Here is a 72,089-nt window from a genome sequence, read left to right on the forward strand (position 1 = left end):
GATCTTGGGTCCTTTCTAAACATCGCTTTGAATTCACATTGCTGATTCATACCACAAAATACGTGAAGTGAACTGGAAAATAATAATTGAGTATTCATTCAAATGCAAGGGCAGTGGGAATATTTTTTTTTACCCCAGAGTGCAATCGGTTATTTTAAAAGGTACTATATATGAAAACACACTTAGTGTAAACAAGCGTAACGGTAGGGTGGGGATCTGTTGGCTACAAACAAGTATAGGCTTTGACAGAAGACAAATTATGCTTTTTTGGAAAGTAAATAAAACCTGCTACACGTCGTTTTGTCTGCATGGGTTATTCCAACGTCACGTCGCAGGCCTAGGTTTCAGCCTAGGCCTGCAGGCATCATATTTTGTCAATCTTTTCTCTCGCCTCACAAACCTTGACAACGACGAGGCTACGTTTGCCAGATGACTGGTAATGTAGTTCTCAACCTATACACATCCGTCCTGCTAGTGGTATGGTGACACAACCATCTAGAATATAGGTACTCCGTTCACGTCCCTTGTTAAGTAGCCCTAAGAACTTTTGTGTTCTGTTGCCGTGGTTGAGTAGCCTATAGTCATACAAAATGTATAGATGGGGAGAGTAATTGATTGCTTTTCATATATTAAGCAATCATTTAAAAAACATGTTAATTGTATAAAACGCATAACAATTTGCAACTGGTTTCATGTTCACTTATGGGAGTGGAACGACAAATGTAGAGGTAACAATATCGCCATAGCTGCAGCACTTCAACTACAGTGTAGCAGCCTATATTCGTGGTAAGTGTGTGACTGTTACAAAGTAGCCTATAATGTGACAGCTGATCGGCTCTGTATGGACGGACAACTGTCCCTCATCATGTGATCGTTGATGCGTTCTGCTTGCATGAAAAGAAAATAGATCTGATGTAAAAGCATAATAAAAGCAAAAGCTTACCTGTAGCATCCGTGACGAAGTTACCGAAGTGGTCAAATCAAGTCTTTATATTTCAGTCTGGCAAGTTATCTAACTTTCGGTCCGTGTTGCTGTCTTTCGTTGATACTCAGGCAATAAATGCTGCGGCCACATCCACCGCCTACTGCAACTAAGATAAAACGTTCTTTACAAAACAGACACGTTCACTGTCTACAAATCACTTCCAAAGCTCATTGGTTAGACACTTTACAAAAAAAGTCGCTTGCCAACACTTCTGTCATAGTCTTGGAATCAGCTGTCATCCTATGAAAGTTGAATCTCAGGGTCGTTCCCCGTTTACTTAGAAAAATATATAATGGCGAGATGCTCATGTCTCCGCCCTAACAATGGGAGTCGTTGTCCCAAAGGCGGGAAGGCGGGCGACAAGCTTTGGTCCAAAATAAACCCATCGAAATTTATTGGGCTTATTTTGGACTGATCTTGGCAAGAGTGAAACCTCTCGCTTCGCCTCTTCCTCTCTGACGTCAACGTCACCTCCCCTTTCATGAGAGGGACACAATGGCTGCCCTTTCTCTGCCTGAATGAAAATAAGACATGGTTTTTACCACAGATAGACGAGACAGATATTTCAATTCTATTTAAGGGGCTTTATTGGCATGGGAAACATGTGTTAACATTGCCAAAGCAAGTGAGGTAGATAATATACAAAAGTGAAATAAAAAATACAAATGTTCAGTAAACATTACAGATACAGAAGTTTCAAAACAATAAAGACATTACAAATGTCATATTACTAATAGAGTGTTGTAACAATGTACAAATGGTTAAGGGTACACAAGGTGAAATAAATAAGCATAAATATGGGTTGTATTTACAATGGTGTGTGTTCTTCACTGGTTGCCTTTTTCTTGTGGCAACAGGTCACAAAACTTGCTGCTGTGATGGCACACTGGAATTTCACCCAGTAGATATGGGAGTTTATCAAAATTGGATTTGTTTTCGAATTCTTTGTGGATCTGTGTAATCTGAGGGAAATATGTCTCTCTAATATGGTCACACATTGGGCAGTAGGTTAGGAAGTGCAGCTCAGTTTCCACGTCATTTTGTCTTCTCTTGAGAGCCATGTCTGCCTACGGTGGCCTTTCTCAATAGCAAGGCTATGCTCACTGAGTCTGTACATAGTCAAAGCTTTCCTTAAGTTTGGGTCAGTCACCGTATTCAGGTATTCTGCCACTGTGTACTCTCTGTTTAGGGCCAAATAGCATTCTAGTTTGCTCTGTTTTTTTGTTAATTCTTTCCAATGTGTCAAGTAATTATCTTTTTGTTTTCTCATGATTTGGTCTAATTGTGCTGCTGTCTTGGGGCCCTGTGGGGTTTGTTTGTGTTTGTGAACAGAGCCCCAGGACCAGCTTGCTTAGGGGACTCTTCTCTAGGTTCATCTCTCTGTAGGTGATGGCTTTGTTATGGAAGGTTTGGGAATCGCTTCCTTTTAGGTGGTTGTAGAATTTAACGGCTCTTCTGGATTTTGATAATTAGTGGGTATCGGCCTAATTCTGCTCTGCAGAATACATCCACTGAAATACATATTTCACTGGATGTATAAATGTGAGAGGAAGCCCAGTGGCCGGCAGTGGGAGAAGATTGAGCTAGATGGATTTTGGCCGATATTCTGCAAATTTTCTCATAAATTAAACATTTGATCTCTATACAGTGTTCTGTTTCCAAAACTATAATCTATAATAGAGTGCACTAAGTTTAGTAGACTTGACTTACCTAATTGTTTATATAGATTACTTTGTTTAGGACGAGTACACTAGATAGTGGGCGTTTTCCTAATGAACGTCATGCATATTCAGTGAGGCACAAATGGTCTTCGTCCTCTTCTTGGCGATAGCTAACTAGCTGTCCCAAGTAGATATCTAGCTGGCTAGCTAATTCACAACTAAAAAAAACATACTTGGCTTACATAGCTAGAAATCGATTTCTGTGCAAGTTTTCCATCTACTAGTACTCCTTTTGTGAATCAACTTTTTTCATGATAAGAAACATTTGCCATCAATAAATACCTTGTTCACTGTAAAATGGAAGGGAGGAAAATCCCTTTTCCAGTTTCCAGCTCACTGACCATTTTACTTGCCCAAGCAGAGCTGGTTAGGCTGTTTTTATGTTATGCAGAGAGTTTATGACTGCAACTGTGCTGCTGGCAACAATTTAATTACGCTTTTTTTTGTGCCAAAATTGACTGACACCGGCCATATTCAAGGGGTTTTGAGCGTTAGTAAATTCGGCAGTTATTCTGCACCCTGGCACACTCAGACGAGAGTGCTCTGAAATCGGACTAGATACCCAGAGAGAATTTTACCACCTACGTCTATCGACAGTTGTCGCTGTGACATCATAAACATTCTATTAAAATAGTTACTTGCATTGTGGTCTTTTGTTTAGGCATGTTGCTAACTAGCTAGCGAAACAATTAACCATAATCCCAATTCATAACGTTACTACATGAATCTGCTTGTAGCTAACCAACCAGGTTCAATGTTAGCTAGCTAACATTAGGCTAAAACTAGCAAGCAAATCGCTCTGAGACACAAATAATAGTACTACACAGATCATACACGTAACGTTAGCTGGCTAGCCAGCCAGCTAATGTTAGCTAGCTAACAGTACACTTTAACTTGAAATGAAAATGACTTTCTGATAAAATTAGAAACGTGTAATATCTGAAAATGTAGATAGCTAGACTCTCTTACCTGTATATATGGATGGACGCTTCTCTCACTCCCTGTCACAGATGCCTTGGTTGCCCTTAGTTTGTGTTCTCTTTTTGACACCGTCTGCATTTTTTCAATCAAATGTCAGAATTTCAAAACTCGGTCCTCCAGAAAGTGGAGAGCAACACCTGTGCAGTTCTGCTACGTGATGTCTTTCAAAAAATCCGCTTTAGAAAGGATTACCTACATCTATGGCAAGAAGCCTCCAGTGATGATCCATGGCAAGAAGCCTCCAGTGATGATCCATGGCAAGAAGCCTCCAGTGATGATCCATGGCAAGAAGCCTCCAGTGATGATCCATGGCAAGAAGCATCAAGTGATGATCCATGGCACAAAGCCTCCAGCGATGGCCTCTAGTCCGGAGCCTCCAGCGACGGCCCCCAGTCCGGGGCCCCCAGCGACGGTCCCCAGTCCGGGGCCGGCAGTGAGGGTACCCAGTCCGGGGCCGGCAGCGAGGGTACCCAGTCCGGGGCCGGCAGCAAGGGTCCCCAGTCCAGGGCCTGCAACGAGAGTCCCCAGTCCGGGGCCCACAAAGAGTGTCCCCAGTACGGGGCCCGCAACGAGGGTCCCTAGTACGGGGCCCGCAACGAGGCTCCCCAGTCCGGGGTCGGCGACGGTCCCCACACCAGCGGCGCCACCAAAGTGGGGTGAGCCAGAGGTGGAGCGGGGTCTACGTCCCACACCAGAGCCGCCACGGCAGATAGATGCCCACCCGGACCCACGCCTATAGGTTCAGGTTTTGCGGCCGGAGTCTGCACGTTTGGGGGCGGGGGTACTGTCATGCCCTGACCTTAGAGAGCCTTTTTATGTCTCTATTTGGTTTGGTCAGGGTGTGATTTGGGTGGGCATTCTATGTTCTTTATTTCTATGTTTTGTTTTTCTATGTTTTGCAATTTAGCAGGCCTCCCCACTGTGTGACAAGTGTAAAGCCTCAGAGGGTTCCTTAACTCATCTTTTTTTGGCTCTGGCCCCTACTCAATAATTATTGGAGGAATATCTTTGATTGGTACTCAAAGGTATATGAGAGGGCCATTGACCCTGACGCAGAACTCGCTCTCTTTGGCTGCTCAGAGTCTATTCTAAGATTGTCCTATGAGGAACAACAGGCTCTGATGTTTGGAATGGTGCCTGCCCCCCAAAATGATCCTGACAAAATGGAAGTCTCCTCCCTTGCTTCAGTAGATGGCTAGCAGAAATGATTAACACCATTAACTTGGATTTAAAAAATAAAAAATTAGGACCAACAGATTTTTCAAGGATTGGGGTCCATTTCTGGACCATCTGGACAGAGACTGACTGTGAAAACTGACTAGGAACACTTACTGTTGTTGTAACTGTCATTGTTGCTCTATTCTTGTCCCATGTCTTGCCTAAGCAATACTTCCTTTCATATGTCTGGCAGCTGTGTTTTTTCTTTTTTTTTCTTGTGTGCTTTTGTGTTGTGCTAAATTGCAAAAGAAAATCCTTTAAAATAAAATATACAAAAAATATATAATAAGCTTTTGTTTTCCTATTCATTTGCATGGGCCATAGCATTGCGATTAATGTTTTCTTTTGCCATCTTCTGATTTTTATGAATAAACAGTTATCGGGAATAAATAATGTAATTTCGATGCCCCCCCACACATTATCGTTGCTTACCTTACAGATCACAAAGTCAGCAAATTTCCACTCCATTCATATGCACATCTGATTAATACACTGGCTTGTCTAGCTGGCATGTTTTCATTTTTCAGACCTTCCCTTATTTACACTGAAATAATTTGATTTCTGAAGTCTTCTATTATGATTTTAATAAAACCATAGCTCATTAGTACATCCTTGTGGTTGAATATATATCAATTGTATTTCCTATGATACAACAATAATTAATGTTGAACTAACAAATACCATCAAGGGATACGTTACAATTTACAATAATGAACACCTTATGAAACACAGATTTTTTGCATACTCACATGGCCATCAAAGACTGAAATATAATAACTAAAAACAACCCATGCTTCCTTTAACTGGATGCAACAGATTGGTGACTAGGTACCAGAGTTTTTGTCCAAAGGGGAACAGAGCAAGCAAGAAAGTGCTAGCTCCATCAAGACAGTCTCGTTGGAAAATGTCGTTCGGCAATGCCGAGGATTTTAATTTCGAGGGAAGTTTTGAAGCCTATTTGAAAAGGCTAGAACAGTATTTTGAAGCTAATAAGCTCAAGTATGAGGATGATAAGTCTAAAGCCATTTTTATGGCAATTGTTGGCAAGTTTCATGCAAGGAGTCAACTCAAAGGAGAGTTGAATACTTGGCTAGTTTAAGAAATCTATCAGCCGCATGTAAATTTGGTCCGTTTCTTAAAGAGTCATTACATGATAGATGTGTGCCTGGTAGAGACTGGATCAGTCAGTTGAAATGGTTCTGCCCTGCCTGGTAGAGACTGGATCAGTCAGTTGAAATGGTCCTGCCCTGCCTGGTAGAGACTGGATCAGTCAGTTGAAATGGTTCTGCCCTGCCTGGTAGAGACTGCATCAGTCAGTTGAAATGTTTCTGCCCTGCCTGGTGGAGACTGGATCAGTCAGTTGAAATGGTTCTGCCCTGCCTGGTAGAGACTGCATCAGTCAGTTGAAATGGTTCTGCCCTGCCTGGTAGAGACTGGATCAGTCAGTTGAAGCTAGACTGGTCACGAGTACACAGAGTAACAGCTGTAGAGAGAGTAGATGGTTTGTGTGAAACATATTTCTCTGTGTTTCAGCCAGAGCTAGGAATGATAAAAGGTATCACAGACAAGCTACATGTAACTAAGGGGGCTGTACATAAGTTCTGCAAGCCTCGCCCAGTGCCGTATGTTTATATTGATGCTGTGGTTATAGTCTAGGTCGACCGACTAATTGGAATGGCCAGTTAATTAGGGCCGATTTCAAGTTTTCATAACAATCTGTATTTTTGGGCGCCGATTTTGCCGATTTAATTATTATTATTATTTTTATACCTTTATTTAACTAGGCAGGTCAGTTAAGAACACATTCTTATTTTCAATAACGGCCTAGGAATGGTGGATTAACTGCCTTGTTCAGGGGCAGAAGGACAGTTTTTCTCCTTGTCTGCTCGGGGGATCCAATCTTGCAACCTTAAAGTTAACTAGTCCAAAGCTCTAACCACCTGCCTCTCATTGCACTCCACGAGGAGCCTGCCTGTTACACGAATGCAGTAGAAGCCAAGGTAAGTGGCTAGCTAGCATTACACTTATCTTATAAAAAACTATCAATCAATCATAATCACTAGTTATAACTACACATGGTTGATGATATTACTAGTTTATCTAGCATGTCCTGCGTTACAATATAATCGATGCAACGCTGGGGGATGATTTAACAAAGGCGCATTTGAGGAAAAAAAAGCACAGTCGTTGGTCGACTGTACCTAACCATAAACACCAATCCCTTTCTTAAAATCAATACACAGAAGTATATATTTTTAAACCTGCATATTTAGCTAAAAGAAATCCAGGTTAACAGGCAATATTAACCAGGTGAAATTGTGTCACTTTTCTTGCATTCATTGCATGCAGAGTCAGGGTATATGCAACAGTTTGGGCAGATTGGCTCATTGAGAACTAATTTGCCAGAATTCTACGTAATTATGACATAACATTGAAGGTTGTGCAATGTAACAGGAATATTTAGACTTAGGGATGCCATCCGTTAGATAAAATACTGAACGGTTCCGTATTTCACTGAAAGAATAAACATTTTGTTTTCGAAATGATAGTTTCCGGATTCGGCCATATTAATGACCAAAGGCTCGTATTTCTGTGGGTTATGTTATAATTATGTCTATGATTTGATAGAGCAGTCTGACTGAGCGATGGTAGGCAGCAGCAGGTTCGTAAGCATTCATTCAAACAGCACTTTCGTGTTTTATGCCAGCAGCTCTTCGCAAGCACAGCACTGTTAATGACTTCAAGCCTATCAGCCTCATGGCTGGTGTAACCAATGTGAAATGGCTAGCTAGTTAGCGGGGTGCGCGCTAAATATTGTTTCAAACGTCACTCACTCTGAGACTTGGAGTAGTTATTCCCCTTGCTCTGCAAGGGCCTCGACCTTTGTGGAGTGATGGGTAACGCTGCTTCAAGTGTGGCTGTTGTCGATGTGTTCCTGGTTCGAGCCCAGGTAGGGGCGAGGAGAGGGACGGAAGCTATACTGTTACACTGGCAATACTATAGTGCCTATAAGAACATTCAATGGTCAAAGGTATATGCAATATTAATGGTATAGAGAGAAATAGTCCTATAAATACTATATTAACTACAACCTAAAACCTCTTACATTGGAATATTGAAGTCTCATTGAACAAGCATGGGAAACAGTGTTTAAACCCTTTACAATGAAGACCTGTGAAGTTATTTGGATTTTTACGAATAACTTGGAAAGACAGGGTCCTGAAAAAGGACCCTTTTTGCTGAGTTTCTAAGTGTCTGGCAAGACCTATAAGATTAGCACATTTTGCACCACCTTACTTTACATGGCCCTTACACTGTGTACACATAGCTTATACATATAGATTAACACCTGTGGAACCACATATTTTACCCACACTGTACACATGCAAGGATTTCCTAAAATAGCATTATTCAGTTCATCTTTCTTCAGGTTTCATTTTCCAGTTTTGTAATACCACTAGAGCATCATACATATCAGACCCACCAATGTTTTACAAGATAAAAGAAAAAAAAGGAAAAAGGGACGTTTCTTCTTTTGCTGAGTTTATGTATATTGCATAGTTATATAACTCTTAACTAATACTGTTTAGTATGTGTTATATCTTTGTCTTATAGAACCACAACAATAAGATTCCAAGTCATTTGGATGATCAAAATCATATATACGTCTTCAAATGGAGACAGCTGTGTCTGCGTGTGGTGGTGGCTATCAAGAGTACAGTGATGGGCCTCAACATCATGTTCTAACCAAGCAACACTACAGAACCAAACCAATCAGTTAGAAGTATATAGGTGGTGAGGGTATTCACAGGATTTAGTGACCAACAGTTGTCATGACTCCCGCCGAAGTTGGCAACTGTTCTGGTGGTGCTCGTGGTCGTCGTCACCGGCCTACTAGCCGGCACAGATCCCTTTTTCTTTTCGGTTACTTTTGTCTCATTTGTTACACCTGTTCCTATTTTGTGTGTGTTCTCCAAACAAGCCATTTCCTTCTTGGGTTATCGCACTTCCACCTCCGGGGTGGTGATGGAGTGTGACCGGATTACAGCCGTGGGTAATTGGCCGACTCCGACCACGGTAAAAGAGGTGCAGCTGTTTTTAGGGTTTGCCAATTACTACCGGAGGTTTATCCGCCAAAGCTCCGCCCTTTTTTTTCAGAAGAAGCTCGATCCGGTGGAGCAAAACTATGACGTGGGGGACCGGGAATTGTTAGCTATAGTCAAGGCTCTGAAGGTGTGGAGACATTGGCTTGAGGGGGCTAAGTACCCTTTTCTCATCTGGACTGACCATTGTAATCTCGAGTATATCCGGGCAGTGAGGAGAATGAATCCACAGGCTAGATGGGCCATGTACTTTGCCATGTACTTTGCCCGGTTCCGCTTCACCATCTCGTACCGGCCAGGCTCCCAGAACACTAAAGCCGATGTGCTGTCCCGCCTATATGATACCGAGGAGCGGTCCATCGAGCCGACCCCATCATTCCACCTTCACATTTCATGGCACCGGTGGTATGGGAGGTGGACACGGAGATAGAGAGGGCATTATGGTCGGAGCCTGTCCCCCCTCAGTGTCCAGCGGGGGCTCAGTACGTGCCGCGGGGTGTCCATGACAGGCTGATTCATTGAGCTCATACTCTACCCTCCTCGGGTCATCCTGGCATCGGGAGGACAGTGCGGAGTCTTTGGGGGAGATACTGGTGGCCCACATTGGTGAAGGACATGAGGTTTTATGTCTCCTCCTGCTCGGTGTGCGCTCAGAGCAAGGCTCCACGACACCTGCCTCGAGGGAAGTTACATACAGCCCCTCCCCGTTCCACAACGGCCGTGGTCACACTTGTCGGTGGACTTCCTCACCGACCTTCCCCTGTCCCAGGGAAGTACCGCGATCCTGGTCGTTGTGGATCGGTTTTCTAAGTCCTGCCGTCTCATCCCGTTGCCCGGTCTCCCTACAGCCCTGCAGACTGCGGAGGCTCTGTTTACCCATGTCTTCCGGCACTATAGGGTGCCTGAGGACATCGTCTCTGATCGGTCCCCAGTTCACGTCCAGAATTTGGAGGGCATTTATAGAGAGGCTGGGGGTCTCGGTCAGCTTGATGGGCAGGTGGAGTGAGTAAACCAGGATGTGGGCAAGTTTCTGCAGTCAGCTACCAGCTGGTCCTGGCCCCATGGCATCAGAGCCAGACGGAAGCTCCTGCGGTGGAGGAATGGGTGCAGCGCTCAAAGGACACATGGAAAGCCGTCCAGGAATCGTTGAGACTGGCTGGGGAAAGGCAGAAGAAGAACGCTGACCAGCACCGTAGTGAGGCCCACGTGTTCGTACCGGGGGACTGGGTCTGGCTCTCGACCCGAAATCTGTCCCTCCGCCTGCCCTGCCGGAAGCTGGGGCTGCAATGTGTGGGGCCATTTAAAATCCTGAGGAGGATAAACGAGGTGTGTTACAACTTCCTGCTTATTATCATATTGGTGGTGCTGGTCCACTACAAGAAGGTGAGGTGCATGAGGTCCCTCCACCCCCTCTGGACATCGTGGGGTGCCCGGCGTACACAGTACGTACCATTCTGGACTCGAAACGCCGGGTGAGGGGCCTACAGGGGTACGGTCCGGAGGAGAGGTGCTGGGTACCAGTGGGGGACATTTTGGACCCTTCACTCCTGAGAGACTTCCACTGCTTCCACCCGGATCGCCCGGCGCCTCTTCCTCCGGGCCGCATTCGAGGCCAGTGGCAGCACGCTGCGGGTGGTACTGTCACAACTCCCGCTGAAGTTGGCTCCCCCGCCTGTTCGGGTGGTGCCCGGCGGTTGTCGTAAAAGGCCTACTAGCGGGCACCGATCCCTTTTTCTTTTCAGTTAATTTTGTCTCATTTGTTACACCTGTTCCTATTTTGTGTGTGCTTGATTTTCTTCCCTATTTAGCTTATGGAACCCGCCCCTTTGTTGTGCGAGATTATTTTGATAATCACGTTGTATCGTTTGGTGTTGTTAGTGCTCTGTACCTTGGTACCCGTTGTTTGGGGTTTTCATTTAGGTGCCGTATTAAAGTGCACTTTTCCCCTGGACCTCTCTGATCTCTGCGCCTAATTCCTCGCTACACACCTAGCCAGCCGTGACAACAGTTTTTTACATGGTCCATAATTTCTCTGGATTAAGCAACCAATAGTTTATACACACACACATACACACAGGCTGGCACAATTCAATATTGTCACGACTTCTACCGAAGTCGATGCCTCTCCTTGTTCGGGCGGTGTTCGGCGGTCGATGTCGCCGGTCTTCTAGCCATCGCTGATCCATTTTCCATTTGTGTTGTCTTGTTTTCCCACACACCTGGTTTCATTTCCCTCATTATGTGTTGTGTATTTAGCCCTCTGTTTCCCCCATGTCTTTGTGCGTGATTGTTTATTGTTAGGTCGGTACATTTCCGGCTGGTTTATTCCCGGGTGCTGTTTTTACCCGTGTTTAGTGGCAACCGTTATTTTTCTTCGCACATTGGGTTTGTTACTTTGCTACTTTATTAAAGTGCTTTGTTCAATTATCTCTGCTCTCCTGGGCCTGACTTCATGCAACAGCTACACCCACCGCCTGACAAATATTAACAGTTCTTATTTATTCTCGGTAATACAAATTACCCCTTATTTATTGTTGGTAATACCAATTACCCCACTGAAGACTAAAAAAAGTATACTTGGTCATAACTCACTTTATATGGGCAAATAAAACTCATAGAATAAAAAGGTACCTTTTATGTCTTCCAAAACTTAAAAATAACTGATATTGGCACAAGATTAAGGGTGTTGGAACATCACTAACAAAATTACAGTTAACAAAAATGTACACTTAGTCCAGTATAAACTAATGTATATAATGTTTTCTACAGGAGAAATCACAAATTCTACAGTACAACAGCAGAGTCATTTTTTAATTGTAAAACTAATAATGACTCAATAATCCATGCCTTCTGCAAATCCAAAAGTTATGGGCGGAGTTGGAAAGTTGGCTGTCATTAGTATCCCAATGTAAATGTACTTTTTATCCATCTGCATACTTCAAGACATGCCATACGAGTGAGCAGTGAGGTACCTGACCGGTTGGATAATACTTTTCTCATCAAACATCTTGAAAAAATGCACACTTAACTGGAAATCAACCAATCCTCCATCGCTAACACAAGAGAAAGGTCATACTTTATTAATTAAATGTTGAAAGTGCGTGGGCGACAAAGAAACAAAATAGTGCAGTTTGAAGCCATGTGGCAGAGGTGGGCAGGTGGGTCTGGCCAGGTGTGATGTCGTTGATGTTTGTGTGCGTCTGTATGGTGTCATTTGTATGTGCATGTTTTGTATTGTTTGAAATATATATATAAAATTGTACAAAAAAATACAAATATGAATAGTTAACACAATGGGTTTGGCCAGGTGTGCTGCTGTTGATATTTGTGTGTGATGGTATGATCTCATTTGTATTGTTAGAATTTATTACATTTTTTACAAAAAAAGTACAATATTAACACTTACAATTTTAGTTAACAATTCAGGAATCTGCAATCTGATTAGCACACACACGGGATTACATAATTGTCTCATCTTAACACTGTCTATGGTACAGGGGACTCAAGGGCTCACTCTTCCACCACCTCCTCTGCAACCTATAAAATAAAGAGTTCCTAATTAGTTAAATACTAATATTAGGGTTTTTAAGGATTAGTGTCCTTCCCAAAAATGTATCACTGCCCTTTGGTATTTAACTTATTTACATTTACATTTAAGTCATTTAGCAGACGCTCTTATCCAGAGCGACTTACAAATTGGTGCATTCACCTTATGACATCCAGTGGAACAGTCACTTATCACTGCCCTTTGGTATTTAAAGAATCAGTGCTTTGACCAGAAATCAAAAATCATATACATTTGCTGGGTTTTAAATCCAAACCAGAATAGAGAAATAGAGAAATAAAACATGACTCAATCCAATGCTTAAATGAGGGGTGCCATTGGTGCACACTTAGGGAGGTAGAGCAGGGTTTCTCAAACTATGGGTCAGGACCCAAAGTAGGCCCTGGGTATGTGAGAGGTGGGTCACAAGTTAATACATTGATAATCACATATACTATTTCTTCTTAGTTTGGGTTGTTGGACAGTTAATTCCTAATTTGGGTCTCGAGCTGAACCTCTGATTTAGAGAATCAGGACATAACACAAATCATGTCACATACACAAAGGTGATGAGAGAGAGAATTCTGTATTGGTCAGGAAGCAGACTGGGAGCACGGTAAAGGAAGTGCAGTGGTTTTTAGGGTTTGCCAACTACTACCGGTGGTTTATCTGGGGTTTTGGTCAGGTAGCAGCTCCCATTACCTCACTGCTGAAGGGGGGACCGGTGTGTATGCAGTGGTCGGCTGGGGCGGACAGGGCTTTTGGTCACCTGAAGGCTCTGTCTACCTCGGCTCCGGTGCTGGCTCATCCGGATTCCTCTTTGGCGTTCATAGTGGAGGTGGACGCGTCCGAGGCTGGGATAGGAGCCATGCTCTCTCAGTGCTCGGGTACGCCACCAAAGTTTCTTCTTCTTTTCGAAGAAGCTCAGCCCGGTGGAGCGAAACTATGATGTGGGGGACCGGGAGCTGTTGGCTGTCGTCAAAGCCTTGAAGGCGTGGAGACATTGGCTTGAGGGGTCTAAACACCCTTTTCTCATCTCGACTGACCACCGCAATCTGGAGTACATCCGAGTGGCGAGGAGACTGAACCTTCGCCATGCAAGGTTGGCCATGTTCTTTACCCGTTTTGTCTTCACCCTGTCCTACAGACCAGGTTCCCAGAACGCTAAGGCAGACGTACTGTCCCGGATGCATGACACAGAGGAGTGGCCCATGGATCCCACTCCCATACTTCCGGCCTCTTGCCTGGTGGCACCTGTGGTGTGGGAGCTGGACGCGGACATCGAGCGGGCGTTACGTACAGAGCGCACTCCCCCTCAATGTCCAGCTGGGCGTCTGTACGTTCAGTCTGCTGTCCGCGACCGTTTGATCTATTGGGCCCATACGTCACCCTCCTTTGGTCATCCAGGCATCGGTCCTGTCGTCTCCTCCCTTTGCCCGGTCTCCCTATGGCCCTACAGACTGCGGAGGCCCTGTTAACACACGTCTTCTGGCACTACGGGGTGCCTGAGGACATAGTATCTGATCGATGTCCCCAGTTCACGTTCGATGGACTGGGAGGCGTACGGTCCGGAGGAGAGATGCTGGGTGCCGGTGGAGCACGTATTACACTCCTCAATACTGCGGGAGTTTGGGTACAGCGAGCACCATCCCCCTCTCTCTGTCTCCTACAACCAGGCTGCTGTGGTCAGAGAGGTCGTAAATTCCTGGAGGGGATTATCTCTTCGTGGCCACGGTATAGAGAAAGAGTGAGTTTTCATAGAGAGAACAAAGGAATTTCTTCCACCTCACAGAAGTTGAGGTCCAAACAACATTTGTGTTCTGGAGAAGATATAAAAGATCGGTAAAGAATCCAGCTATGAACTGGTCCGTTTGGAACAATTTTGTGAAACTCATGGGAGACAATACAGCCACATTACTATAACACTGTTGTTACAATAGCCTCAGATATGAGGCTTACATCTAATTGTTGTATAAGATGAATGAGTTAGGATGACAATGTTTGTGTAATGTGATTTTGGACTGTTTTAATGAAGGAATCTCCAATTCCCTTTGGAGTTTAACTAAATCAGAGGACCGCCCATGAGCACAGTTATGGTCGGGCATCCTGGGACAGGCCCTTTTCTGCTCTTCCGAATAAAACCCTCACCCTGGTTTTCTATCACCAGACCATGTTTCTCTCAATTACGAGAGGACAAAGGTTGCAGACCAGCTTACCTCGATAACAAGAGGGCCAAGGTTTGAGAGGAGACAATAAATCTGAGTATAAGCTAAGGTTTGAGTAGACCATTGCTGAATCTTTTAACCATACCACGTGGTTAACCTCATAGTCCGCCCCATCCCGCATGCGGTCGCATTACTACAGCCTCAAGCTCATTACCATAACGCAACGTTAGCGATTTCTAAAACTCGCAAATGAAATGAAATAAATATGCCTGCTCTCAAGCTTATCCTTTTCTTAACAATCGTGTCGTCTCAGATTTTCAAAATATGCTTTAGAACCAGAGAAAATCAATAATTTGTGTAAGAGTGGTGATAGCTAGCTTAGCATTTAGCGTTCGCATTTAGCACGCAACATATTCACAAAAACCAGCAAAGGGATCAAATAAAAGAATTTACCTTTGAAGAACTTCAGATGTTTCAATGAGGAGACTCTCAGTTACATAGCAGATGTCCAGTTTTTCCTGAAAGATTCTTGTGTAGGACACATCGTTCCGTTTTGTTACTATGCATTTGGCTACCGAAACTAACCCGAAAATTCAGTCACATACACGTCAAACTTTTTTCCGAATTAACTCCATAATATCGACTGAAACGTGGAAAACGTTGTTTGAATCAATCCTCAAGGTGTTTTGTCATATATCTCTTCATTGAAATGGCAGTCCTAGAAGCCTTCTTTGTTCTCTGATTCGGATGGAAAAATACTGGTAGCTGACTTTTGCGCACCAATTTTCACGCAGACACCGTGCGGGACACTTGGCAATTGTAGTCTCTTATGGTCAATCTTCCAATGATATGCCTACAAATACGTCACAATGCTGCAGACACCTTGGGGAAACGCTAGAAAGTGTCCGTTCATTCCTGTCGCATTCACAGCCATATAAGGCGATCATGGAAAACGTACCTTCAGAAATCCTGTTCATTTCCTGGTCGCTCAAACATCTTGTTATAAGGCACTCACAGTGAAAATCTTTGCAGTTCTGGAAACGTAAGAGTGTCTTCTTTCCAAAACTATCAATTCCAAGCATAGTCGAGCATCTTTTTGTGACAAAATATTGCGCTTAAAATGGGCACGTCTTTTTATCCAAAAATGAAAAAATGACCCTAGTGGACTAACAGGTTAACCTCTTGCACTATCGATACCGACAGAATAAGAACAAGTCTTTGATATCAATTACTAGTCTGCAGCTAGGAATTCAGTATCATTGAACGCGAAGATTGACAACCGCCGAAACTTCTATTCTATAACGACATGAATGAATGTCACTCTGAACTAACCATTCTAACCACGACAGAGAGAGAGAGAGAGAGAGAGAGAGCAGACAAACTCTCCAACAGAAACAAACTTTTCAACAGAGATACCGACGACACACTGAGCGTAAATATATATTGATTGCAATTGTTCCCGAATGAGTGAGCGTTCATGTGCAAAGAATTAGCATTTCAATTGTTATAAATATCAACTGTGTGTTGTCTTATCTCAGTCGACCCCAACTTCCCTTTTGTACACCAAGCTGCGATGCCGGTTTATCCCACTAGGGAAACTCCGTTATCATTTCCTTGTAACTATCTACTGTTTGTTTATGCATATCTGTGAATTACTTAGTTAGTAAATAAATAAATATTTTAAGACAATTGATGTATGGATGACTCATAGTGAAGACTGGGTTCATGCAGATAACCAACAACTAACGTGAGGTAAAATATATAATTCATTAATTAAGAAGGGTAATTGATCAGATATTAAAATATATCTGAAAAGTTGTATTAGGAAATTTATAACTTTGTAATCTGAATATTTTCCTTGGTGCCCCGATTTCCTAGTTAATTACATTTGCCTGATTAGTTCATCACGAAATGCTAATTACAGAGAATCTGATAAAAACTACAAGTCTTCAGTTAATGATAGTAAAGACACGACAATAGGATATGCACACAGAAGGACCAAGGACAATATTAATCCTCCTCCAGACCCATGACTCTCCTAGGGCTCTGGCCCATGTCTCAATAAGGCCTCAGACCCCCAGAAATGTTTGTGCTCAACCATGTTTCTGTCAGAGCCCTTGATTCCACCAGTAGACTCAGGCCTCTCGTAGAACCTATAAGTCAAACTCTCCTAACGTTAATTGAATGTACACCCCATGTATGTAGTTTGATCTGTGAAGATGGTCACTCATTGGAGCAGTGTACAAAAGAAAGGAAATGCACAAGGGGAATATGACCTTTCTACAGGAAAAGGGATCTATTCTGGCTGCTCAGGAACATTGCTGCCTGCCTCTCAACCAAACCAATAGCCCTTACTAACCATCAAACATCGGGTCATGTTGGGGCCCGGAAGGAAGTGTAAGAGCTGGACACGCTCTGAGGAAGGCGCAAGATGAAACATACTCAAGTGGTGTATTGACATATTGCAATTATGAATTTAAGGAAAGAAACACCAAGCTTTAACTGTAAATTATATCAAGTGAGTGCCACAAGAGCATTAGTGAGGTCGGCACTGATGTTGGGCGATTAGGCCTGGTTCGCAGTCGGCGTTCCAATTCTTCCCAAAGGTGTTTGATGGGGTTGAGGTCAGGACTCTGTGCAGGCCAGTCAAGTTCTTCTACACCGATCTCGACAAACCATTTTCTGTATGGACCTCGCTTTGTGCGCATGCTGAAACAGGAAAGGGCCTTCCCCAAACTGTTGCCATAAAGTTGGAAGCAAAGAATCGTCTAGAATGTCATTGAATGCTGTAGTGTTAAGATTAACCTTTCACTGGAAATAAGGGGCCTAGCCCGAACCATGAAAAGCAGCCCCGTACCATTATTCCTCCTGCACCAAACTTTACAGTTGTCACTATGAATTGGGGCAGGTAGCCTTCTCCTGGCATCCGCCAAACCCAGATTTGTGTGTCGGACTGCCAGATGGTGAAGCGTGATTCATCACTCCAGGCAACACGTTTCAACTGCTCCAGAGTCCAATGGCGGAGAACATTGTTGTATTCGGCGCATGTGGAAAAGAAAGTTATTTGATTTGATTATAAGTTCAACATAAAAACTGAGGAATGAAAAAAAAGAGGAACCCTGTCATTTTGAAGTAAATTCCCATCAGCCTAATTTTGTATTGGCATGAAACCATGGGTGTGCTCAGCAGCAACACTGGAGTTATGGGTCATTGTTAACTCTGATCCTTGTCCATAGAACACATGTGAGCCAAGGTAAATGGCTTACACCAGTTCTGCATCACCATGGGTGTCACTTGAAAAAGAAGTGAAGAGAGAAAGTAGATGTCTCAACAAAAGTATGGATCTTGACCACCCATAGCACTCGGGTGGATTTACAAGTGGGTGTCTTCGGTTTTGTGCTCATTGTAGTCACATTCGTCATACTTGGTAAGAGGGTCCCACTCTGGATGGAGGGAGACTGTGTTTCATGACAAGAGTAAAGAATTTGACGTGATCAAACAGATCAATTCCAAAATACAGAGACACGCAAGTAACTGCCGTAGTCCTCTACAGATGCCTGAGGTGACTTTTAGTCCTGGCCACTTCAATGATCGCTGCAACCAAGTCACTGCCATTGAGGAAATTAAGAGTAACAGAGTTAATGTACTGATTGCCATAAACACCACAAGAACAATGCATACTGTTGAAAGCTGTCCAAACAGGTCAAATTACTAAAGGGAATGAACTCATTTAAGTAAATACATCAAATTCTGCATGACAGGCCAGTCATTACTCATTATGGTCCAAGAAATGTCTAATTTAATGTAGTAGGCAGCTAGCCAGGAAAATCTATTTCGGGCACATTAATAGATCCCTCGATGTTGACATCCTCTACATAACATTTAACATGGAGGGTACAGTTATGGTGGCAAAAAGTAAACACACTTTATTTGGATGATTTATGATAGGAAACAGATGGAAATAGAAGTTGAACAATACAGGTCCCTGGTTGACCAGTATTGTGACATGGAGACATTTCAATGGCACGCGCATCAAGAAAATGTAATAATTTGTTTGGTCAATTTAGTCAATTGAATAGCATCAATTCAACTAGTTTGACCCACTGAATCTGCCCATAATTCTCATATGCATGATTCATGTTTGACGATTCAAGTTAATTCCAGTTCAGTTCCATTGTCGTCACAGCTGGAAAATTGCCTCGAGTTGCCATGGCAAAGTCCAAAGTTTCTCACGTAATTTGTGTCACAGCCAGAAACTCAATCACATGAGAATCAGAAAAAATGTAGAAAATACTTTTGAGGATTAATTGTGTTTTTAGAGCAGGATGTAGAAGAAAACTACACTTCTAATATCAAATGGAGTTTGGGGGAGGGTAAAATGGGTTCTTACACCTTCTGGCGTGTTTGTCACTTTAAGCCATAATGGCTTGAAAATTAGCCTTTGGACTGTCCCTGGTGCGCTCTAATGAGAGGATAGTTCAGGTGGCTTTTCCTATCCGTTAAAGGGAATGCCATTTTCTTCTATACCCCTCTTCCCACCGCCAGTTGTTTGAAGTATGGGGGGGAAATAAAGGAAAACCAATGGCAGTGGTGGAAAAAGTACCCAATTGTCCTACATGAGTAAAATTAAACATACCTTAATAAAAAATGACTCAAGTACAAGTCACCCAGTAAAATACAACTTGAGAAAAGTTTGGTTTTCAATATACTTAAGAACCAACAGTAAATGTAATTGCTAAAATATACTTGAGTATCAAAAGTAAAAGTATAAAAAGAAATTCCTTATATTAGGCAAACCAGGTGGCACCATTTTCTTGTTGTTTTCTTTATTTACAGATAGACATCATTTTACAAACAAAGCGTGTGTGCAGGGGTTCTCAAACTTTTTCAGCCTGGGACCCAAATTAGAAATTGTGTGTTTTCCTAATATATGCCATTTAGCAGACGCTTTTATCCAAAGCGACTTACAGTCATGTGTGCATACATTCTACGTATGGGTGGTCCCGGGGATCGAACCCACTACCCTGGCGTTACAAGCGCCATGCTCTACCAACTGAGCTACAGAAGGACCTGGCTCCAAGTTGAGGAAAATATATGTAAATATCAGTGCATTTCATTGCCCTTATGCCTAAAACAAAAATGCAGTATAGACAAAAACAAATAACAATGAAATACCCATAAATATCTTTTCATGTTTATTTTCACCCATTAAAAAAAAACTTAGATTCCTGTCTAGGTTGGAACTGTTGCTGTTAAAATACAATAAATCATTTCATTCTGAACTGGAAAAAACGGATTGATCACATCACACAGATGTGCAACAGAACACACACAGGCTTTTTGATCGTGCATCCCTAAGTAACAGTACAGATGAATAATTCAGGCAGTTTATCTACACGTTATCTTACTGTATACATTGTTGTTGATAGAAAGTCTAGGTTGGAACTGTTTCTGTTAAAATACATTTGTTTAAATTCTGGCATAAACTGATCGATCATTTCACACAGATGTAGACCAGAACACACACATACACAGTCCTAATGAGAGGTGTGTGGCTGGTTGAAGTTTTCAACAAGCATGTTTATTCTGGGCTCTGCTTTAGAGAGTGCAACACTGAGGTGATGCTCAGCACTGACACTGTTTCTGTTCTTCAGAACCATGATTTGCATAGGTATGTGGTGCCAAACTGGATCAGAACATCTACTGCTTTCTCAGTCAGGCAGGAGACTGCAGCTTCCTGCTGCAGATGAGCAACCCAGAACTGTGTGAGTGTTTGCTTCATGCTGTTTATTCCAGTTCAGAATAAAAATCATGACTTGTAATTTTAACAGCAACAGTTCCAACCTAGACTAGTTTTCAACAATAATTTCTACAGTAAAATGTACAGTAGGCCTGCTAATTTTTCATCTTCATCTACTGTTTCTTAGGGTTGCACTGTCAGTAGCTAGTTAGCTTGCTTTGGCTAATGTTAGCTATTAGCTGTGTAACGTTACACGGCTATTGGATTGTGTGAAAGAGAAACTCACGTCTAACATTACTATTTGGAGATAGTACTCCCTTATTTCTGCTTATCATAACCTGTTGTGAAATAACAACAATGCCTTGCTAGTTGACTTACTTCTCCACTTTCGAAGCACTGTTTCCTTAAGCATTCTGCCCTGTTCTGAAAGAACTCTCTGGGTTTACCGCCATGTTGTGCTTGGATGTTTGGTCAGGACTTGTCGTTTTATTAATTTGTTCGTTTTGAGACTCATTGCTAAGCACTTACCCACACAACACACAATGTGGGCGCTCCTTGTTATTTCTCAAAGTTTGTGTGAAAGAGACAAAATCATCACTGTATTTGCGTTTCATGAGCTCAGTCAGAACATGTGGCTGGCGTGAGTCCATTTCATGACAGTGGTGAGTGATGGCGAGTGGGAAGAAGTCAGTGGCTTGAACAACAGCGCTGCAGGGTGTGGGTCGCAGAATGATCTTCAACAAAACTGCAGAAAAAAGATTGGGTAAACCTCGAAGCACAAGGACATCTGCCTCTCGCGCCGCTGCCAAACTGAGCAGAGAGCGCGCAAACAAGCGTCTGTGTTGCCAAGGGCTAAAATAGAAGTCAGTTCTATTTGACGCAGATCATGCTGCAAGTCCTGCCTCTCCCATCTCCTCATTGGTTTATAGAAGCAGGTACCCAGGTGCCATGTCCTCATTGGTTATACCCACGTGGGTGACTGAAAGACGAACGTGGTCAGTGGCGGTAATGCACCTAATTTATGAAAGTTGCCAATCGCAATATAAAGTCAAGAGAAGAAAAAAGCCGAGAACGAGGAGAGATGACTACAAACGATTCGGTTGACAGTTGTGTGGATTAGTTGTCGGAGTAGAGGACTTTGTGCATTTATGTAAAAAAAAAACTAAATATTTATATCCCAGGACAAATTATCTAGCAACAGCAAGCTAGCTAAATAGGACAAATTAGCTAGCAAGTGCAAGGTAACTAGCTAAATTGCCATAAATGTTTAATGCTTTTCGACCTGTCCCCAAATTAATGTAATTTGTTCAGTTTGTTTTGATATTTTAACCTGCGTGTCGTGATCGCGTTTGGTGTGGGGGAACAAATACATTTATGCACGATGGCGCACGCAGCCGGTTCCGTGTTAGGAAATCTTGTACGTTTTGTTCTATGAAATTATTCTTCATCAGCTAACGTCACTTTGTGAATTTTGAAGCATTTATATAATACAAAACAGATAGACTTCATAATTCATAAAGGTCATGTTAACTGACTGCTATTATTATCTCATTCCTCAGACCTTATTTTTGGTGTTTATTCCAAAACCCTATTCATTTCTCCCATAGGGACGGCTGAACGAACCAGAGGTAACTAATTTCCGGGTTTTAGGACTACAAGCTGGGGATGACTATTAAGCTAAATTATAGAAAAAAAAGATAATGGAACATCAGAAGAAGCTTTACAATAAATATGGTTACTTACATCTAAAGGGGAAAAACTGAAGATAAGCCGAAATTGGCCTAAAGACATGATCTGAAAACATTGGTAACTCCTTACATTAAAGAACACTAATGGGGGTTGTTAAAGGTTTACATTAGTAGTTAATTACTTTATAGATGCACTGAACAAAAATATAAATGCAACAATTTAAGATTTTACTGAGTTACAGTTCATATAAAGAAATCAGTCAATAGAAATAAATTCATTAGGCCCTAATCCATGGATTTCACATGACTGTTATTACAGATGTGCATCTGTTGGTCACATAGATACCTTAAAAAGGTAGGGGCGTGGATCAGAAAACCAATCAGTATCTGGTGTGACCACCATTTGCCTCATGCAGCGCGATCTCCTTTGCATAGAGTTGATCAGGCTGTTGACTGCGGCCTGTGGAATGTTGTCCCACTCTTCAATGGCTTTGCAAATGTTTGTGGATATTGGCGGGAACTGGAACATGCTGTAGTACACATCGATCCAGAGCATTCCAAACGTGCTCGATGGATGACATGTTTACTGAGTATGCAGGACATTTTCAGCTTCCAGGAATTGGGTACAGATCCTTGTGACATGGGGCCGTGCATTATCATGCTGAAACGTGAGGTGATGGCAGCAGATGAATGGCACAACAATGGGCCTCAGGATCTCGTCACAGTATCTCTGTGCATTCAAATTACCATTGATAAAATGCAATCGTGCTCGTTGTCCATTGCTTATGCCTGCCCATACCATAACCCCACTGCCTCAATGGGGCACTATGTTCACAACGTTGACATCAGCAAACTGCTCGCCCACAACGCAATACACTAGCCTGCAGTTGAGAGGCCAGTTAGACGTACAGCCAAATTCTCTAAAACGACATTGGAGACAGCTTGTGGTAGAGAAATTAACATTAAATTATCTGTCAAGAGCTCTGGTGAACATTCCTGCAGTCAGCATGCAGCTCCCTCAACTTGAGACATCTGTGGTATTGTGTTGTGTGACAAAACATGCACAAAATGAGAGAAATAAGCTTTTTTTTGTGTGTATGGAAAACAGACCAACACTTTACATGTTGCATTTATATTTACATTTACATTTAGGTCATTTAGCAGACGCTCTTATCCAGAGCGACTTACAAATTGGTGCATTCACCTTATGACATTTTAGATATTTTTAACCCACTAAGTTCTAATTCTTATTAAAACTTCTTATGGATCAAATCCCGTTAGCGGGATCGATTTGACAACATCCGGTGAAATGGCAGAGCGCCAAATTAAGTTATTAGAAATATTTACCTTTCATACATTCACAAGTGCAATACAACAAATTAAAGATGAACTTCTTGTTAATCCAGCCACCATGTCAGATTTCAAAAAGGCTTTACGGCAAAAGCAAACCATGCTATTATCTGAGGACAGCACCCTGCATACAAACACATGACAATCATATTTCAACCCGCCAGGCGCGACACAAAACTCAGAAATAACAATATAATTCATGCCTTACCTTTGAGGATCATCCTCTGTTGGCACTCCAATATGTCCCATAAACATCACAAATGGTCCTTTTTTTCGATTAATTCCATCGTTATATATCCAAAATGTCCATGTATTTGGCACGTTTGATTCAGAAAAACACCGGTTCCAACTCGCCCAACATGATTACCATTATCTAATAAGTTACCTGTAAACTATGTCCAAACATTTCAAACAACTTTCCTCATCCAACTTTAAGTATTTTAAAATGTAAATAATCAATAAAATTGAAGACGGGATAAACTGTGTTCAATAGTGTTTAAATAACTTAATTAACAGTAATATATTTTTTTTCACATTGAATTTTCTTTTATTTCCACACACCCCCTGGGGAATGCCCACATACTCCTAGGGGTACGCGTACCCCCAGTTGGGAAACACTGGTGTGGAGAATTGATTATGCCAGGTCACTTACCAGTCACAGAACATGGCTGTTAGCATCTGCTTTGAATAGATAAGAGCATTTAAACATTTTATTAAAGAATATATTAGAAAGATTTGTAATACTACAATGCCATGCATCAGGGTTCAAATCACGCTAACGTTGATGTTCCTCTTCTTTAGAGTGCACTTCTCCCCGTAGACCCCCTGTAAATCAAATCTTGCCAAAGTTAATTGTGAGTTAATCCAATCACCAAAATTTGAGTTGCCAGTCTTGTGGTTCAAACCATTACAAAATGACAACTGTTGTCAAAGACTTCACTACACCAATAAAGTCTAGTCGTTTCTTTTTTGGTAAAAAATGTTTATTGGCTTCTCTAATCAGTTTCTAAATGCAGTAACATGTACAGCCCTGTAAATCAGATCACAATGGTCTGGAACTAAAAGGACAGGGATGGGGAAGCATCAGCTACAACATTAGGTGTTGTGGTCGATCAGAAAAAAGGGCCATACAAAATCATCAGATCATGCATATGGGAAGAAACCAAATGAACAAACTTTTAGTGTTTTTGTACATTTTTGTAAACAATATCCTTCTAGAGATATGAAAACATTTAGGACAAGTAACAACAATAAAAGAATATAACATAAGAGAACGTTTCTATGAGGCACCTAGAATGCAACACTGCTTGGCGTGAATGCTTTACAGACAAAAAAAGATAATACATTTTGCATTTCAACGAGTCAATTGCTCTTCTATAATTGTAAACACAAGCAGTGTTACATGATTATACAATATGTTTAACCTATACTACAAGTATTTTCACTACATACATAAAACACGTGTTCCTGTTTTCTGTAGCTTCAGTGATGAGGTATATTTAGGTCAATCCTATCGTTTGTTTCTCTCAGCCTCTCGCTCTCTCTTTAAACGCATAGTGTATGTTTTGGAGTGAAGTGGCCGGCCTGCCAGTCTTACATTTCTTGAGATCTGAGCAGATGTAGGAAAAGATCAACCCTGGCTGCCAGGATAGAAGTGGCTTGAGACAAAGAAGACAAAGGCCATTGTTTATTCTCGCAATGTTTGAAGGACTGCATTTGGGGGGGGGGGGGGGGGGGGGGTTATAACGTGAAGTTGAGCCTCTATCACCAAGGTTATTTTTCAGTATCAGGCCTGATTTTGTAGGGTGAAGACGGATTGAGGTGCAGTGAATAACTGCACTTTCAAAACATGCAGTAAAAATAAACACTTGCTAGGTTAAAGACATGATCGGGCACTTTGGCGAGTAGCAAGTATCTTTTTTACCTCCAGCTTTGAGCTGGATGTGTCATTGTGTAGTTCATACCTGCATAATATACATGAGCAGAATTACTGTGTCCTCAATTGGACATGAAATCCCTAGTTTGAGACTTTTCTGGAAGCTGTGAGCAGCCATTTTGCTTACATCTACCCCCACGTTGGACAGCCCCCCCCGCCTCTAGAAATTAGAGTTTTCGCAAATGAGCTTCAGCCCTTCGCCATTTGAGTGACAGCTAGCAAGACGCATACACACAATAGAGCAAGCAATGATGTGGTGCACATATGTGACACAGTACGCTATTTTTCATGGACCACCTTTGGCTTGTGGGCGTTACTTTGAGAAATCCTGGCTAAAAAGTATACTCAAGTACCGGAGAATATCTTTAAGAATAAATAAAGGAAAAATAGTTTGATTTTTGCATCCAGTAGTCTTAGTACATCAGTGGGGGGAGTTCCAGCATAATGTCTGCATCTCTCATAATAATGGGTAACATACAATTCTAACAACCCCTCCACCTGACCAAACAGTCAAAAAACTAAAGCAACTATACATCTAACTGGCCATGGTCATAACCGTTCAACCCCAGTCTAACCCTCCCTACAGAACACCCTCACGCTCTATTCCACCCACCCCTGTTCAATTTTATCCAATAAAAATCAATTGGTTTTGCACATCCTTAATTGAGTCGGGTTGTTTTTCATTTTCAATTACGATGTTGTTTTCCATTGATTTCCATTGCCAAAAAAAAGGGTAACAGCCAGGAGTGGAGGACAAAGCGGTAAAAATGTGTGACAATATAATTGTTGAAATGTCGCTAATGGGGCCAGTGTGTTTCCTTGTCATGGGCCACTGAAGGGGGGGGGGGGCATTCCAAAGAGGTGCATGGCTAAACAGATATTTCTGTTGAGGCTGGGGTGTGTACACCATGAGTTCTTGAGTGTATAAATATCCATGTTCCCATGTCTTTTACATGTGGCCCTTTATGGAGGAAATGTGAGCGGTTGTTTTCACATTGACATAGAAGTACCATAACAAGTAGCGGAAAGGGTTGGATGAGGAAAACTCAACAGGAAGATCCAGTGAAGTCTTTTTGTTCCGCCCTCTTCCTGGGATAAATAGTAACAAAGCTTTGTAGTCTCAAAGTACATATGTGAAAAGTGTGCCAGTTGCATCTCATAATACAAAGTTATTCTTATTACACAATTTTGCCTTAATTCCTGAGTAACACAATCCTTGTAACAGACAGTATAGAACTTTTTTTTGCCATTTGAATTCTGGGCTTTTCCCTGACACAAGCTTAATTATTATTATTGTAATTCTCATCATTCATTAATACTTTACAGCTGTATGAATGTTAAAACAAGGGGTTACAGGTGAAAGAAATAATTAAGTTCATAGCTTACTACCCCCTATTCTTTTGTTTTAAAATGACATACAAATGTAGGTTTAATTCATATCATAGCAACTACACTAACAAAATAAAGACTAAACACAGATACAAACAAATATCTAAAAATTGCATTTGAGGCCTTAAAAGACCTTCCCTGGTAGAGTTCTGGTTATCAACATTTAATGGCAGTGTTTCATTTAAAAAAAATCTCACTACAAGAAGAAAATGAAGGGTATAGGAACACAAAGAAAAACAAAACCCACAACTAGGTTCACCTATTTTCAACCCTTACCTGAAACTTTGACTTGTTGCGGTTTTCGATCCTGTACTAACTGGCTCGCTGACATCAGCTAACAAACTGGCAAACCCTGAGAATTCTGACACAGTAGCCCGTATTCTGTGGTCGACCTCGGGCCGGAGGTCAATGCTGTAACCCAGCGGGGTATGGCGGCCCGACTTGAACTGGGAGCCGAAGGCCTGGGCAAAGTTCTCGATCTGGTAGGTAGCCCGCAGGTCCACTTCCTTGGGTGTATCCAGGTCGGCGTAGTTGCCGGAGCCGTTGCTCCTGTTTCCCTTGGCCCCCTGCTCCTTGGTGGCCCCGCCGGCGGCAGTCAGCTCCTGGGGTGTGAGCTGAAACCCATGGGAGTGGTGCTGCTTCTCCAGCTGCTCAGTAAGCTCCTGAGACGGGGTGAGCTGCTGGTGGCTAGCCGCCTCCAGGCCATTGAGGTGGAAGGCCGGCTGGGACGGGGAGCCTACCAGTATGCCGTAGTGGGACTTAGAGGATGACAACGAAGAAGAGGAGACTGTGGAGCTGGGCAACGGCAAGGAGATGGATGGTGGGTAGCCACATTCCAGCGGGGATGAAGTATAGACATGCTTGTCAGGGAAGAAGGGCCCTGTGGGGCTGGAGCTGCTAGGGAGCAGAGGGAAGGGCCTGCTGGGACCCAGAGTGGGGAAGGGCCCACTGTGGCTGGTACGCTCTAGGGCCTGCAGTAGGAATTTGGAGTACTCGCTCATTACCACCTGCTTGTCGCCGCCGTTGGGTGAGTCGTCATCCAACTCTGGGGTGACAGGTGCGGCCGGCTGCAGGTCCACGTGGTGCGAGCCACTGCTGTCGGTGAGGTCAAAGGTTATGTCACTATGGTGGTGGTGTGTGTTGTCTGACTTGTGGCTGTAGTGGTCCAGCAAGCTCTGGAGCACCTCGTCCGGGATGCATGACTTGTCATGGTGCTTGAGGTCCAGGGGCAAGGCGTCCAGCATGGCGGGCTCGTTTTGGTGGCCCAGCGAGCCCTGAATCACACTGCTGGACTGGGGCTGGCCCATGTGAAGGGAGGGTGCCCCATAGTCGTTGTTGGCCATATGTTGGAGGTAGCGACGCTTCTTCACAAACTGCATGGCGCCGTCGTAGTTGTTGCTGGTGGCTGACTGGGCCTGCTTGGTGGCTGACTGGGCCTGCTTGGCGCCCCCATCGGAGGAGCCCTGGAGGAGGCCCAAGGCCTCGAGCCCTGAGCCCACCGCCAGCTCCATGGAGCCCTGCTTCTGAGACAGCAGCTTCTCCTCCCCGTCCTCCACGGAATTGAGGGACTTATTGTTCTTCTTGAAGACCAGCTTGGGTGTGCGGCCCTGCATGATGGGCCCGAGGTCGGAGCAGTCCGTGCCGTAGTCCTGCAGGCTTCCCGACGACGCGGTGGCGGCCACACTCTTCTTCCGCATGCGCTTGATGCCTTCGCCTGCGTTTTTGGACTTGCCCCTCCTGCGTCCAGAGGTGGCGGTAGAATTTCCCTGAGTGAGTGAGTAGCTGCCGTGGCCAATGTCTGCATCAACCAGCTGCAGCATGCTTGGGTCTAGTCCCTTCTTTAAGGCTTCTCCACAGGTCCGCTTGTGCTTTAGTAACCGGTCTGTCCTCGAGAAAAACTACAGGGTGAACAGGGGGAGATGCACAGCATTTTAAAATATGTTCTCGTCACCCGATTGAGCAGATGGATCAACGACAACAAGATCTATTTGTCCAGTGTTACATGCACACAAAGTGCTCTCGAACAAGCGTTACTGTTCCAAACGGCTGTGATAACAGAGCACGTTGCAAGCATCCAACACTGGATTATCCATTATATTTTGAGCAAACAAATAGGCTAGATTGAGACAAACTTCAGTGTGACATCAAGAATTGGCATATTGTCAATCCGACCTGGTTTCAAATACATGGTTATTTTCGTATTTGTACTTTCAAATTCCTATAAATGGCTGAAACCATTTTCAAAGACTTATTTCCAAAGACATTATCTGAAATAAGCTTAGGACAAAACAGACCTGGGTTTTAATGCATGGAGTATTGACATGAGTATTTTTAAATACATGCCAATATTCAACTACTTGAAATCTATGCCATTTTTCTAAATACTTTATTTTCAGAGACATTTTAGAAGTATTGAAATACCTTAAATAGTATTTGAACACAGGTATTTTGTCAATCAAATATCTGTTTCGGATTTGAGGGTAAATCCTAGCTACCCGTGTGACTAACTGACCTGTTGGCAGGTGTCACACCTGTATGGCTTCTCTCCGCTGTGGGTCCTCTTGTGCCGCTCCATGTGGTACTTCTGGATGAAGCACATGTTACACTGGTCACAGCTGAAGGGCTTCTCTCCTGACAACCGACACAGTTGGAACCAAATTTACTCACTCAAAGCTCGTCCCGAGCGATTAACCGATCTAGATAAATGTTCATTTTTTTTTAGAAACAATTGCCTGACGTTTCAATCATACTAAAATGGATTATATATAACATTTTTTTTAAACTCATCAATCTACACACAATACCCATAATGACAAAGCAAAAAAAGGTTATTTTTTTGTGTAAATGTATTTGAAAAAAATGGAAATACCAGATTTACGTAAGTATTCAGACCCTTTACTCAGTATTTTGTTGAGTCACCTTTGGCTGAGATTACAGCCTCAAGGCTACTTGGGTATGACACTACAAGCTTGGCACACCTGTATTTGGAGAGTTTATCCCATTCTTCTCTGCAGACCTTCTCAAGCTCTGTCATGATGGATGGGGAGCGTCGCTGCACAGCTACTTTCAGGTCTCTCCAGAGATGTTCGATCGGAGACTTGTCCTGAAGACACTCCTGCATTGTCTTGGCTGTGTGCTAAGGGTTGTTGTCCTGTTGGAAGGTGAACCGTCTCCCAAGTCTGAGGTCCTGAGCAGGTTTACGTCAAGGATCTCTGTACTTTGCGCCGTTCATCTTTGCCTCAATCCTGACTTGTCTCCCAGTCCCTGTCCCTGAAAAACATCCCCACAGCATGATGCTTCCACCACCATGCTTTACCGTAGGGATGGTGCCATGTTTTCTCCAGACGTGAAGCTTGGCATTGAGAACAGAGAGTTCAATCTTGGTTTATTCAGAACAGAAAACCTTGTTTCTCATGGTCTGAAAGTCTAAGTGCCTTTTGGCAAACTACAAGCGGGCTGTCATGTGCCTTTTACTGCCATCTGGCCACTCTGCCATAAAGGCCTGATTGGTGGAGTGCTGCAGAGATGGGAGAAAATTCCAGAAGGACAACCATCTCCACAGGAACTCTGGAGAGTGGCTAGAGTTACCTTCTATTTCTTGGTCACCTCCCTGACCAAGGCCATTCTCCCGATTGCGCAGTTCAGCCGGACAGAAAGCTGAAGGAAGAGTCCAAACTTCTTCAATTTAAGAATGAAGGCCACGGTTGTTGGGTACCTTCAATCCTGCAGAATTGTTTTGGTACCCTTCCCAGATCTGTGCATCAACACAATCCTGTCTCTGAGCCCTAAGGACAATTCCCTCGACCTCATGGCTTGGTTTTCGCGCCGACATGCACTGTCAACTGTGAGACCTTATATAGACAGGTGTGTGCGCCTTTCCAAATCACGCCCAATCAATTGAATATACCACAGTTAGACAACAATCAAGTTGCAGAAAAATCAAGGATAATCAATGGAAACAGGATGCACGTGAGCTCAATTTCAAGTCTCATAGTAAAGGGTATGAATACTTATGTAAATAAGGTATCTTTATTTAATGCATTAGCAAAAATAAAAATAAAAATGTTTTTGCTTTGTCATTATGGGGTATTGTGTTGATATTTAATCAATTCAAATATTGAATAGATTTTAGTACAAGGCTGTAACGTAACAAAATGTGGAAAAAGTTCAGGGGTCTGAATACTTCCCGTAAGCACTGCAAATCACAAATTGAATGCACAAGCTGCATTTTGAATGCCTTCAGGGACCAGCGCCTGCTGTTTCTGGGAAGGGGCCATTGCGGGCCCCTTCCCATCCCCCCACACAATGTATGCATTCATGATGGCAATGTTGAGCATCCTCCAAAACACATACCTCCACCATTTTCTACCTGTCCGTCCAACATTGTAATAGCTCCTCAGTTGGTCAAGCCTAACCATTTTCTACCTGTCCGTCCAACATTGTAATAGATCCTCAGTTGGTCAAGCCTAACCATTTTCTACCTGTCCGTCCAACATTGTAATAGCTCCTCAGGTGGTCAAGCCTAACCATTATCTACCTGTCCGTCCAACATTGTAATAGCTCCTCAGTTGGTCAAGCCTAACCATTTTCTACCTGTCCGTCCAACATTGTAATAGCTCCTCAGGTGGTCAAGCCTAACCATTATCTACCTGTCCGTCCAACATTGTAATAGCTCCTCAGGTGGTCAAGCCTAACCATTTTCTACCTGTCCGTCCAACATTGTAATAGATCCTCAGTTGGTCAAGCCTAACCATTTTTTACCTGTCCGTCCAACATTGTAATAGCTCCTCAGGTGGTCAAGCCTAACCATTATCTACCTGTCCGTCCAACATTGTAATAGCTCCTCAGTTGGTCAAGCCTAACCATTTTCTACCTGTCCGTCCAACATTGTAATAGCTCCTCAGGTGGTCAAGCCTAACCATTTTCTACCTGTCCGTCCAACATTGTAATAGCTCCTCAGTTGGTCAAGCCTAACCATTTTCTACCTGTCCGTCCAACATTGTAATAGATCCTCAGTTGGTCAAGCCTAACCATTTTCTACCTGTCCGTCCAACATTGTAATAGCTCCTCAGGTGGTCAAGCCTAATCATTATCTACCTGTCCGTCCAACATTGTAATAGATCCTCAGTTGGTCAAGCCTAACCATTTTCTACCTGTCCGTCCAACATTGTAATAGCTCCTCAGGTGGTCAAGCCTAACCATTATCTACCTGTCCGTCCAACATTGTAATAGCTCCTCAGTTGGTCAAGCCTAACCATTTTCTACCTGTCCGTCCAACATTGTAATAGCTCCTCAGGTGGTCAAGCCTAACCATTATCTACCTGTCCGTCCAACATTGTAATAGCTCCTCAGTTGGTCAAGCCTAACCATTTTCTTGCTGTAATCTATTACGAGCTCTGGAACAGATATTCATACCACTTTCAAAAACAACTGCAAAACACCGCCACTGTGACCTTAGACCTTAGAGTCCGTACTATTAGGTGACCTAAACTGGGATATGCTTAGCACCCCAGGCGTCCGACAATCTAAACTAGATGCCCTTAATCTCACAAATTATACAACCCTAAATCCATAAACATGGGCACCCCCATAGATACCATCCGGACCATCTTGCTGTCTTCAACCAGGATCTCAGCGATCACTGCCTGCGACCACCCCATCACTGTCAAACGCTCCCTGAAACACTTCAGCAAGCAGGCCTTTCTAAATCGACCAGGCCCGGGTATCCTGGAAGGATATTGACCTCACTCCATCAGTAGAGGATGCCTGGTTGTTCTTTAAAAGTGCTTTCCTCACCATCTTAAATAAGCATGCCCCGTTCAATTTTTTTTAGAACTAAAAACAGATATAGCCCTTGGTTCATGCCAGACTTGACTGCCCTTGACCAGCACAAAAACATCCCATGGTGTACTGTAATAGCATCAAATAGCCCCCGCGATATGTACGTCAGGAACTAATATACACAGTCAGTCAGCATTCCTAACGCTAGCTTTTTCAAACAGAAATTTGCATACCGTAGCACTAATTCCAAAAAGTCCATGGAGAATAAGAGCACCTCCTCCCAGCTGCCCACTGCATTGAAGCTAGGGAATAATGTCACCACTGATAAAACTACAATAATCGAGAATTTCAAGAAACATTTTTCTACAACTGGCCATGCTTTCCATCTGGCTACCCCTACCAACAGCTCTGCACCCCCTGCAGCAACTTGCCCAATCCCCCCCGCTTCTCCTTCATCCAAATCCAGATAGCTGAGGTTCTAAAAGAAATGCAAAATCTGAACCCTTACAAATTCGCTGGGCTAGACAATCTGGACTCGCTCTTTCTATTCTGTATACACCGGGCCCTTCCTTGGACACAAACGAGCTTCAACGCTATACAACACTTCTTCCGTGGCTTCCAACTGCTCTTAAAGGTTAGTAAAACTACAAATGCATGCTCTTCAACCGATTGCTGTCCGCACCCACTAATCTGGACGGTTCTGACTTAGAATGTGGACAACTACAAATACCTAGCTGTCTGGTTAGACTAAAAACTCTCCTTCCAGACTCACATTAAGCATCTCCAATCCAAATTTAAGTCTAGAATCTGCTTCCTATTTCGCAACACAGCATCCTTCACTCATACTGCCAAAAATACCCTCGTAAAACTGACCATCCTACAGATCCTCGACTCCGGCGATGTCATTTACAAAATGGCCTCCAACACTCTACTCAACAAACTGGATGCAGTCTATCACAGCGCCATCCGTTTTATCACCAAAGCCCAATATGCTCTCGTTGGCTGGCCCTCGCTACATATTCGTCGCCAAACCCACTGGCTCCAGGTCACCTTTAAGTATTTTCTAGGTAAAGCCCCTCCTTATCTCAGCTCACTGGTTACCATAGCAACCCCCTCCCGTAGCACACGCTCCAGCAGGTATATTTCACTGGTTATCCCCAAAGCCAACACCTCCTTTGGCCGCCTTTCCTTACAGTTCTCTGCTGCCAATGACTGCAACGAATTGCAAAAATCACTTCAGGTGGAGACCCATATCTTCCTCACTAACTTCAAGCATCAGCTGTCAGAGCAGCTTACTGATCACTGTACCTGTACACAGCGAAATCTGTAAATAGCACAGCCAACTACCTCTTCCCCATATTGTTATTTATTTGTTATTAGTTTGCACCCCAGTATCTACTTGCACATCATCATCAGCACAGCTATCACTCGTGTTAAGGCTAAATTGTAATTATTTCGCCACTATAGCCTATTTATTGCCTATCTCCCTACACACTAAGTAGTTTAAAACAGGCCAATCAATACTCTACATAGTTGAAGGAAATGTGGGAATTCACTACAATGACCATAATCCATTGCGAGCATACTTGTCTGTCCTGCGTGTCTTTTATGCTGGCTTCGTAAAAGAGATAAGAATGCACGAGAGCGATACAGAGCAGTTGCTTCACGAGTTCTCTACATGAAAATACATTATCCAAGTCATGTCCTAGAGTGCCACAAGCACTACATGTTTTTGATTTATCAGACCTGGAAAACCAAGTGTGTTGAATTAGGCAATCACTGATACTGCTCAATTAGCTAAGTAGCTCAGTGTGGTGCCTAGTTGGGACATAATCCTGCAGTATCTGCGGCTCTCCAGTAACAGGGTCACCGATCCCTGATCTAAGATTGATAGTTTGTACTTGTATTCATCAGTCAAAAAAGTATGATATCAGACAGCAGCTCTATAGAGATGAGATGTTCTGAAATTAAATAAAGTCATCAACTAAAACAAAATGTAATATGAAACTGAAATATTTTGAAGTAAATGAATAATGAATAAATTCATGGTTAATAGGGTACCAGTCTAAAGTTAACACCTACTCATTCAAGGGTGTCTTTATTTTTTACAATTTTGTACATTGTAGAATAATAGTCATCTTAACTATGAAATAACACATATGAAATCATGTAGTAACCAAAGAAAATGTTAAATACATTTGATATATTTGAGATTCTTTAAAGTAGACACCCTTTGCACTCTGGCATTATCTCAACCAGCTTCACCTGGAATAATTTTCACTTTTGAAGGAGTTCCCACATATGCTGAGCCCTTGTTGGTTGCTTTTCATTCACTCTGTGGTCCAACTCATCCCAAACCATCTCAATTGGGTTGAGGTCGGGTGATTGTGGAGGCCAGGTCATCTGACGCATTGCACTCCATCACTCTCCTTCTTGGTCAAATAGCCCTTACACAGCCTGGAGGTGTGTTGGGTCATTGTCATGTTAAAAAACAAATGCTAGTCCCACTAAGCCCAAACCAGATGGGATGGCGTATCGCTGCAGAATGCTGTGGAAACCATGCTGGTTAAGTGTGCCTTGAATTCTAAATAAATCACTGACCATGTCACCAGAAAAAAATCACCCCCACATCACCTCCCCCATGCTTCACGGAGGGAACCACATATGTGGAGACCATCCATTCACCTACTCTGAGTCTCATAAAGACAGGGTGAAGACAGGGTGGTTGGAACCAAAGATCTCACATTTGAAGTCATCAGACCAAAGGACAGATTTCCACCGGTCTAATATCCATTGCTCGTGTTTCTTGTCCAAAGCAAGTCTCTTATTATTGGTGTCCTTTAGTAGTGGTTTCTTTGCAGCAATTTGACCATGAAGGTCTGATTCACGCAGTCTCCTCTGAACAGTTGATTTTGAGATGTGTCTGTTACTTGAACTCTGAAGCATTTATTTGGGCTGCAATTTCTGAGGCTGGTAATTCTAATGAACTTATCCTCTGTAGCAGAGGTAACTCTGGGTCTTCCTTTCCTGTGGCGGTCCTCATGAGAGAACAGTTTCATCATAGCGCTTGATGTTTTCCATGCGTGTTATTTCATAGTTTTGATGTCTGCACTATTAGAGAGTAACTTCCTCACCATTTTAGATAAGCATGCTCCGTTAAAAAAAATGCAGAACCAAGAACAGATACAGCCCTTGGTTCACTCCAGACCTGACTGCCCTCGACCAGCACAAAAACATCCTGTGGCGGACTGCAATAGCATCGAATAGCCCCCCGTGATGTGCAACTGTTCAGGGAAGTCAGGAAAGCTAAGGCCAGCTTCTTCAGGCAGAAGTTTGCATCCTGTAGCTCCAACTCCAAAAAGTTCTGGGACACTGTGAAGTCCATGGAGAACAAGAGCACCTCCTCCCAGCTGCCCACTGCACTGAGGCTAGGTAACACGGTCTCCACTGATAAATCCATGATTATCGAAAACTTCAATAAGCACTTCTCAACGGCTGGCCATGCCTTCCGCCTGGCTACTCCAACCTCGGCCAACAGCTCTGCCCCCCCCCCCCCCTCCACAGCTCCTCGCCCAAGCCTCTCCAGGTTCTCCTTTACCCAAATCCAGATAGATGTTCTGAAAGAGCTGCAAAACCTGGACCCGTACAAATCAGCTGGGCTTGACAATCTGGACCCTCTATTTCTGAAACTATCTGCCGCCATTGTCGCAACCCCTATTACCAGCCTGTTCAACCTCTCTTTCATATCGTCTGAGATCCCCAAGGATTGGAAAGCTACCGCAGTCATCCCCCTCTTCAAAGGGGGGAGACACCCTGGACCCAAACTGTTATAGACCTATATCCATCCTGCCTATCTAAGGTCTTCGAAAGCCAAGTCAACAAACAGGTCACTGACCATCTCGAATCCCACTGTACCTTCTCCGCTGTGCATTCTGGTTTCCGAGCCGGTCACGGGGGCACCTCAGCTACACTCAAGGTACTAAACGATATCATAACCGCCATCGATAAAAGACAGTACTGTGCAGCCGTCTCCATCGACTTTGCCAAGGCTTTCGACTCTGTCAATCACCATATTCTTATCGGCAGACTCAATAGCCTCGGTTTTTCGGATGACTGCCTTGCTTGGTTCACCAATTACTTTGCAGACAGAGTTCAGTGTGTCAAATCGGAGGGCATGCTGTCCAGTCCTCTGGCAGTCTCTGTGGGGGTGCCACAGGGTTCAATTCTCGGGCCGACTCTTTTCTCTGTATATATCAATGATGTTGCTCTTGCTGCGGGCGATTCCCTGATCCACCTCTATGCAGCCGACACCATTCTATATACTTTTGGCCCGTCATTGGACACTGTGCTATCTAACCTCCAAACGAGCTTCAATGCCATACAGCACTCCTTCCGTGGCCTCCAACTGCTCTTAAACGCGAGTAAAACCAAATGCATGCTTTTCAACCGATCGCTGCCTGCACCCGCATGCCCGACTAGCATCACCACCCTGGATGGTTCCGACCTTGAATATGTGGACACCTATAAGTACCTAGGTGTCTGGCTAGACTGTAAACTCTCCTTCCAGACTCACATCAAACATCTCCAATCGAAAATCAAATCAAGAGTCGGCTTTCTATTCCGCAACAAAGCCTCCTTCACTCATGCCGCCAAGCTTACCCTAGTAAAACTGACTATCCTACCGATCCTCGACTTCGGCGATGTCATCTACAAAATGGCTTCCAACACTCTACTCAGCAAACTGGATGCAGTCTATCACAGTGCCATCCGTTTTGTCACTAAAGCACCTTATACCACCCACCACTGCGACTTGTATGCTCTAGTCGGCTGGCCCTCACTACATATTTGTCGCCAGACCCACTGGCTCCAGGTCATCTACAAGTCCATGCTAGGTAAAGCTCCGCCTTATCTCAGTTCACTGGTCACGATGGCAACACCCATCCGCAGCACGCGCTCCAGCAGGTGTATCTCACTGATCCCTAAAGCCAACACCTCATTTGGCCGCCTTTCGTTCCAGTACTCTGCTGCCTGTGACTGGAACGAACTGCAAAAATCGCTGAAGTTTGAGACTTTTATCTCCCTCACCAACTTCAAACATCAGCTATCCGAGCATCTAACCGATCGCTGCAGCTGTACATAGTCTATTGGTAAATAGCCCATCCATTTTCACCTACCTTTTTATACTGTTTTTTATTTATTTACTTTTCTGCTCTTTTGCACACCAATATCTCTACCTGTACATGACCATCTGATCATTTATCACTCCAGTGTTAATCTGCAAAATTGTATTATTCGCCTACCTCCTCATGCCTTTTGCACACATTGTATATAGACTGCCCATTTTTTTCCTACTGTGTTATTGACTTGTTAATTGTTTACTCCATGTGTAACTCTGTTGTCTGTTCACACTGCTATGCTTTATTTTGGCCAGGTCGCAGTTGCAAATGAGAACTTGTTCTCAACTAGCCTACCTGGTTAAATAAAGGTGAAATATTTTTTTTTTTAAATAATGTAGAAAATAGTAAAAATAAAGAACAACTCTTGAACGAGTAGGTGTCCAAACTTTTGACTGGCACTGTAAGTAATAAGCAACAATGGGGCAGTCACTACCATCATGGGACTTATATGAATTGCTTCATTCTGTATTTTTACAGCATTCAATCCACAATGCAAAGTACATTTCATATTTTTTTTAAATCAAAACCAAAATAGAAAACCCATGATTATTTTTTATTTAAACGACCTCAAAAAGCATGAAATGCTCAGCTGAAACGTTTTAAAATTGCACACTGGGTTCAATTTCATTTCAATTTGGGAAGTAAACTGAAATTCCAATTTTGCCTCTGAATTTGAGATTAGTTCTTGAATTTAAATGGAGTTGACCACAGCTTTGACTGTCATAGGTTAAGGGCAAAACTCACCACTGTGGATCTTCTCATGCCTCTGCAGCAGATACTTCTGGATAAAGCTCATGTTACACTGACTGCACCGGAAAGGCCTCTCACCTGTGCGATCAGAAATACAATCACCCACTCTCCACATTAATTGACTATCAGTGGGGGAAAGCAGAGGTTGGCTTTACTCAAGAAGGGTGGGGGAGTGTCAGTTGATTACATTGGATCATTTGGAGTAACACCGCAGAAGAAGACAATGTTAAGTTAAAGAGTGAAATCCTAAAGGGATGGTTCCCCCAAATTACACATTTAGATTTGTTTCCTTACCTTGAAAACAATCATAGGACAAAAACAGCAATCCACGCTTTGGTGTCCTGTTTACTAAAACTACAGTGTGAATTGCAGTCTCTCCTTGTCCATAGATCACTCAAGGTAAGGACATTTCTATATAAATTTGTAATTTGGCTGAACATTCACTTTAAAATACAACAAATAACAGGGATTTTGCTTTGCGTCAATGGGTCAGACTTCCTGCAAGAAATGCGAGTCATTTACATTACCAAAGCATTTAGAAAATATTCATTGCATCACACAAAGTATCACATCCATGCTACTCAAATCAGTGATATTGGGTGCATTCATTTTAGTTCACCTGGTGCCTTGGGTGAGGATTTCAGTTTAGGACCAATAGATTGATCTACAAAGTACACACTTCACCCACCATGTGCCACAGTCAAGCAAAAACAAATGCACCAAATGAACAGAGAATTCTCATGCAAAAATCAATGAAAGCCTCTCACCTGTGTGAATGAGTACGTGTCTGCGGAGGTGGTAGGAGCTGCGAAAGGCAGCGCTGCAGTGCTCGCAGATGTGTGGTTTGGAGTTGGGAGACAGGCCACCCCCTTCGCCGTCCAACATCTGTGCAGGTGAGCGACGGAATGAAAGGTCAGAATAACGCAATTGTGCTGCTATGTCAAAGTATAAAAAAACGTGTTGTGTGAGGGAGTTGACATGACGACCGCAAAAGTGAACCGTTGTGCGACATTCTGGTAGCTTTGACTCAAATGAAAATGAATGAACGTTAGAGATGTGTTGGGTTCTACCTTGTGTTCTCCACGTTTTCTTCTGGCTTTACCTTCCCCGTCGCTCTTCCGTCTTCTTCCCAACGACTCTTTTGTCCCTTTCACTGGTCTTCCAGACACCTGAGGATAAGGTGGCCATGTAGACAGATAACATACACAGTGTGAATATTCTCAAAGGGAGCTATCGGTCTTTAGAGGGAATCAGGGATTTTTCTGACATGGGTGGGCTGTAAAAAATAAAATAATGTTTTTGCCCAGAAAAGCGCTTTCTTATAGACAGAAATACTCCCTTTTTTATCAGCTGTCTGGGCGGTTGGTCTCAAACGATCCCATAAGCGAAGCAGCCCGGAAGTAGAGGTCCTGAGCTAGCGTGGTTACACATGGTCAGCGGATGTGAGGCCGATTGGACGTACTGCCAAATTCTCAAAAACGACATTTGAGGCAGATTATGGTTGAGAAATGAACATTCAATTCTCTTGTTGTCCTTCTGGAAGGTTCTCCCATCTCCACAGAGGAACTCTGGAGCTCTGTCGGTGTCTTGGTCACCTCCCTGACCAAGGCCCTTCTTCCCTGATTGCTCAGTTTGGCCAGCGTTCCAGCTCTAGGAGGAGTCTTGGTCTTTCCAAACTTTTTCCATTTAAGAATGGAAGCTGTGTTCTTGAGGACCTTCAATGCTGCAGAAATGTTTTGGTACTCTTCACCAGATCTGTGCCTCGACACAATCCTGTCTTGGAGCTCTACGGACAATACCTTCGACCTCATGGCTTGGTTTTTGCTCTGATATGCACTGTCAATTGTGGGACCTTATGTAGACAGTTGTGTGCCTTTCCAAATCATGTCCTATCAACTGAATTTACCACAGGTGGACTCCAATAAAGTTGTAGAAACATCTCAAGGATGATAATTGGAAACAGGACGTACCTGAGCTCAATTTCGAGTCACATACCAAAGGGTCTGAATACTTGTGTAAATGTAACATGGCAGTTTATTCTTTAAATGCGCTAACATGTCTAAAAAAACATTTTTGCTTTGTCATTATGGGGTATTGTGTGTAGAATGAGGTGAAAAAAGGCTGTAATGTAACAAATATACATAAATAAATAGAGCACCAAGATGGGCGCCTCTAAAATGTTGTTAGAAATTCAGCCGTGCTGACCGTGCCCATTGCCACACCCACCACCGAAACTCCTTTTTGATACATAAAAAACCCTCGGAGTACCAAAGTGGAAAATATTAAAAAGCATACGTAACCAATCAACAAACTATATTTATTGACTGGCATTGTTGTTTTTGACTGAAAAACTACAACGCCCACAACAAACTTGGCTTTCTCACCAGCTCTCCAATTCGGCCGTTGCTGAGGTCATGCAGGAGCATGTTCTGATGGTTGTGGTGGTGGCCTCCACCAAACTGCATCTCCAGCATTTCATTGCCCTTCCGCATGCCCCCTCCTCCGCCACAGCTGCCACCCAGTCCTCCTCCACCATAGAGGGGCACACGGTAGTCCAGCTCGCTCATCTGCTCCTGTTTGATGCCCATGCCATGGAGGAAGCTGCCGGCTTGGGGAGGAGAGTCACGTTCCTTTTTTAGGATAATCTCCTGGGGTTGGTTGCCCACCATGACTGACTGCGAAGCCAGGCGGGTGAAGCTGGTGACAGGCGGCAGGTGGCTAAACATGAGCATACCCGGGGTGAAGTTGGGGTCCATACCCCCGTTGCTTTGCAGAAACTCGTTGCCTAGCTTGTCTTGGATAATACTCATGGCAAGTGCAGGAGGGGAAGCACTAGATGGGGCCAGGTAGGGGTGTCCTTAAAGAGAAGGGAAGAAAGGATACAGATGAAGTCAGAAGTTCACATATACTTAGGTTGGAGTCATTAAAACGTGTTTTTCAACCACTCCACAAATTACTTGTTAACAAACTATAGTGTTGGCAAGTCGGTTAGGACATCTACACTGTGCATGACACAAGTCATTTTTCCAACAATTGTTTACAGACAGATTATTTCACTTGTAATTCACTGCATCACAATTCCAGTGGGTCAGAAGTTTACATACACTAAGTTGACTGTGCCTTTAAACAGCTTGGAAAATTCCAGAAAATGAACATGGTCACGTTCATCTGTACAAACAATAGTACGTAAGAATAAACACCATGGGACCACACAGCCGTCATACCGTTCAGGAAGGAGACGCATTGTCTCCTAGAGATGAACGTACTTTGGTGGGAAAGTGCAAATCCATCCCAGAATTACAGCAAAGGACCTTGTGAAGATGCTGGAGGAAACAGGTACAAATATATCTAAGTCCACATCAAAACGAGTCCTATATCAACATAACCTGAAAGGCCACTCAGCAAGGAAGAAGCCACTGCTCCAAAACTGCCCTAAAAAAGCCAGACTGCGGTTTGCAACTGCACATGGGGAGAAATGTTTGGAGTAAAAGGGGAGAGGCATGCAAGCCGAAGAACACCATCGCAACCGTGAAGCACGGGGGTGGCAGCTTCATGTTGTGGGGGTGCTTTGCTGCATGAGGGACTGGTGCACTTCACAAAATATATGGCATCATGAGGAAAGGAAAATTATGTGGATATATTGAAGCAACATCAAGACATCAGTTAGGAAGTTCAAGCTTGGTCGCAAATGGGTCTTCCAAATGGACAATGACCCCAAGCATACTTCCAAAGTTGTGGCAAAATGGCTTAAGGACAACAAAGCCAAGGTATTGGAGTGGCTATCACAAAGCCCTGACCTTAATCCTTTAGAAAATTTGTAGGCAGAACTGAAAAAGCGTGTGCGAGCAAGGAGGCCTACAAACCCGACTTTTTACAGTTACACCAGCTGTCAGGAGGAATGGCCCAAAATTCACCCAACTTATTGTGGGAAGCTTGTGGAAGGCTACCTGAAACATTTGACCCAAGTTAAACAATTAAAAGGCAATGCTACGAAATACTAATTGTGTGTGTGTGTGTGTGTGTGTGTGTAAACTTCTAACCCACTGGGAAGGCGATTTAAGAAATAAAAGCTGAAATTAATAATACTCCATTATTCTGACATTTCACATTCTTAAAACAAAGTGGTGATCCTAACAGACCTAAGACAGGGAATCTTTACTCAGATTAAATGTCAGGAATTGTGAAAAACTTAGTTTAAGTGTATTTGGCTAAGGTGTATGTAAACTTCCAACTTCAACTGTACCAGGCTATGTATAGATCCACGTTATGGAAACATCTTGAGTGAGATAATACAGTACCGGTCAAGTTTGGACACATCTACTAATTCAAGGGTTGTTCTTTATTTTACTATTTTCTACATTGCAGAATAATAGTGAAGATATCAAAACTATGAAATAACACAGACTCTTGTACTAACCAAAAACAAAGTGTTGAATCAATATATTTTATATTTGAAATTCTTCAAGTAACCACCCTTTGCCTTGTTGACAGCTGTGCACACTCTTGGCATTCTATTTGTTTAACATTTATTTGGTTGGTACATGTTCCCATACGTGTTACTTCATAGTTCTGATGTCTTCACTATTATTCTACAAAAATTTGCATGTTAAATTTGCTGAAAATAAACGCAGTTGACAGTGAGAGAACGTTTGTTTTTTTGCTACGTTTATTAGATGAGTTGTTTTCTCCTGCGGCTATTTGCAGGAGAGAAAGAATCTAACAAAACAGGACAGTTATACTGAGGAGGATATCGGCTGCAAGTATTGGTTTAACCCTGACCATAGGGCTAGACTGGCCCCAGGGGAATGTGGTCAGTGTGCTTAGAGTAATCAATTAATTACTTGGGATTCGCCTATCATCTGGAACACGATGTTTGAGTAATTCTTATTTCTATGGAGTGAGGCTATGAAAGTGGCTGGGTTAAGGTTATCAAGCAATACCTGTGTGTTGTGGTTCCTTTTAAGACCTTTTAACACCCTGCTTCTCAAATGAAATCGTATTCGCCACAAGGGCCGAATACAACGTGTGTAGAATTTACCGTGAAATGCTTGATTCTTGTTTTAGCAATTTGAAGAAAATATAATTGGCTACTGTTCCATGTAGCATAGCCCACATTTCCAAATGCCTGGCGGCTATGGCTAAATAATGATTAGGTTATTAACCACTGACTAAATGGCAAATATTTAAAGAGGGACACATTTAGACTAAATTGCCAACTGCTATCGTGCAAAGTGCAGGGGGAGCGACCTACGTTAATCATGTCACAAGGTTATCACAGCAGCGGCGTGAAATCAAGGCCATTACTAGCCATGCTACATATCGCGTCAGGTCAACAAAGATTGAAGAAACTACTTTATTTTATATTATTTAACTAGGCAAGTCTGTTAAGAACAAATTCTTATTTACAATGACAGCCTAGGAACAGTGAGTTAACTGCCTTGTTCAGAGGCAGAACACATTTTTACATTGTCAGCTCGAGGATTCAATCTAGCAACCTTTCAGTTACTGGCCCAATGTTCTAACCACTAGGCTACCTGCCGCCCTACTTCAGTAAGCTACGACAAGGCTTAACTTCTTGACTCCACCAATAATGGAACAAGCTGCTGTGGCCAATAACCGATCCCCCTACTAGGCCTAAACGCTTTTAAGACAAATTAAAGTTTTGAACGGTAGCCCATTTCCCAACTGTTCTAATAGTCTACGAAGGTACGGTTGTCCTAAAGCTGCCGTTTCGTAAAAGAACAAGAATGAAAGCCGGAGTCTATAGGCTACTCTCAATAACAGCTTTATGCGAGATGTAACAAACAAAAGCCTATTAAGAGAGGAGGATTTACCATCCAGATCTTAAGACTGTAGATTTTGCTTCTATCCAGCCCATGATTTATAACCAAACTCACTACGGTAAGCCGGCCCGTTCCTCATCAGTTGAGTGTCACTTTGTGCCATCATATGCGCGAGACACAGACACACCTGTTCCATCATGAATCTCCACCAGAAATTAATATAAGACCTGCACTTTGGCTTTCAACAACCTTGTTTCATGTATGGTCCAGTTGTAGCATGTGATTTCACACTTTAGCACAACGGTAATTTGTGTGGAGTTTTCTACAACAATTGGGGTACTTGGCCAATACCATTGTATATCACAGTTTAGAGTACATAATCATTATAGGCGATGTCAACTGCTGTTCTAACCCTGTACTGTACTGTCCAAACTTGTGAACCCAACAGTGGACTGACTAGGATTTCCCCATTGCAGCAAATTCTATTGCAGATTGTTTTCAGATAATTTCCAGCTTTAAATCACTAAATAATTAATCAACTAAACTGATATCAGTAAAAACACTATCTAATGGATAGGTCTACTTGTTACTTCTGAACTTTCATTATCCTCCTTTGCAGTGCTTAATTTGTAAATTGGGAGGTGCTGGAACAAAAAGTGAGCCCAAGAGGGGATGACCTGGGGGGCTCTGAGGTAGTGGAATGTGTTACTTTTTTAATTATAAACACATAAAATAAATCTTGCATGAATTATCATCACTTTTGAATAGAGCAGTAGAGAAGCTTGTAGAAGTTGCGCGCATGGGGGAGCGGAATTTATTTAGCCTTTAATAAATGGATTGCATGCGATTCTACATAGTTTTAGATGACTGGAGACTGTCAGAAACCTAACAATAACTCACAAATGATCAAAAGGACAGGCTACTATGACAAACTGAACATTTGAGATCAATAAAAATGACCTCGTCTTGAATCCATCAATAGCATAGACCTAAGTGTGAGGAAACACACATTGTACAATATGAGGAGGAAATTATAGTCTTAAAAAAAGCTTTGCAGCTTTACTGACTGATGAGCAGACCGGTGACGGCCGATGCGCTCGTGCCAAAAACTATCCTAAAGTAAAACAATGCTGTTCGCTCAATAGGATTGTTTATTTTTTTACCCTTATTTGACCAGGTAGGTTGACAGAAATGACCTGGAGAATAGCTACAGGGGAGAGGGGGATGAATGAGCCAAATTGGAAGCTGGGGATGATTAGGTGGCCATGATGGTATGATGGCAACATCTGGAATTTAGCCAGGACACCGGGGTTAATACCCCAACTCTTACAATAAGAGCAATGGGATCTTTAGTGACCAGGACAGCCATTTAACGTCCCATCCAAAAGACGGTACCTTACACGGGGCAATGTCCCCAAACTCTGCCCTGGGGCATTAGGATACATGTTTTTTTTTACCAGAAGAAAGAGAGTGCCTCCTACTGGCCCTCCAACACCACTTCCAGCAGCATCTGGTCTCCCAACCAGGATCAACCCTGCTTAGCTTCAGAGGCAAACCAGCAGTGGAATGCAGGGTGGTATGCTGTTGGCCACTGACAGATTAGTCCTCTTTTCAACAGGATCCATTTGCTGTCCATTCAGGTTATCCCGCAATTGCATGTCAAATATTGCGAAAGGGCCCTTTTGGATGCATACTGTTCTCTGACAGATTTGCCTCATGTTCCCGACTGTAGGCATGCCTTGCGATTTGGCTACACACAATCCACAGGTAGGCTATTTAAAATAAAATAAAAGCTATTGATCCTCTTTTGCTGAATTCTAGGCCTACACCTGGTGTAGTATTCAGATTTATTTCTGAACAGACAGCAGTAATTCTATAACTTTGGAAAATGTATTTCAATTGATCAGGGGTGCTGCAGCACCTCCAGCACCCTTCCATGGATTTGATCCTATATGGAAATAAATTATGAAGTGTAACACTGGAGATGAGTTGCAGGTCCACGTCTAACAGAGCAGAAAGAGAACATAGAAAGTTAATCTCATTCTAGTTCTGTGAGAGATACAGGCATGCTTCTCTCTCTCACCAAAGCAATGGCCATTGGCCAATTTTGCTTAAATTCATTTTAAAAAAGTTAGCTTATGAACCTTTTTTGTGAGATACACAAGGCAATTCTAGATCTTATGGCATATTTTGGTTAAACTATTCCTAATTCAATGGAATTGAAACCCTCTGTATGCACAGTGCATTCTTCCATCACATGTACAACTGATTCTCAAGATCTTGCACACCAATGAGATGCTATTGAGCCCACACTATTACACCGTCTGAGCCAAGGACCACATGCTTTCTGGTAAGTTTTGATTACAATAATGGGTGGGGTAAAAATATTTTATATGACATACATGATTTGTTGTTGACTAGTAAATAGTAGCCTACAGCAGTGTTTAAGTCATTCTAACTTAACAATTTCTGCTACTTAGATTTTGGTACCATGTGGGTTTTAGCTTGCTTGAGCCTGTTAACTGAGGAGTTTTGTTTCATTTTAAAACACGTATCTTACAAAGAAGTTGTTTAATATAACTCCGTAAATATTTATCTGTACATGGAATTTTAGGTTTTTTTTTACTCATTTTTTTTCTTATTTTTACAGGAAACTGCCACGTGCACACTTGTGTAGAGACATATTATTGCAGCTAATGTAGAAGGAAGAGCTGTGTACATATGCAAATACTGTGCCAAGTCATATGTGAAGAATGCAACAAAGATGCAGAATCACCTGGCCAAGTACATAAAGTTCCCTCAGCTCTCACAACCTCTGACAAAAGTCCCTCTACTTCTTCTCAAGGTGAAAATGTGGAATCAGACACCTTATCAATAGCAACAGCTCATGGACCTCCTGGAATCAGAAGTTTCTTTGGCTCAATGGAGGAACGTTGTCAGAGAAACTACATCAGCATTCCACAAGAGCACAGACAAGGGACAACAGACAAACCGGTCTACATTGCAGATGATTTGAAGGCAGTCAATGCTGCGAACATGAAGGCTGCTTGGTCTAAAGTGGAGGAGTCCTACCCTCACATCACACCCATTGGCTGTGCTTCTCATGCATTGAATCTGCTTCTTGAGGAAATCATGGCACTGAAAACAATGCATACACTCTACAAGAGAGCCAAGGAAATGGTTAGGTATGTGAAGGGCCATGCTATAGCAGCAATCTACCTCACCAAGCAACGTGAGAAGAATAAGAGCACCACATTGAAGCTGCCCAGCAACACCCCCTGGGGTGGTGTTGTCATGTTTGACAGTCTCCTGGAGGTGCAGGAGTCTCTCCAAGAAATGGCCATATCACAGTCTGCTTACATGGACAGCCCCATCAAGAGGATCCTCCTGGATGATGTATTTTGGGAGCGAAAAGTATGCAGCCTGAAACCTATAGCAGTAGCGATAGCACAGATTGAGGGAGACAATGCCAGCCTGTCTGATGTTCAGACTGCTTGCAGACGTAAGAGAAGATACCCGTACTGCCCTGCCCACTTCACTGTTTCTCCCAGCAGAGGAAACTGCAGTTCTGAAATATATCAAAAAGCGTGAAGACTTCTGCCTGAAGATCATACACGCCGCAGCGTACATGTTGGACCCCAAGTACGCTGGCAAGAGCATCCTGTCTGGTGCAGAGATCAACCAGGTCTATGGTGTCATCACTACCGTGTCTCACAACCTTGGCCTGAATGAGGGCAAGGTTCTTGGCAGTCTGGCGAAGTACACTTCCAAGCAAGGGCTTTGGGATGAAGATGCAATATGGCAGTCGTGCCAAACATCTCATCAGCCACCTGGTGGAAGGGACTTTGTGGATCTGAGTGTCTTTCCTGTTGCCTCCATCATCCTCCAAATCTCACCAACATCAGCCGCCTCAGAGCGCAACTGGTCCTTGTTTGGGAACACACACACCAAAGCACGCAACAGGCTGACCAACACAAGGGTTGAAAAATTGGTGGCCATCCGGGCGAATTTGAGCCTGACAATGAGCCATCCTCAACAAGGTCGGCAAGTGACTGAAGATGAGGCCTCAGAGTCCGATGTTCAAGAGATGGACATTGAGGAGGTCTAGGGAGAAGACATGGAAGCCCGAGAAGAAGACACCCAAAGCTTTAGTTTCTAGACCATCATTTAACAGACACATGTTGAAAACATTTTAGGGACATGAGATGGCTCATTGGGGATCATTCAATAAACCCTTTCTTTTGTTGTTCAGTGAAATCATCCCATGTTTAGAGTCAACTCGTTTAATTAAAGTTCAATCCGTAACCAATTATAAATAAATAAAATATATTGGAAGGATTTAATCATTTGCAATTATGTCTGCTTTTGATAAGGTAAAAGGATTATGATTCTGTCTCCATATAATATGGTAAATATATTTAATGCACATTTACATTTAAATGCTAATAATATTAGTTTGCATATATTCCTGTTAATTCCCATGGAAAGAGTCCGCCTCTAAATATTCCCCAAAATGTGCAACCCTAATTTTGACACTTAATCATTTTAACAATGACATTTACTTTTAGTACTTAAGTATGAACCAAATACATTTAGACTTTTGCTGAAGTTGCATTTTACTGGGTGACCTTATTTTCTATTAAGGCATCTTTACGTTTACTCAAGTATGAAAATTGGGTACTTTTTCCACCACTGCTTTTAAGCTACACCCAAGCCATGGGCTAAACCCAGGCCAACACAAATTAATTGCTATCACTAGCTGGCTACCACCCGGTTACTCAACCCTGCACATTTGAGGCTGCTGCCCTATAAAATACATAGACATTGAATCACAGGTCACTTAAATAATGTTTGCATACTGCTTTACTCGTCTCATATGTATATCCTGTATTCTATTCTTCTGTATTTTAGTCAATGACACTCACATTGATCGTCCTAATATTTATATTTTTTTTATTCCATACTTGTACTTTCAGATGTGTGTGCATTGTTAGATACCAATGCACTGTTGGAGCTAGGAACACAAGCACTTTGCTACACCTGCAATAACACCCACTAAATATGTGTATGTGACAAAACATGTTATTTGATCATATCAGGCACATTTTCAAGTTACATTGTTTTTGGGGGGCAGGATAATTACATAAGAGTCTCCTTGAATTAACACAAGCAAGCCTTCATGACCTGGCCTCTGTACATTTGTATAGAATCAGCTTGATTTTATTTAACCAGGCAAATCAGTTAAGAACAAATTCTTAATTACAATGACGGCCTACTCCGGCCAAACATGGACGACACTTGGCCAATTGTGCGCCGCCCTATGGGACTCCCAATCACGGCCAGATGTGATACAGCCTGGATTCGAACCAGGGACTGTAGTGTCGCCTTTTGCACTGAGATGCCGTGCCTAAGACCGTTACGCCACTTGATCCCCTCTGTCGAAGACGCTTCTTTTTTGATATTGTCAGTGGTATGGGTAACAAATACACCCCCATAAAGAGAATTTGCCACCAATGCTCCTTATAGGAGACATCACTGCACTCCATACTGCTCATCTCTGTATACCCGTCACAAGACCCACTGGTTGATGCTTATTTATAAAACCCCTTAGGCTTAACCCCATCTGAGATATGTACTGCAGCCCTCATCCTCCACATACAACACTTGTTCTGCCAGTCACATTCTGTTAAAGGTCCCCAAAGCACACACGTCACTTCTCTTTTCAGTTTGCTGCAGATAGCGACTGGAACAAGCTGTAACAAACTGAACAGTTTTATCTCAATCTCTTCATTCATAGACTCAATCATGGACACTGACAGCTGCTTTGCGTGATGTATTGTTGTCTCTACCTTCTTGCCCTTTGTGCTGTTTTCTGAGCCAAATAACATTTGTATCATGTTTTGTTCTGCTGCCATGTGTTGCTGTCGTGCTGTTGTTGTCTTAGGTCTCTCTTGTCATGATGTGTGTTTGTCATGAGTGTTTGGTCCGATATATATTTTTTTTAATCCCAGCCCCCATCCCTGCAGGAGGCCTTTTGGTAGGACACCTTTGTAAATAAGAATTTGTTCAAACTGACTTGCCTAGTTAAATACAATTTAAATTATTATTATTTTTTTTTAAAGAGTGCAATTTAAAAATTATAATAAAAGCAAAATACATTTGTCACATGCGTTAGGCCTACCGAATGCTGGCAATTTAGTTTCGGAACGAAACAGTCCGAAACTGAAAGGTGTCGGATCCTGTTTCTGCTCAAATTAAGCACTACTCCCTCAAGAGGGAGAGAAATTAGAAAACATCTTCAAGGTGTGTTTTTTTGCAATGGAATTTCAAGGCAATGTTTCTTAAACTTACAGAGGGCAGGACAATTTCTCCAAAACTAAATCTGTGTTGATATTAGTTGGCAGCGGTCTTAAATTCCACATTATTATGGCTTGATGTATTTTTAATACCGTAAAGACTTTTTCTGCTAAATGTTTTCTAAAACTCCTTTTCCATCTCTTTGACCCAAAATGAAACCCTTTGCTTAGTCCTAATTTTTTTAGGATGGAAATGTGCCTTAACTTCTCAAAAACAGACTCTTAAGTTCATAGGAGCGTGTCAAATGAAAGCTCATGGTGCTCATTGTTCCTTTTACATGGAAATGCCCAAATGCTTATTAGGATTGCTAAAAACAGCACAATCTAAACAAATAGCCAAAACACATGTAAATATTGGACTTTAAATTGAGCCTTCCTATATTATACTTATGCTAAAAGGTTTATATTGTACTGAGCCATTTACTTTGTTCGTATTCTTATATTTTCTTATTGTTGTTGCAGGGTTGAGAATTAACCTGCAAATAAGCATTTCATTGGACGTGTATACAAAATAACATTACCTCTGTCTCAAAACCACCTTGTGTTCGCCTATTACCAATTAGACATCACCATAACATTAGGCCCAAGTGGAATAGTGTGTGCCATTTCACCAGCGTAAGACAAAGTTGCATTTTGTATCATATACAGCTTGGATTGTAGCCACACAAAAAACTGTGCTGCAATGTAAAATTTGCAATGGTATATTCTCATTCAAATGACTCTAAGTGACAATTACTTCAACTTTATTACAGGGGGTGTGAACAACATGAATTTGCTGCCCTTGGAAAAGTGAGTATACAAATAAAGAACCATTGGAAGGCTGGACACATTACATTTTTAACAATGCTTTTTTTTCTGATTAAAAAAAAAGTATTGTATTTGCCGTGGAGCCCAGTTTCATAATATTACCATATGTCCCAGCTGGTTGCCGTAGTTTTGAAGTAATCACGAAAAAAACAGACCTTGTTTTAGGGCATTTTTCACACTGCCAGCTCATATTAGTTCTATTGAGCAGCGTGGTACCAACTCGCCTTCCAAACATTCTATTCCCAGCCCATTGTTCCACGTCACAATGCCTGCTATTGTTGGCAATGAGACCTGCTCATGTTGTTTGTAGGTAAAAATGTAAACAAATTTACTTATGGAACTCTGAGGTCGTCCCATTGTTTCCTATAGGGAAATATAGGTATACCTGTCTATTTCACCAAATATCTCACAATGTGTGTATTTAGAGTTTTAAAATTTACACCATTTTAATGAGAATCTCCCCTGTCTAATTTATGTAAGGCTGGGCAGTGTAATTCCACTGTCATCAAACGCTAGCCATTAAATGTATTTTGCCCTCGGAACGCTGAACTCCCCCCATTGTCTACCCATAGAGCGGCATGCTGTTATATTTCGCCAATTATCTCGCAATGTGCAACTGTATATTTTTTAAAAGTTGGACACCACTTTAATCATGAGAATATCCTCTTTCTAATTATGTAAGGCTGGGCAGTGTATTCCTTTGTCATCAAACGCTAGACCAGAAAGTCAGAAGTTGCCATTTGTTTCCTGCTTCCTCTTTATGCAGACTTAAGCACACTTGGCACCATTGAGGTGGGGATGTTAACTTTCTACACGAGTTGTTATTTTTCCGTTTCGTCCTAAGAACAGATTGTAGTGGTAAAATACAGGGATACATCTTTGGGTGCCATTAAGGCTCAATTGAACAGTAAGCATCACTCCAGTTAACAGGCTCTGCGGAGGTAATTTACTATGGGATCGGGCTAGTGTTCCAGCTCAGACAACCTTCTGACATGTCCAGCCTTGGGTTAATTTAGACTCCTATTGTCCAGCCTACCATCGGCTGAAATCGCTACCTGCTAAATTGTACACCAAATTACACGGGTCCACTAGACTAAAGACCTAAAGACCTTGCAGGCTTGTTTTCAAATTGCTGTGCGTTTTGTTGCCAACCTATTTTGCTACCTGACAACTTTACGGGTTTCACTTTTTAATTACCGTTCATATATTTATTTTTTCCTCGACTTTTTCACTCCGGACGCTTTATCTGGACACGATTCGTCAGGACCTCCAACAGCCGAAGCTAAGTAGTAACATTAACATGATGCCTTCTAATTGCAGCCGCTGTGCTCGCCTTACGGCGAGGATAGCTGTACTGCAAGCCCAGCTTCAGACGCAATCGTTAGGCAAGGGTAATTTCAGTGTAGGAAAGGATGAAACAGCGTCTGTGCCACCAGTAAGTACAGATAGTAGTATAAATCCCCTGGCACAGTCCCCGCAGCCGGACAACTTTCTCACGGTTTCTGGAAGGAAATGCTGTAGGAACGCTCAACCGGTGTCGCTCATTCAGCAGACAGAAACTTTCAACCGGTTCTCCCCATTAAGCAGCGGGTCGGTGTCAGAGGCCGAGTCTTCTCTGGTCTCTACTCCTCCCGTTACGGGGTCTGAGACGCCGAAGCTTCCCACCATTAGCTCTGACAAATTGAAAACTCTAGTCATTGGTGACTCCATTACCCGCAGTATTAGACTTAAAGCGAATCATCCAGCGATCATACACTGTTTACCCGGGGGCAGGGCTACCGACGTTAAGGCTAATCTGAAGATGGTGCTGGCTAAAGCTAAAACTGGCGAGTGTAGAGAGTATAGAGATATTGTTATCCACGTCGGCACCAACGATGTTAGGATGAAACAGTCAGAGATCACCAAGCGCAACATAGCTTCTGCGTGCATATCAGCTAGAAAGATGTGTCGGCATCGAGTAATTGTCTCTGGCCCCCTCCCAGTTAGGGGAGTGATGAGCTCTACAGCAGAGTCTCACAACTCAATCGCTGGTTGAAAACTGTTTTCTGCCCCTCCCAAAAGATAGAATTTGTAGATAATTGGCCCTCTTTCTGGGACTCGCCCACAAACAGGACCAAGCCTGACCTGCTGAGGAGTGACGGACTCCATCCTAGCTGGAGGGGTGCTCTCATCTTATCTGCCAACATAGACAGGGCTCTAACTCCTCTAGCTCCACAATGAAATAGGGTGCAGGCCAGGCAGCAGGCTATTAGCCAGCCTGCCAGCATAGTGGAGTCTGCCACTAGCATAGTTAGTGTAGTCAGCTCAGCTATCACCATTGAGACCGTGTCTGTGCCTCGACCTGGGTTGGGCAAAACTAAACATGGCGGTGTTCGCCTTAGCAATCTCACTAGGATAAAGACCACCTCCATTCCTGTCATTACTGAAAGAGATCATGATACCTCACATCTCAAAATAGGGCTACTTAATGTTAGATCCCTTACTTCAAAGGCAATTATAGTCAATGAACTAATCACTGATCATAATCTTGATGTGATTGGCCTGACTGAAACATGGCTTAAGCCTGATGAATTTACTGTGTTAAATGAGGCCTCACCTCCTGGCTACACTAGTGACCATATCCCCCGTGCATCCCGCAAAGGCGGAGGTGTTGCTAACATTTCCGATAGCAAATTTCAATTTACAAAAAAAAAAATGACGTTTTCGTCTTTTGAGCTTCTAGTCATGAAATCTATGCAGCCTACTCAATCACTTTTTATAGCTACTGTTTACAGGCCTCCTGGGCCATATACAGCGTTTCTCACCGAGTTCCCTGAATTCCTATCAGACCTTGTAGTCATTGCAGATAATATTCTAATCTTTGGTGACTTTAATATTCACATGGAAAAGTCCACAGACCCACTCCAAAAGGCTTTTGGAGCCATCATCGACTCAGTGGGTTTTGTCCAACATGTCTCTGGACCCACTCACTCTCACAGTCATACGCTGGACCTAGTTTTGTCCCATGGAATAAATGTTGTGGATCTTAATGTTTTTCCTCATAATCCTGGACTATCAGACCACCATTTTATTACGTTTGCAATTGCAACAAATAATCTGCTCAGACCCCAACCAAGGAACATCAAAAGTCGTGCTATAAATTCACAGACAACACAAAGATTCCTTGATGCCCTTCCAGACTCCCTCTGCCTACCCAAGGACGCTAGAGGACAAAAATCCGTTAACCACCTAACTGAGGATCTCAATTTAACCTTGCGCAATACCCTAGATGCAGTTGCACCCCTAAAAACTAAAAAAATGTCTCATAAGAAACTAGCTCCATGGTACACAGAAAATACCCGAGCTCTGAAGCAAGCTTCCAGAAAATTGGAACGGAAATGGCGCCACACCAAACTGGAAGTCTTCCGACTAGCTTGGAAGGATGGTACCGTGCAGTACCGAAGAGCCCTTACTGCTGCTCGATCGTCCTATTTTTCTAACTTAATTGAGGAAAATAAGAACAATCCGAAATTCCTTTTTGATACTGTGGCAAAGCTAACTAAAAAGCAGCATTCCCCAAGAGAGGATGACTTGCACTTTAGCAGTGATAAATTCATGAACTTCTTTGAGGAAAAGATTATGATTATTAGAAAGCAAATTACGGACTCCTCTTTAAACCTGCGTATTCCTCCAAACCTCAGTTGTCCTGAGTCTGCACAACTCTGCCAGGACCTAGGATCAAGAGAGACGCTCAAGTGTTTTAGTACTATATCTCTTGACACAATGATGAAAATAATCATGGCCTCTAAACCTTCAAGCTGTATACTGGACCCTATTCCAACTAAACTACTGAAAGAGCTGCTTCCTGTGCTTGGCCCTCCTATGTTGAACATAATAAACGGCTCTCTATCCACTGGATGTGTACCAAACTCACTAAAAGTGGCAGTAATAAAGCCTCTCTTGAAAAAGCCAAACCTTGACCCAGAAAATATAAAAAACTATCGGCCTATATCGAATCTTCCATTCCTCTCAAAGATTTTAGAGAAGGCTGTTGCGCAGCAACTCACTGCCTTCCTGAAGACAAACAATGTATACGAAATGCTTCAGTCTGGTTTTAGACCCCATCATAGCACTGAGACGGCACTTGTGAAGGTGGTAAATGACATTTTGATGGCATCGGACCGAGGCTCTGCATCTGTCCTCGTGCTCCTAGACCTTAGTGCTGCTTTTGATACCATCGATCACCACATTCTTTTGGAGAGATTGGAAACCCAAATTGGTCTACACGGACATGTTCTGGCCTGGTTTAGGTCTTATCTGTCGGAAAGATATCAGTTTGTCTCTGTGAATGGTTTGTCCTCTGACAAATCAACTGTACATTTCGGTGTTCCTCAAGGTTCTGTTTTAGGACCACTATTGTTTTCACTATATATTTTACCTCTTGGGGATGTTATTCGAAAACATAATGTAAACTTTCACTGCTATGCGGATGACACACAGCTGTACATTTCAATGAAACATGGTGAAGCACCAAAATTGCCCTCGCTAGAAGCATGTGTTTCAGACATAAGGAAGTGGATGGCTGCAAACTTTCTACTATTAAACTCGGACAAAACAGAGATGCTTGTTCTAGGTCCCAAGAAACAAAGAGATCTTCTGTTGAATCTGACAATTAATCTTAATGGTTGTACAGTCGTCTCAAATAAAACTGTGAAGGACCTCGGCGTTACTCTGGACCCTGATCTCTCTTTTGAAGAACATATCAAGACCATTTCGAGGACAGCTTTTTTCCATCTACGTAACATTGCAAAAATCAGAAACTTTCTGTCCAAAAATGATGCAGAAAAATTAATCCATGCTTTTGTCACTTCTAGGTTAGACTACTGCAATGCTCTATTTTCCGGCTACCCGGATAAAGCACTAAATAAACTTCAGTTAGTGCTAAATACGGCTGCTAGAATCCTGACTAGAACCAAAAAATTTGATCATATTACTCCAGTGCTAGCCTCTCTACACTGGCTTCCTGTCAAAGCAAGGGCTGATTTCAAGGTTTTACTGCTAACCTACAAAGCATTACATGGGCTTGCTCCTACCTACCTCTCTGATTTGGTCCTGCCGTACATACCTATACGTACGCTACGGTCACAAGACGCAGGCCTCCTAATTGTCCCTAGAATTTCTAAGCAAACAGCTGGAGGCAGGGCTTTCCCCTATAGAGCTCCATTTTTATGGAACAGTCTGCCTACCCATGTCAGAGACGCAAACTCGGTCTCAACCTTTAAGTCTTTACTGAAGACTCATCTCTTCAGTGGGTCATATGATTGAGTGTAGTCTGGCCCAGGAGTGGGAAGGTGAACGGAAAGGCTCTGGAGCAACGAACCGCCCTTGCTGTCTCTGCCTGGCCGGTTCCCCTTTTTCCACTGGGATTCTCTGCCTCTAACCCTGTTACGGGGCTGAGTCACTGGCTTGCTGGGGCTCTCTCGTGCCGTCCCTGGGGGGGTGCGTCACCTGGGTGGGTTGATTCACTGTTGTGGTCGGCCTGTCTGGGTTTCCCCCCTTGGGTTGTACCGTGTCGGAGATCTTTGTGGGCTATACTCGGCCTTGTCTCAGGATGGTAAGTTGGTGGTTGAAGACTTCCCTCTAGTGGTGTGGGGGCTGTGCTTTGGCAAAGTGGGTGGGGTTATATCCTTCCTGTTTGGCCCTGTCCGGGGTGTCCTCGGATGGGGCCACAGTGTCTCCTGACCCCTCCTGTCTCAGCCTCCAGTATTTATGCTGCAGTAGTTTATGTGTCGGGGGCTAGGGTCAGTTTGTTTATCTGGAGTACTTCTCCTGTCCTATTCGGTGTCCTGTGTAAATCTAAGTGTGCGTTCTCTAATTCTCTCCTTCTCTCTTTCTTTCTCTCTCTCGGAGGACCTGAGCCCTAGAACCATGCCCCAGGACTACCTGACATGATGACTCCTTGCTGTCCCCAGTCCACCTGGCCATGCTGCTGCTCCAGTTTCAACTGGCCTGGGCCCTAGGACCATGTCCCAGGACTACCTGACATGATGGCTCCTTGCTGTCCCCAGTCCACCTGACTGTGCTGCTGCTCCAGTTTCAACTGTTCTGCCTTATTATTATTTGACCATGCTGGTCATTTATGAACATTTGAACATCTTGGTCATGTTCTGTTATAATCTCTACCCGGCACAGCCAGAAGAGGACTGGCCACCCCACATAGCCCGGTTCCTCTCTAGGTTTCTTCCTAGGTTTTGGCCTTTCTAGGGAGTTTTTCCTAGCCACCGTGCTTTTTACACCTGCATTGTTTGCTGTTTGGGGTTTTAGGCTGGGTTTCTGTACAGCACTTTGAGATATCAGCTGATGTACGAAGGGCTATATAAATAAATTTGATTTTGATTTAAAGCACACCATATTTTACCATGGATTTAGCCAGAATTTTGTCTAACGTCGTTGGGGTAAAACTGCTGGCCAGCTGACAATTCCAGATGGCTCAGGCACAATATTTTGTTTAGTCTAGCCGACCATAATTTGACGGTGAGCGGATGGGCTTTTGTGATGCATAGCCAGCAGCTAGCTAGCACGCTACAAATAGCGTTAGCTGTCCTGGTCAACTGTTGATACAAAGCACGTTTCTGTCACAAATACAATACTATCGAAACACAGATGACAACAAACCGGCTCACATGATGACAACAGATGCCAAAAGGCGACGGCTCAATCAATAATGGGTTACCCTGATTCGCCATATCAAGCCATTGTATAAAACTCAGGGAGCTAGTAGCTTGCTAGTCTCATGCTGGCAAAACATTAGCCAGGGATTCAACGTTACCGCTCGCAAGACCTAATTTGTCCGAATGAAATGTGTGTTATTAAAACCTTAACGCCAGCTAGTTACCGGTATAATAGCAGCACATTTTATTTGCCCGTCTATGAAGGAAGCTTGGCTGTCCTTGGCTGGGACGACGTTGGTGAAATAAAGTCGGACTAAGAAACGCTTCATAGTGGTCTTTGGCGCTCGACCCTATTTATCGAGATTGTGTTAACACTAACTCAGTACACCCAGATCTAATTATAGCCTTCTTCAAGGCTTGCGGTGCACGTTAACTTTAGATCACATACTGTAAATAGTACGGGTGAGCCAAGTTTCTGCTTACCAGCTAGCTAACGAGCTAGCCGACTGAAAGCCCACATTCTGGCCCATGCAACAGAGAAACAATGATGCTCGACTGAGAGTCTCTCTCGCATGCTGAAGCGATTTGCCTCTGACATTTCCACCGCGTATAACTTCACACATTTAAACAAATACTCAGAAATAAAGGTACATTTCAATAAACATTTACCTACACATGACCGCGACTGGCTAGAAATGTTGGTATTTTTCTTCTCTTGTTCGTTCCTTTGAGGTGTTATAGACAAAACATTGTCGTCTTGCGGCCGATGCTTTCTTCCATCTTGTCCAGGCGCGGGGAATTGTGGGTCTAGCGGACGGGTCGTGAGAGGAGAGAGCTGCTGCAGTATGACTAGATATGGCTAGTGTCACCAAAGGTCGCCTGACCAACTTTTCCATTGTCAGGGCAATATTGTTGTCTGGAATATTGTCCACTATATTCCGTTTTATTGTGTTTCACTTTTAATTCTCTCAAGGTAATCATCATTGCCATTGCACATGCGGCTTCTGGTGATAGAAGTCACAAAATTGTTACATTTATTGAATTAATTAGTTGATTTATGAATTGTACTTTCATAAGGGCAGTCTTTTATGGAATCGTATTATTATTTGAAATTAATGTGATTATAGACTAGGTCTCTCTGTCACACACAAAGATCTAGCTTAACCTATATATATAGGGGTGAAAGAAGAGTGATTATGATAGAGGAAAGCAAGTCAGATTTAACTTTAGCCTGTAGCTTTGATATGTGCTGAAAGAAGGACAGTGTACCGTCTAGCCATACTCTCAAGTACTTGTATGAGGTGACTACCTCAAGCTCAAAACCCTCAAAGGTAGTAATTACACCTGTGGGGAGAGGGACATTTTTCTTACCAAACCACATGACCTTTGTTTTGGAGGTGTTCAGAACAAGGTTAAGGAGAGAGTTGTTGGACACTAGAAAGCTTTGTTCTAGAGCATTTAACACAAAATCCAGCATTTAACACAAAATCCAGGGAGGGGCCAGCTGAGTATATGACTGTATCATCTGCATATAAATGGATGAGAAAGCTTCGTACTGCATGAGCTATGTTGTTGATGTAAATTGAGAAGAGCGTGGGGCCTAGGATTGAGCCTTGGGGTACTCCCCTGGTGACAAGCAGTGGCTGAGACAGCAGATATTCTGACTTTATACACTTGCACTCTTTGAGTGAGGTAGTTAGCAAACCAGGCCAAAGACCCCTCAGAGACACCAATACTCCTTAGCCAGCCCACAAGAATGGATTTTTTTTAGCTGGCGTCGATAGAGATGGCAGCTTCACGTCTAGTCCTTAGGATTCTGTGCAGTATATATTTTCTCATGTATTATTTCTTACATTGTTAGCCCAGGAAACTTTACATGTTATTACATAAAACCGAGAAGAACTATTGTATATCAAAGAGATGTCAACTTACCAGCAAAACCAGCACTACAACCAGGAATACTCGGAGTGTGGTGTCAGGAAAATAACCTCTCACTCAATGTCAGCAAAAACAAAAGGGATGATTGTGGACTTCAGGAAACTGCAAAGGGAGCACGTCGTTATCCACATCGAAGGGACAGCAGTGGAGAAGGTGTCAAGTTTAAAGTTTCTCCGTGTACACATTACCGACAAACTGAAATGGTCCACGCACACAGACAGTGTAGTGAAGAACCTCTTCAACCTCAGGAGGCTGAAAAAAGTTGGGTTGTCACCGAAAACCCTCACTAACTTTTACACGTGCACAATTGAGAGCATCCCTGGTACAGCAACTGCACCGCCCACAACTGCAAGGCTCTCCAGAGGGTGGTGCAGTCTACATAACGTATCACCGGGGGAAAGCCACCTGCCCTCCAGGACACCTACAACACCCAATGTCACAGGAAGGCAAAAAAGATCATCAAGGACAATAACCACCCGAGCCACTGCATGTTCACCCCGCTTCCATCCAGAAGTTGAGGTCAGTACAGGTACATCAAAGCTGGGACAGAGAGATAGTTGTTTTTCAATCTCAAAGCCATCAGATTGTTAAACAGCCGTCACTAGCACAGATAGGCGGCTGTCAACCTACAGACTTGATATCATTGGCCACTTTAATAAATGGAACACTAGTCACTTTAATAATGTCACTTTAAGAATGTTTACATATCTCACATTACTCATCTCATATGTACAGTATATAATGTATACTGTATCCTTCACTATCTATTCTTTACTATCTATTGCATCCTTGCCGCTCTGTCACTGCTCATCCATATATTTTATATGTATATATTCTTATTCCATTCCTTCATTAGATTGTGTGTATTAGGTTTTGTTGTGGAATTTGTCAGACGTTAGGTTTTGTTGTGGAATTGTTAGATATTACTTGTTAGACGCTGCTGCACTGTTGGATCTAGAAGCATAAGCATTTCGCTACACTCACAATAACATCTGCTAACCATGTGTATGACCAGTAAAATGTGATTTGATTTGATTTGAATGGTCTACCATATCAAAAGCTTTGGCCACGTCAATAAAAATAGCAGCACAACATTGCTTAGAATCAAGGGCAATGGCGGCATCATTGAGGACCTTTAAGGTTGCAGTGACTCATCCATAAGCTGAGAGCAAACCAGATTGCATACCAGAGAGAATACTATAGACATCAAGAAAGCCATTCAGTTGATTATTGAAAAGTGATTCAGTGACTGCCTGCAGGGAGAAACTTTGTAGCAGGGCAGGGGGAAAAGAGGGAGAAGCAATGGGGATAGTCACATTAGAAGGGGTCAGTCAGTCATGTATGTATTCATTTCATTTAAAGAAGTAAAGAAGTCATCTTTATCAATATTACAATGTTACAATATTACAATGTTTCCAGATGTTTCTCAATGTATACATGGTTCTTGAAATGTTTTCTATGGTGAAGCAAGTTTCAAGCTAGTTGAAACCTGCTCATCCACCTTGGACCACAGGGACTCTGGTATGGAGTGAGATTTGTTTCTTTATTCTGTGTGTACCACGATCCGTGCGTATATTCAACATAACTCACAAATAAAACTATGATCTGTGAATATATTAAAATATTTTGTAAATAAAACCATAATCTGTAAAGATGTAATAATATCTTACAAATATTCAACATAAATCAAAGAAATCCATCATCTGTAAATGTATTCAACATAGCTCACAAATAAAACTCCAATTGAATAAATGTAGAATTATTGTTGAGCAAATGTTCAGAAATCCCTTACATTTACAACCGTGGAATATGCATTTGCACATCTAAAAAGCGTTTGTGGATCTGAATTTCAGATGAACAAGTGTGGGGTGGAGGCCAAAGCAAGGTGCTGTAACTGCGGCAGACAACATAGTGCTGCGCTCGGGGGGTTGTATAGCACAGAAACAGGAAGCAGGTACAGAGATATTAGATCACAAACAAGGTAACGTATGCTGAAGCAGCACGGAGAGTTCAAAGTACAGAACCTGTGAGGAAATTGGGCCACCAATGGAAGCGGGAGGTGAGGGAGTAACACAAACTGGGGTCTCCACGAAATGTGACCATTAGTGTGCGGTCATAAAATAATTGTTGACGGTGAACAGGGTTGACTTCTTGGAGTTCATGTGTTGTGTGATGAAAGTAAGCGATCAGGTTAAGACAAAGTCTGCAAGCATAGATGTGGTGGTACTCGTGGCCAAAGATTTCCTGGGAATTACAGAGGCAACTGTGCAGGCCGGTCAAATTCTTCCACACCGATCTCGACAAACCATTTCTGTATGGACCTTGAATTTGACAAACTGACTTGTTGGAAAGGTGGCATCCTATGACGGTGCCATGTTGAAAGTCACTAAGCGCTTCAGTAAGGCCATTCTAATGCCAATGTTTGTCTATGGAGATTGCATGGCTGTGTGCTCGATTTTATACACCTGTCAGCAATGGGTGTGGCTGAAATAGCCAAATCCACTCATTTGTATATAGTGTATCTCTGTGTCGGGAATTCTTGTCTGTCAGCTTTCTAGGTCAGTGCTAAAGCCACACCCTACCATGTTTCATGAGCTGAAATAAAAAATCCCAGAAATGTTCAATTTGCACAAAAAGCTTATTGCTCTTCATTTTTGTGCACACATTTGTTTACATCCCTGTTAGTGAGCATTTCTCCTTTGCCAAGATAATCCATCCACCTGACAGGTGTGGCATATCAAGAAGCTGATTAAACAGCATGATCAATACACAGGTGTACCTTGTGCTTGGGAAAATAAAAGGCCACTCTAAAATGTGCAGTTTTGCCACACAACACAATGTCCCAGATATCTCAAATTGAGGGTGCGTGCAAATGGCATGCTGACTGCAGGAATGTCTACCGGAGTTGTTGCCAGACAATTGAATGTTAATTTCTCTGCCATAAGCCACCTCCAACATAATTTGAGAATTTTGCAGTACGTCCAACTGGCCTCTCAACTGCAGACCACGTGTAACCAAGCCAGCCTAGGACCTCAACATTCGGCTTCTTCACCTGTAGGATGGTCTGAGACCAGTCACCCGTACAGATAGATATAGAAAAGATATAGGCTCAACACTCACCTTCAAATCGGTGCTGTCAACTTGATAGCACTGGAAATGACACTCTTCAAGCAATGTTCCCTCTAATTATTTTTTTTTTGCTGAGCTCAAACTTGAACATTGTGTAAATTTTGTGCAACTTCCAGTGCACGTTTACCTACAACACGGAGGCTGTACCCGATTTAAGTTACAGTTTCAGACAAAGCAGGCCACTGTGGCTATTTGTAGGCCTACCAGCGTGGCCTATCATTGAAAAAAATTGAGAAAATGAATCCCATAACATTTTACCATGGAAATAGAACAGCAATCATTCAGCTTACAGTAGCAGCCAATGTGTGGTGTTCAATGTAGGCCTACATTCCATGAGACTTTGGAAAGAAAACATGCAGGGCTTAACATCAACCTGTTTATCCACCCGTCTTTCAGACAAGGTGACTGAAAATGTTGTTTGTTGCAAGAAACCACTTTACAAAATAACATGCTTTATTATTCCCATACCATTATTGCCGAGAATCAGACTAATTATGCTAACCTTATTCAAGCCTGTCTCAAAATACAACACTACCCCTCTAAGACAAAAAAAAACTCTTTACCTGACTAACTTTTCAATGATATCTTGTAGAAAGCAATCACTCCCCCATTGCTGACTACAAATGATTTATATCTGGGCTAATAACTCACTAACTAGCAAAGGATATTAACAAATGTGCACACATTGCTACATGTAGCTCTCACTTTGATCTAAAAATAAGCGCATCCACACACGCCCTTACAAAAAGTGTGCCACAAAATGTTGCCAGAAGTTTGCAAATGTTTGCCACTAGTGGTGAATCTGCAGCAAACCTTTGGCAACAATAATATTTATTGCAAACAGTTTTTCTCTGGCAGACAATTTGAACCTGTGGCAAATTTGTAGCAACATGTTCCAAGACCAGTAACCATTGATGTCCAACCAGGGGGATTAGAGACATTTGTTGGAAAATGGAAACCAAGCTCTTGCTAGCTACCTACCAAAAGTTGTGTAACTTATTAATGTTATGCAGGTGAGTGAGGACCCAAAAGCGACTTAACAGAAACAGAGTTTATTAATGTCCAAACAGGGAAAACATAAATCCTCAATCTTTACAGCAGATGTCCAAACAGGGAAAACATAAATCCTCTATCTTTACAGGAGTGTCCCCCTTCTAGTAGTAGAGGAGAATTGCAGGGCTAGCGGCAACAGACTGCAGGTCATTTCGGGTAGGCGCAGGCCGTAGAGGACAGAGACACCTGCTCACACGCAGCATCTGATGAAGAGGCATACAACGACAGGACGGAACAAGGGCAAAGCAAACAAGAATCCGACAAGGACAGAAGCAGAAACAGAGAGAGAAATAGAGACTTAATCAGAGGCAAAAGAGGGGACAGGTGTGAGAGAGTAAACGAGGTCGTTAGGAGAATGAGGAACAGCTGGGAGCAGGAACGGAACGATAGAGAGAGAGAGAGATAGAGAGAGAGAAAGTAACCTAATACAACCAGCAGGGGGAAACGAAGAGAAGAGAAAGCACAGGGACAAGACATGACAATACAATACATGACAATTAAACTTCCTAATAAACCTTTACATGTTATTAGCCAAATGATGTCTAGTTAGCAACGTCATGTTTTATGGGATGGAGTGAAATACCCTTTGTTGATACCTATTTCAGTCTGTCAGCACCACTGACTGGCTAGCCCTTAGCTAGCTAATGTTAGCTATCATATTTTTGCACAATTAATGTGATAGGTAGCTGGTTAACTAACAATTTGCCAAAACGCTTACATTTTTTGCTGAAATCGTTGCTGTCTTAATACCAATACACATGTCAATATGCTAGTGTCATGGTTCAGAAGCATGTTAGCTAGCACAACAGCTAAGGTAGCAACAATATGAGTTGATATGACATTATTGTGAATTTTTCAGTACATATGTGGCAATTATTTGTTTCAGAAGGAGCCAGCAAAACTAGTTATGTGCTTTGGGTCATTTGACACCATTAGACATACACGGCTGGTTATTCTTTTAACTCTTATGGCCAACTATTTACTGTTGATATGGTTACACCTCTTGGGTTTTTTCAAGAACAGAGGTGTCTCTTTCATAGGAGTTAGCAGGATGACATGCATTGGTTATTCCTGTAGAGTGCCACGGTCTGTTGCTATGGTCCTACATGCATGAAACTATTTCTGTGACTCTACAGGTTGCATGTCCTAATATGAAGGCAATATGATAACGGTGGCTAAATGCCGGATGAGCCATTAAAAGGAGTTACTATGAGTATGACGTGAGGACAAATGTAGAAGTAGTCTGTGCCAACACGGGAAGGAAGTTGTATTCATGATCCAGCTCGGCTTTTATTATGAAGTTATAAAAAGTCTATTTGAACTCACATGCTCCAGTATTTTTGAAACATGATTGACCAAATATTTCCACGACATAAATGGCGAGCTTGCCAGGAGTGGAGAAAAGGGACCAGAGAGGTGAAAATCTACAGCTGTGAATGGGCTTCCTGGACGGACTGCACAAAGCACAAGCGGCCACTTGTTAAGACGTTCAACTGAGTTCTTACCTATAGTAATTGAGTTCTTGTGTGGTCCGCTCTAGGAACCTGTTTTCAGAGGTAGGTCTCAGAGTAGGTCTCTCCTAATTTGACGAACCAAAGAAATATTGGGAGCTTTTGAGTTCAATTTTATTTTTTATTTCACCTTTATTTAACCAGGTAGGCCAGTTGAGAACAAGTTCTCATTTACAACTGCGACCCGGCCAAGATAAACCAAAGCAGTGCGACACAAACAACACAGAATTACACATGGAATAAACAAACATACAGTCAGTAATACAATAGAAAAAGTATATATACAGTGTGTGCAAATGAGGTAGGATGAGGGAGGTAAGGCAATAAATAGGCCATAGTGGCGAAATAATTACAATATAGCAATTAAACACTGGAGTGATGTCTGTGCAGAAGATGAATGTGCAAGTAGAGATACTGGGGTGCAAAGGAGCAAAATAAACAACAGTATGGGGATGAGGTAGTTGGATGGACTATTTACAGATGGGCTATGTACAGGTGCAGTGATCTGTGAGCTGCTCTGACAGCTGGTGCTTAAAGTTAGTGAGGGAGATAGGAGTCTCCAGCTTAATTGATTTTTGCAGTTCGTTCCAATCATTGGCAGCAGAGAACTGGAAGGAAAGGCGACCAAACCAGGAATTGGCTTTGGGGGTGTCCAGTGAAATAAACCTGCTGGAGCACGCTATGGTGACCAGTGAGCTGAGATAAGGCGGGGTTTTACCTAGCAAAGGCTTATAGATGATCTGGAGCCAGTGGGTTTGGCGATGAATATGTTGTGAGGGCCAGCCAACAAGAGCATACAGGTGGCAGTGGTGGATAGTATATGGGGCTTTGGTGACAAAACGGATGGCACTGTGATAGACTGCATCCAATTTGCTGAGTAGAGTGTTGGAGGCTATTTTGTAAATGACATCGCCAAAGCCAAGGATTGCTAGGTGTCGTGGAAATGTCCTGTATTACTAAATCATGAGAGAGCAAACCTAACACAAGTCAGAGTTATCATAAAGTCCATCTTGAATTATATGAGCTTCACCATAGCCCTGTGACTCTCAGATCAATTCAGTGTCTATAAATGAATTCTCTGAGAGTGTCAACATAATGGCAACTGAGATCCTTTATAGCAAAGATCCACCCCCTAGTCGACATGACAAACCACAGGTCTTAGGAACATTACACACAGACTTTACTTGAGAGAGGAGTATCCCATGGCCAGACAGCATTAGCTATAAATTATTGTTCAGTTTCCTCTCTTAAACGAGGTTCTACTTCTCGTTCTTGGTACAACATAGTACCAAAACATTACCTCATCCAATGGCATATCAATTGTCAATTCTAGATACTCCCATCAAAAAGTGAATGGCACACAGACATTGTGGAGCCAACTAACTGGTTCCCCATTAATCACACCATCCCTTCACATGGTTTAGGAATAGTTACAGACACATTCCCATAAGAAGACAAGCCTGACCTCTCCCCTCTCTGGGGCCCAAGTAACCTTCCCACATAAGCGTACTTATGAAAATTGATAAAACATCTAATTTATCAATGTTACCTAAAGAATACTGATTCTGCCACAACATAGGATAGTCAGTTTTAAGAGAGTATGTTTGGCAGCATGAGTGAAGGATGCTTTGTTGCGAAATATGAAGCCGATTCTAGATTCAATTTTGGATTGGAGATGCTTAATGTGAGCCTGGAAGGAGAGTTTACAGTCTAACCAGACACCCATTTGTAGTTGTCAGAACCGTCCAGAGTAGTGATGCTGGACGGGCGGGCAGGTGCGTGTAGCGATCGGTTGAAGAGCATGCATTTAGTTTTACTTGCATTTAAGAGCAGTTGGAGGCCTCGGAAGGAGAGTTGTATGGCATTGAAGCTCGTCTGGAGGTTAGTTAACACAGTGTCCAAAGAAGGGCCAGAAGTATACAGAGTGGTGTCATCTGCGTAGAGGTGGATCAGAGACTCACCAGCAGCAAGATCGACATCATTGATGCATACAGAGAAGAGAGTCGGCCCAAGAATTTAACCCTGTGGTACCATCATAGAGACTGCCAGAGGTCCGGACAACAGGCCCTCCGATTTAACACACTGAACTTTATCTGATAAGTAGTTGGTGAACGAGCCGAGGCAATCATTTGAGAAACCAATGCTGTTGAGTCTGCTGATAAGAATGTGGTGATTGACAGAGTCGAAAGCCTTGGCCAGGTCGATGAAAACAAATGCACAGTATTGGCTCTTAATGATGGCGGTTATGATATCGTTTAGGACCTTGAGCGTGGCTAAGGTGCACCCATGACCAGCTCGGAAACCAGATTGCATAGCGGAGAAGGTACAGGGGGATTCGAAATGGTCGGTGATCTGTTTGTTGACTTGGCTTTCGAAGACCTTAGAAAGGCAGTGTAGGATAGATATAGATCTGTAGCAGTTTGGGTCTGGAGTGCCTCCCCCCTTTCCATTCTTTCGGCTTCTCAGACGATACAAAAGAGAGGTTGAACAGGCTATTAATAGGGGTTTAGAAAGAGAGGGTCCAGATTGTCTAGCCCGGCTGATTTGTATGGGTCCAGATTTTGCAGCTCTTTCAGAACATCAGCTATCTGGATTTGGGTGAAGGAGAAATGGGAGGCTTGGGCAAGTTGCTGTGGGGGTGGGGGGGGGGTGCAAGGCTGTTGCCCAGGGTAGGGTTAGCCAGGTGGAAAGCATGGCCAGCCGTAGAGAAATGCTTATTGAAATTCTCAATTATCATGGATTTATCGGTGGTGACAGTGTTTCCTAGCCTCAGTGCAGTGGGCAGCTGGGAGGAGGTGCTCTTATTCATGCAGACACCGCATCGTTTGATTTGACTGAAAGTGTGTCATACCTGAACCGCAGCTTTATTTGCCAGGGAAGAGTATATGGTCGGTGAATACATTCAATCTACAGGCTACAATATGGGAATCTCATACATGTGTATATAGGTCTTGCATCCTTGGCACAATGAAAGGTATATTCTACTCTCGGCTTCATTAATGCCATTCAGACTTGAGGCTCATTGATTGGTATGAACATTAGCTCAGAACTACATTTCAGGGTCCATACCCAGAGCGGCAACAGTTATTTAATCCAACTCAAGCGAGTAAATAGCTAGCCATTTTACTTCAGCTGCATTGCAAGGCAAGCTTACAATTGTGCAGTCAATGCTTTAGCCAGCTCGATTCTTTACATCCACTGTTTCACAAGACAACTGCCTGGTTTGTTGGTTCTCAGGAGTCCCTGAAAGACGATTTACAAATTCATTCTCCTAACACTAGCTAGTCTGGTAACTTGAGATTTGTAATTATCACATTCCTCTCAAATTGTACATTTGCTTGACTCGTTAAGGCAACTTCCATCTGTTTTGTCAGCAATCTTTGTTGGGTGGCTCGTGTCAAAATTAGTCTTTGGTCAAAGCCTTGGGACCCAAATGCATAATTATTGCGCAAACTCCCCCTTGTGGTGGTCTAGAGCAATGAAGCCGTCCCGCGGTGCAAGCTCGCAACTTTTTAAGGAGTGTCTTCAGTCACGTACGGTGTGTGTTGAAATCTTAGCCTGATGCGGAATAGATTGCAACGTAATCATGGCTCTACCTTCGTAGTTCGGACTTGGAGATTGTGAAGAGATGTCTTGTGGGGAATGCATGGGTGTCCGAGCTGTGCGCTAGTAGTTTAAAAAAGACAGCTCGGTACATTCAAATCAAATTTATTTATATAGCCCTTCGTACATCAGCTGATATCTCAAAGTGCTGTACAGAAACCCAGCCTAAAACCCCAAACAGCACGCAATGCAGGTGTAGAAGCACGGTGGCTAGGAAAAACTCCCTAGAAAGGCCAAAACCTAGGAAGAAACCTAGAGAGGAACCAGGCTATGTGGGGTGGCCGGTCCTCTTCTGGCTGTGCCGGGTGGAGATAACAGAACATGGCCAAGATGTTCAAATGTTCATAAATGACCAGCACGGTCGAATAATAACAAGGCAGAACAGTTGAAACTGGAGCAGCAGCACAGTCAGGTGGACCGGGGACAGCAAGGAGTCATCATGTCAGCACTTCTTACAAACAAGTAGCGATGAATTCATGCATATCATTAAAGAAGAAATGTCCATATTTGGATGGAAACCAAGCTAGTGAGAGGTATCAAGGAAAGTTGTAATTTCAGTTGAAAATTACCAACACTGCATCCAACCACAGCCCTGCTGGTTTCACTTTGGCAAACCACTATAACATAGAGTCAGTTCATCCTACTGGACATTGGAAAGCTTTTGTTTTGACACCCATTGTTTGTCCTAGACGGGAAATTGGTGCGCAACACTTATCTCCCTCCGGTGGATGGTTCAGAGTTCCATGCTTACAAAAGGGTTGATTGATACATGTCAGATGACAAGCCTACTACATGCACCTTGGTGTTAAACGCAAATCAGATACAATTAAGGTAGCTCCAACGGTTAGGATTGTTTTATATAGAACACTTTATTTGACAAGACATTACACCCAAAGAATGTATCCAGAAGAAACATATAAATGACGCTCCTCAGAGAAGTCTTTGACATGTCGTTGACCTGTTGAGAGAGAGAGAGAGAAACTATTAGTTCAGTTATGGTCTGCCAGGGTCTGAAAAGCATAAAACAAGACCTACCTCTTTTCGGGTTGTCCTGATTCACACATTGTCCACTACAGGGGCCGCCAGAGGGACTACTGGCGTCACAGATGACCACATCACAATGGACAAAGACCTAGGAATCAAAGATTTGATGCTGTCAGATTATTATTATTTTTAATAATAGGTATGATTCCACTCACAAAATTAACCAATAAAGATTGTGGGGTGAACTTTGTTACCTGGCCACTCGGCTCAACCGCATCCTCGGCGAAGGAAAACATATAGACCTCAAAGCGTTTGACGTGAGGGGGGGAAGTGGACCCTGGCATCAGCTACTACCGGGTGGAAGACCACACTGTATGGATCCTCGGGGTTCTCACAGCTGCCAGTGTAGAGAGAGGGACTAAGTTAGGAACAAGAAAACGCTGCAAACCCCAACCGCCTTGTGTAGATCAGATCTTTTCCCCCCCTCCAGTATGAACTAAAGGAATGTTTTTGCTAACAGGCTTTTTTATTTATGAAAAAAACATTTCATATACAATGTAAAGGCTCGAGACTTCCTACCTGTAGAGTGAGGACGTTTCTAGTAAAAATTTTAAATATGACATTCATTTTCTATAGCTAATCTCTGACCAGTCTTATGTTAGAAATATTGTTCCAGTATTCACTGGAACAATAGTAAGTAGCCATGCCACGAGGGACATCAAAGAGCGGGTCAGACTGACAGAACCATCCCCGGCGGCCAGAGTGCATAAAAGGAATGGTAACAGAAATTTACATTAGACCAGAAAACCGTGAGGCGCAAGCTACACGTTTGGAACTTTCCTAAACTCACAAGTACCTAGAAAAATGAACTTAAGTGGGATCATTCTGCTACTATATCCAAACCATCACCCACTGAGGAATCAGGGACAGGGTTGATTAGCCCATCTTCCAGAACGAGTGAAAGGAAAACCCATCCTGTAGTTCTGTTCAAGACTAGTCATTGGAGCCACGGACAACATTGTGATCTCATGTAGCAAATCAGCGAGAAGACACCACCTACCTTGCCACATAAATACATTCATGCTTTTACTCCAAGCTGGTGCCGGTTCGTGTGTTAAATAAATGTCCCTTACGGAATGGGGGGGGAACCTTGTAACAGCAGTCATATTGTGTTTAGTCTGTGTTGTTATTTAGTTAGCTAGTAATTCAATTAAACCAACTTGTATAGTACTGAATCATAAGGCTGGGGTTTTTGCAGCTGCAAGGAGGATACGATGTAATGTTAATAAGTTGACTATCAATTGAAGTCGGGCACCCCAAATCCTAACATGATTCATTTAGAGTCAGCTAACAATTAAACAGTCACGACAGTGGTTTGTATTTCTGATATTTTGGCCCATCAGACCTGGATGCATCTGATCAAGTACGTTTTTATTTAAAGAACAGAAATTGGGCTTTCCGTCAACAATATTTATTTTGGTCTACTGCAATGGCTTGTTAAATGACAACTGTCAAACATGTATATTCAATGCCATTGACATGAGGTGAGATGTCCCTCTAAATGGTTCTTAAAATTCTAAATGATCCAGAATGGTCAGACTACAGGCGACCCAATATTGACCGTGGTTTAACCAAAGTAGCCGAATAGACAGTCGGTATCAACAAGGAAATCATATTTTTCAAAATAAGACCTTCATTTTAAATAAGAATTCCATGCAATGCGCCAGAGAAATTCTTCCACATGTGG

At 42.8% G+C, this 72,089-nt stretch overlaps 3 protein-coding genes across 5 annotated transcripts in view; all 3 read right to left on the reverse strand.

Annotated features, from left to right (window-relative positions):
- Positions 1 to 1,422, reverse strand: part of LOC124039945 (dynamin binding protein) — a 115,484-nt gene extending 114,062 nt beyond the window's left edge. Inside the window, 1 exon segment of the mRNA XM_046356529.1 lies at positions 944 to 1,422. The gene's annotated coding sequence lies outside the window, so the exon portion shown is untranslated.
- A 23,053-nt stretch (positions 1,423 to 24,475) lies between these two features.
- LOC124039946 (zinc finger protein 281-like) lies at positions 24,476 to 58,970 on the reverse strand. Of its 3 annotated transcripts, none has more exons than XM_046356531.1 (7): positions 58,798 to 58,970; positions 40,913 to 41,385; positions 39,599 to 39,697; positions 39,296 to 39,413; positions 38,523 to 38,615; positions 29,333 to 29,451; positions 24,476 to 28,718 (listed from the first exon to the last, which is right to left on the reverse strand). In XM_046356531.1, the coding sequence occupies exons 2-7, from the start codon at positions 41,336 to 41,338 to the stop codon at positions 27,093 to 27,095; spliced, it is 2,481 nt and encodes an 826-aa protein (XP_046212487.1). In that variant the 5' UTR covers positions 41,339 to 41,385; positions 58,798 to 58,970; the 3' UTR covers positions 24,476 to 27,092. The 3 variants fall into 3 exon arrangements, with proteins under 3 accessions (XP_046212487.1, XP_046212486.1, XP_046212488.1); XM_046356530.1 differs by having other exon boundaries at positions 58,794 to 58,970; XM_046356532.1 differs by having other exon boundaries at positions 38,523 to 38,606; positions 58,794 to 58,969.
- Positions 58,971 to 70,208: 11,238 nt separating this feature from the next.
- On the reverse strand, positions 70,209 to 70,758 carry LOC124039235 (zona pellucida sperm-binding protein 2-like). Its single transcript, XM_046355147.1, has 3 exons — positions 70,597 to 70,758; positions 70,394 to 70,490; positions 70,209 to 70,316 (listed from the first exon to the last, which is right to left on the reverse strand). The coding sequence occupies exons 1-3, from the start codon at positions 70,684 to 70,686 to the stop codon at positions 70,243 to 70,245; spliced, it is 261 nt and encodes an 86-aa protein (XP_046211103.1). The 5' UTR covers positions 70,687 to 70,758; the 3' UTR covers positions 70,209 to 70,242.
- Positions 70,759 to 72,089: the final 1,331 nt, after the last annotated feature.

Source organism: Oncorhynchus gorbuscha, linkage group LG07, assembly GCF_021184085.1.
Source record: "Oncorhynchus gorbuscha isolate QuinsamMale2020 ecotype Even-year linkage group LG07, OgorEven_v1.0, whole genome shotgun sequence".
Lineage (NCBI taxonomy): Eukaryota > Metazoa > Chordata > Actinopteri > Salmoniformes > Salmonidae > Oncorhynchus > Oncorhynchus gorbuscha.

Coding starts and splice junctions, on each gene's coding strand:
- LOC124039946 (XM_046356531.1), bottom strand. CDS start 41,338: ATGAGTATTATCCAAGACAAGCTAGGCAACGAGTTTCTGCAAAGCAAC. Junction 39,698..40,912: donor ACGGCCGAATTGGAGAGCTG/GTGAGAAAGCCA, acceptor CCTTATCCTCAG/GTGTCTGGAAGACCAGTGAA. Junction 28,719..29,332: donor GGTGTGACACCTGCCAACAG/GTCAGTTAGTCA, acceptor TTCACCCTGTAG/TTTTTCTCGAGGACAGACCG.
- LOC124039235 (XM_046355147.1), bottom strand. CDS start 70,686: ATGCCAGGGTCCACTTCCCCCCCTCACGTCAAACGCTTTGAGGTCTAT. Junction 70,491..70,596: donor CGGTTGAGCCGAGTGGCCAG/GTAACAAAGTTC, acceptor TTTGATTCCTAG/GTCTTTGTCCATTGTGATGT. Junction 70,317..70,393: donor TCAGGACAACCCGAAAAGAG/GTAGGTCTTGTT, acceptor CTCTCTCAACAG/GTCAACGACATGTCAAAGAC.